Genomic DNA, 72089 nt, shown 5'->3' with positions numbered 1-72089 from the left:
TTGAAGCAAGAGGATCACATAGCCATGGCCTGCCAGGGCTATACAGTGAGTTTAAGGCCTGGCTGGGCAATTTACTGATACTCTGTCTCAAACAAAACAAAGCACCAAATGAAGCCAAACACAAAGTTTGGGGCTGTTACCCAGTAGCACCCTGTTTGCTTAACATGCCAGAAGCCTTGGTTGCGATCCTTGGTGGTGACCATGGTGGGGAAATAACAGAGTGAGTTACCTTGCTGCCTCCTCCTCTTTTTCTAGCTTTTTTTTCTGGAAATAAAAACCAAGTGTTATTTGGAGAGTCAACCCCAAGACCTAGAACTAGAACACACTCAAGTACTGAGCAGTTCCAACTCAGACCCACAGAACTTCAGTGGTAGTGACCTTAGCTGGCACCAAATGCCCAACCTGGGAGGCCTAGCTTGGATCCTCGTGCCCAATCTCATTCCTTTCCCCCAACCTTAGCCAGGCTCGTCTGCTTGTGGGGAGCAGCCCTTTTGACTTGTTTGGTAGGTGTCTCTTCTATTGATAAATCCAAATCCACATCTTCATCTTCATCTTCCTCCTCCACCTCCTCTTCCTCCTCTTCCTCGTCATCTTCCCAGGGTAGGTCTGAAGTCTCTGTGATGGCATGGGAGGTAGGCAGGAATAGGGCAGGGTGGGGAAGAAACCAGAACATCTGAGTTAATGCCTAGCTCCTTCCACACCATCCCTTTCTGCTCTAAGTTTATCCCCCACACAAGCACGCGGCCACCATCTGTAGCAAGTCATATCCTTTCTGTCCCTTTCTCCAGTAGGGCCCAGGGTGAAGCAGGGGACAGGAAGTCTCCATGCAGGCTAGGGGAAGGAGGGCAGGCAGGAGGAGGATGTGTATTGAGAACTGGACTGGGACAAGGCTAAAGGTGGACAAGCAGGGGAGATGTAGATGGTGGGGTTACAGTATGGCTTAGATCTCCAAGGTTCATGTTCTAGAAACCTGGTCCTCAGTGTGCCATGTTGAGGTGGTGGGACCTGTTCAGAGGTGGTGTCTAATGTGAGGTGGATCTTCTTGTTTTTTTTTTTTTGTTTGTTTGTTTGTTTGTTTGTTTGTCGCCCTGGCTGTCCTGGAACTCACTGTAGACCAGGCTGGCCTCAGACTCAGACATCCACCTGCTTCTGCATTCTGAGTGCTGGGATTAAAGGTAGGTGTTACTATCACCAGGCTGTGAGGGGGATCTTAAGAGGTGACAGCATGGCAGGTGGCTTGTGTTGTTGGCCATGTTACTGCTATAGCTTCATGCCTACTAGTAGCCATCTTTGAAATACTCCCAAATTCTAGTTAGAGTTAAGAGCTTCTCTTTTTGGACATAGGGTCTCGCCACGTAGCCCAGGCTGGCCTTGAGCTGAGATTTCCAGGCTGTGTCACCACGGCCAGTCTTGGAAGACCCTGTTTATCCTGCAATAGTCTCTGAAGTTGAAACAAGGGCCACACCACTCTCAGATACAGCTCAGGCCTGAGGCCCACAGCAAACATGGAAAGGCAAGTGAAGACTTAAGGCTACAGCCCTGTCACAGCCTTCTAGTTAGTTCACTGGCAGTCATTTGCCCTTGGAGGAGTCGTAAAAAAAAGTCAAGGGGCCGGGCGGTGGTGGCGCACGCCTTTAATCCCAGCACTCGGGAGGCAGAGGCAGGCGGATCTCTGTGAGTTCGAGACCAGCCTGGTCTACAAGAGCTAGTTCCAGGACAGGCTCCAAAACCACAGAGAAACCCTGTCTCGAAAAACCAAAAAAAAAAAAAAAAAAAAAAAAAAAAAAAAAAAAAAAGTCAAGACTCTCCTAAGGCCTCAGGTACCCAGGACACCTCAACTTACCATAACATTCCTGGCCACTGAGGAACACAGGTCCTGAACCAGCCCGGAGCCGGAAAGTCACTGGGGGACAAAGCTCCACACCTGTCATTGTGACCTGTGGTGGGAAGGGACATCAGAGCAACATAGGAGACACAGGGAACTCAACCCGGCCCCCTGGTAGGGGCTGATCACACCATGATGTCATCCCAGCATGGAAGAGGCAAAGGCAGGAGGATTTTAAGTTCCAGCCAGTTTGGGTGACACGAGTGAGGCCATCTCAAAACGAAACAACCCCAGACACAGAATGATCCGCTTCACAATATGGCCACACCGGATTATTCTCTTTTCTGTTTTTCACTGAAGAAAAAAAAAAAAAGCTGGTGGTGGTGTACACCTTTAATCCCAGCACTGAGGCAGAGGCAGGTGGATCTCTGTGAGTTCAAGGCCAGCCTAGTCTACAGAGCTAGTTCCAGAATAGTCAGGGCTACAAAGAGAAACCCTGTCTTAAAAAACAAACAGGCAAAGAAACAACAAGAACAAAAGGGAATTCTGTGGTGTACACCTGTATCCCAGCACTTGGGAGGAGGGACGGCCGGAAGGACCACTGACAGTTTGAGACCATTTTGGACTGGGTCTCAAAGAACAAGAACAAAATGGAAACAAAGTAAAGAAAGAAGTGAGATGGCTCAGCTGGTGGGTGTTCAGGAAGGAAAGGGCCCTGCTGAGCAAGCCTGGCAGCCGGAGTTCAGGCCCTGAACTCACAGCAGGCTTGAGGGAGAAGAACTCCACGAAGCTGTTCTGATTGCCACATGTGCGCTGTGCCACGTTCACTGCCCCCACAACCCAGAGGAATCCTTAAGTAAAGAAAGATGTCAAGCTGAGCTCGGGTGGCAGAGGCAGGCAGATCTGAGTTTGAGGCTGGCCTGGTTTACAGAGCAAGTTTCAAGGTAGTCGTAGCTACACAGAGAAACCTTGTCTTCAAACTGCACCCCCAAAAAGATGTCAATGTATTAAAGTGAATCGAGAATTCACATGATTAAGTAAAGGACCCAAAAGGCTCAAATGCCATTCTCTCAACATGACGGTGTGTACAGGGTAATGGGATGTGGAGGAAGGACCTGGGATCAAGGGAGTCAAAAACATTTGAGGGGCTGGAAAGAAGGACTGGCTGCTCTTCAAGAGGAGCCGAGCTCGAGTTCCAGAACCCACCCAGTGTTTCACGACCACCCGCCACTCCAGTTCCCAGGCCCCCTTCTGGCCTCTGTGGGAACCAGGTTCAAATGTGTGTGCAGACATACACAGGCAAAACACTCACACAGGGAAAATAGAAATAAGTAAAAATCTTCTTTAAAAAGCAGTTGATGACGTTTAAACTCCCTACTCATGAATAAAAATAAAAGCTTTAAAGCCCAGGAGGACTAGATGGGGGCTTCATTCATTTGGTGAAGGGTATCTGTCAATCACCTCATGGAGAGTCATCTCAAATCAAGAAAGAGGAAAGATCGTCAGCTCATATTTATCTGATTACGGTTCCCAATCACTCTGGAGATTTGACTTTACGGTGAAGCGAAAGCTAAACCCATTCGATGGAAAACACACCTGAATTCTGAATTTTGATCTTTTCCTAGGCCAGTGATAATTTTGATAGGAGCCTGTGTAGTCAGGGCCACGGCAAGGAGCTTCATGACGCTCTCCCCACCCCGCTTTCTCAAAGGCCAACAAATGATGCTTCCACAGCAAGTCAGGGGGCTAAACTAGGGTGCGTCACGGGATGAGCATAGTAAATGCTTTTCCCAGTCGTGAAAGTTTTCTTTTTTTTTTAAATATTATTTATTATGTATACAATATTCTGTCTGTATGACTGAAGGCCAGAAGAGGGCGCCAGACCTCTTTACAGATGGTTGTGAGCCACCATGTGGTTGCTGGGAATTGAACTCAGGACCTTTGGAAGAGCAGGCAATGCTCTTAACCACTGAGCCATCTCTCCAGCCCTCGTGAAAGTTTTCAACTTACAAACCTAGTTTTAAGTCAGGGAGCATTTGTATTATACCAAAAGTCCGAGCCCATGGGGCAAGGCAGTGAAGTTCTAGGAAAGGGAAAAGGGCCCGGTGTGTTGGCATATCTGTAATCCCGGCACCAGAGAGGGTGAGGCCAGAAAATTATAGTTTTGAGATTATGAGAGCCTGTCTCAAACAGACAAGGGCAGGCGAGATGGCTCAGCAGGTAAAAGCCCTTGCTGCCTTAGTCTGGTAACCTGAGTTCAATTCCTGGAACCCACAGCAGGAGAGACTCAGCTCCTGGAAAGCTGTCCTCTGATCGCCACAAGTGCTACGGAAACACACTTGCCCCACTCCTGAAGAACTTTTTAAAACCTCCAGACTACAAACCTGCCATTATTCACGATTAATGATTCACTGTGGACAGCATGAGATTCATCACTAGAAGGAAGAGCCTCTCCAGACACACGAGCCAAATACAAGCTCCCAACAAGGTCTTGCTGACTAGTAGTAAATTGCTCAAATGTGACACTGTTGGAGGGGCTATTTGGCTTGTTCATGTTTGCTTCTGGGAAGCAGGAATTGGGATGGCTGTCCACTGTGGTCAGGGCCATGCTACATGACTGTAAGTCCAGGGCATGAAGGCACCTCCATTTATGTCCAGGCCCCTTGGAGGGTGATGCTAGAGCAGATAGCTTCCCTGGGCCTGAAGGGAGAGACTCACCATAGGCAGGACAGAGGCCTTCAGGGAGGCAATGGTGACTGGTAGTTTTCTGTCTTCCTGGTTTGCTGGGGGCAGGATTTCCACGCGATTCACCTCCTCTTTGGCTTTCTCCCCCAAGCAGATCTGAGAAGGATGATGGGAAAAAGCTGTTACCTGTTGAGACCAGAGAACTGCTCCTGTCCCAGCCTTCCTCCCCTCCTGGGGAGACACCCACCGTGCTGAGCAACAGTTTACAGCTGTCCTTCCTCTCCACTTGGGGTTTAAAGGTGCAAGTCTGCTTGTCCTGATTGAGCTCACCGCCTACATGGAGAAGAAAGCAGCATGGGTTTGGGAGGCTCGTGGGCTCCCCCACATCAGGGCACGGTTCACCAGCAACCCCATTCCACCTTTGCTGGGGACAGTCTTACCCTTACCCCAAAGCATGATCCTTGATGTGTTTTCTGTCACACTGCTGGTGCTTTGGCGACTCATGGAGCTTTCCTGGGTAGCTTGATGCAGGTGTCGGGGGACAGAAGCAAGTCAGTGGTACGGCGGGGTCCTGGGTCTCTGCTTTGGAACGCAGCTATTCTATCTCCCGAGTAATGCAGAAGCTAAGCTCTCAGCCCTCTGTAAGGAAAACCTGCTTGAGGCCTGGGGAATTATGGCTATAGCCGATAGCCATCGAAAACCCCTAGAGGCCAAGTCGTCCACCCCCCACCCCCGCCCCCTTCTCCAGAGACCTGATCAGAACATCCCCAGAGATGGTGGCGCACGCCTTTAATCCCAGCACTCGGGAGGCAGAGGCAGGCGGATCTCTGTGAGTTCGAGACCAGCCTGGTCTACAGAGCTAGTTCCAGGACAGGCTCCAAAGCCACAGAGAAACCCTGTCTTGAAAAACCAAAAAAAAAAAAAAAAAAAAAAACCAAAAAAAAACAAAACAAAACAGAACATCCCCAGATCTGAGACAAACACTCAAAACAGCAGCAGAGAGAATGGTGATTTTGTCTAGCCCAAGCTTGGAAGCTTGCAGAGAGACTATTTGACAGCCTTGGGGCCCCTTCCAGAACCCCAGCGTGGAGAGGGAGCAGACACCAGGGTTGTGTCCAGTTGGCTCCAAGTCAGACTCATCCCCTGCTCAAGCTTACTGTGCTCCAGGCGTGGGTCATACCTCAAACTGCTGTCCTCATCTGACTTCCGAGATTCACCTAAGGACCTGCTTCCCACACCAGGCTGTTAAGAAGCCTGGGGAAGAGGAGGGGAGGTACCCAATTAGCCTTAAAGAGGTAGCCCTTCTTCCTTCCTTAGTCCCCTCCTGAGCTGGAATCACCTGGCACCTGACTGTTGAGCATCACCTCCAGTGATTCCCCATTGAGCTGGTCTAGGTGGGGCCAAGAGACTTTGCATTTCCTTTAGTTTCCAGGTGAAGTTGCTGCTGTTGGCCTAGAAAGAGGCCCTAGGCCAGAACCGCTGTTCACAGCCAGTGGGGACTTACTGAGGTAACCAAGAGAGAGGATATCTTTGCTACTTGGAGACACCATCTTCTGGCAGGAAACACCGGCAATGACGACCGTCATACGTTTCTACTTACAGGGTCTGAAAGTTGTAAGGCACTCCGCATCTTTGCCAATGTGTGGCATTGCTGGTGTTCTTAAAGTTAGCCGTTCTAGAGGGTGTATTTCATTTAGTTTTTCTTTCCCTCCAAGGAAAGGTTCTCCCACTGAGGTTATCTTCGGCCTGGTGGTGGTATTTCATTTTAGTTTGTCATTTACATTTCCTTGATGATAAAGGATATATACTATTCAATATATTGAATATTAGTGATTATTGGTTATGAGCAAACTGACATTTTCAAAATGCCTGTTCAATTATTAAAATTGAGTTATTTGAGATTATTTTCTTATTGAGTTATAGAGGTTCTTTTTTAAAAATTTATTTAACTTTATTTTATGTGAATTGGCATCAGATCTCCTGGAACTGGAGTTACATACAGGTAAGAACTGCCATTTGAGTGCTGGGAATTGAACCCCGGGTCTTCTGGAAGAGCAGCCAATGCTCTCAACCACTGGGGCATCTCTCCAGCCCCCAGAGGTGCTTTATATATACTGGATATTTGTTTTGTGCCAAATATATGTATTCCAAATTTTTTCACTCCAAATTATGTATTGTTTTTCTTTCTTTCTTTCTTCCCTCCTTTCTACCTGCCTTCTTTCTTTCTTTCTTCCTTTTTTTAAAAATATTTATTTATTTATTTATTATGTATACAATATTCTGTCTGTGTGATGCCTGCAGGCTAGAAGAGGGCACCAGACTGCATTATAGATGGTGGTTGTGAGCCACCATGTGGTTGTTGGGAATTGAACTCAGGACCTTTGGAAGAGCAGGCAATGCTCTTAACCGCTGAGCCATCTCTCCAGCCCCCTTCCTTTTTTTTTTTTTTTTTTTTTGGTTTTTCGAGACAGGGTTTCTCTGTGTAACAGCCCTAGCTGTCCTGGCACTAGCTCTTGTAGACCAGGCTGGTCTCGAACTCACAGAGATCTGCCTGCCTCTGCCTCCTGAGTGCTGGGATTAAAGGCATGTGCCATCACCACTTGGCTCCTTTTTTTTTTTCTTTTCTTTTTTTTTTTTTTTAAATGTGTAGCTCAGGCTGGCCTCGAACTTGTGATCCTCCTGCCTCTACTTCCTTCAGCAAATCCTACCAGCGTGTGCCACCACAACCAGCTCTTTCCTTCCTTTTTGAGACAAGGTCTTGTTATGTGGCAAGGCTGTTCTTGAACTCAAGATTCTTTTGCCCTTCCCTCCCAGGTGTTGGGATTATAGATGGGAACTACCACACCTGACTCTAATTTTAGCTTTGACTCTTAGGTGTATGGTATATTTTGAGTTAACTTTTCTGAGATGGTGTCATGATTGCTAAAGAAACTCCCTTTTATGCTAGCCATCCATCCTGGTACCCTTTAGGCGCTTGTCTCTGACTCCAGTCCCTGGAATATAAGTTCCCAGGAACCCTGATTTAGTCACCCCCATGCAAAAATATACAATCTTGGCTGGGTGTGGCGGCACAGGCCTTTAATCCCAGCACTTGGGTGGCAGAGGGAGGCGGATCTGTGAGTTCAAGGCCAGCCTGGTCTACAAAGCCAGTTCCAGGACAGGCAGGGTAACACAGAGAAACCCTGTCTCAAACAAACAAACAAACAAACAACCACACACATCATATAAAACAAGGATACATATATAGTTGTGCTATACTGCTTTTAGACTTCTGGAACCTGCTTCTGTAGGCATTCAGGACTATTTTGTGGTCACCCTGACTACTTGTTCTTGACAGAGAACAGCTCTTGCCTTGCCTGTGCAGATGCTCCAGGTCTTCTTGTGTTTTTTTTTTTTTTTTTTTTTTTTTTTTTTTTTTTTACCTTTACAAATCCTCCCCTCAGGGCTGGGAATTTATCTCAGTGGTAGAGTGCTTGCCTAGGAAGTGCAGGGCCCTGGGTTCCGTCCTCAGCCCCGGAAAAAAAAAAGTTCTCCCGTTCTGGGCGGTGGTGGTGCACGCCTTTAATCCCAGCACTTGGGAGGCAGAGTCAGGCAGATCTCTGTGAGTTCGAGACCAGCCTGGTCCACAAGAGCTAGTTCCAGGACAGGCTCCAAAACCACAGAGAAACCCTGCCTCGAAAAACCAAAAAAAAAAAAAAAAAAAAAAAGTTCTCCCTTCTCACCCTTTTAGGAAGCAATCCCAACCTTGGCTCAGAGATTGTTGTCTTGCTAACAGCTTTAATAGATTGAACCAGTTATAATCCAGATTGATTTCCCCAGAGGTCATGAACTCCATAACATCTCGTGATATAAAGGATGGCCTTGAACTTTTGTTCCTCTGGTTCCAGAGTATCTGGGACTCCAGACTTGTGCTATTCCATCACTTTGAGTTCATTTTTATTGATATAGTAGGAGAGGTTCAATGTTGACGTCTCGCCTCCTGCTTTTTCCCCAAATGCATAGCCAGCTCCTCTAACACCAGTTCTGAAAAAGGCCATCCTTTCCTCTTCTCTTGTCCACTCATCTCGGCATCTTTTTATTTTATTTATTTATTTTTTGTTTTTTGAGACAGGGTTTCTCTGTAGTTTTGGACAAGGCTGGTCTCGAACTCATAGAGATCCACCTGCCTCTGCCTCCTGAGTGCTGGGATTAAAGGTGTGTGCCACCACTTCCCGGCCAAAACTTTCAGATTTTATTGAATACAGAGATCAGTGTCAGGTCTAGAGGATGTAATTTCACGGTAAAGTGCTTGCCTAGCATGTGTGAAGCCCTGTGTTCTGTCTCTATAACAACGAACCACCAAAAAGCCCACCAAGAAGACAATCGACATCACAGTGATTTTGGAGTCAGCGAGTTATGAACACATCACAGTCTAATCCATCTTGGCATTATTCAATAGCTTTTAGATATAAAATTCATATATATTTCATGTTCTTGGATGCCATGAAAAATGTTATATCTTTTAAAATTTAATCCAATATTTTTAGTACGTACAAATAACCTTCTTTTACCCCATCAGTGATCAAAAACAAATTTAGGCAAATCGAGGGTCTTGGGCAGGTTAAACAAGCATGTCATAAGACTGGCTTTTGTAGGAAAGAAAGGGAACTGGCGGTTTTAGTTCCCTAGGTGATGTGGAAGCGACATGTGGGAGAGGAGCAAACGAGAAGAGAGTGCTGCACATTTGTATGAAGAACCACGAAGAAAGCCATTGTAGAACAGCCTGGAAACAAAAAATTCATGAGCAAACAATTGACTTTTAGGTATCGCTCTGTCTTTTGAGTTCCAGTGGGTTTTTTAAAATTATTTATTTATTTATTTATTTTGTTCTTCAAGACAGGGTTTCTCTATGGCTTTGGAGCCTGTCCTGCTGGAACTAGTTCTTATAGACCAGACTGGCCTCGAACTCACAGAGATCCACCTGCCTCTGCCTCCCAAGTGCTAGGATTAAAAGTGTGCACTGCCACACCTGGCCTGCCTCCTTCCTCCCCTCTTCCCTCTTGCTCTTTCTAAGACACTATTCTTACATTGACCTTGAAGTTTGAAACTTCCTGCCTCAGCCTTCCAAGTGTTAGAATTGCAGGTCACTGTTACCACAGATAGCTTTTTCCTTTAAGGGGAAAGATCTCATTTTCACCTTCAAATATGCTGTTGGTAAGATTTTTGCATACCTTTTAAGTTAAGAATGTGTGTTGGGATTACACTCAGTACCACATAGAAGGCCCTGGGTTTGTTCCCCAATATCGCCACTCACAAAAAGGTTCTTTCTATTCCTTCTTTGCTGAGTTATTTTTGAGATAAGGTCTCATATATTCCAAGCTGGCTTTGCACTCAGTGGGAATAATCTTCTGCTCTTTCTGCCTCCACTTCCAATGTGAATCCCTGTGGTGGGCTTTATGTTGCACTAGGGACTGAACCCAGTGCTAGGCTAGTATTTTGCCAACCGAGCAAGATATCATGAATTTAGAATTTCATAGCCGGGCGGTGGTGGCGCACGCCTTTAATCCCAGTACTTGGGAGGCAGAGGCAGGCGGATCTCTGAGTTTGAGGCCAGCCTGGTCTACAAGAGCTAGCTCCAAAGCCGGGCGATGGTGGCGCACGCCTTTAATCCCAGCACTCGGGAGGCAGAGGCAGGTGGATCTCTGTGAGTTCAAGACCAGCCTGGTCTACAGAGCTAGTTCCAGGACAGGCTCCAAAGCCACAGAGAAACCCTGTCTCGAAAAACCAAAAAAAAAAAAAAAAAAAAAAAAAAAAAAAAAAAAAAAGAGCTAGCTCCAGGACAGGCACCAAAAACCACGAAGAAACCTGTCTCGAAAATCCAAAAAAAAAAAAAAGAATTTCTTTACATTTTAATTCTATATCTACTGAGATGATCTTTAATTTTTCCTTAGTTTATATATTACATTTGTGCTTTTTATAGAATATTTTAAAAAAATATGTGGATGGGTGTTTTGTCTGTATGGTAGATCTGAGCACCTGAGTGCCTGGTGCCCACAGAGGCCAGGAAGGGCAGTTAGATCCCCTGGAACTGGAGTTACAGATGGTTGTGAGCAACCATGTGGGTGCTGGGAGTTGAACCCGGTGCTCTCTGGTAGAGCAGTAAGAACTCTTAACTGCTGAGCCATCACTCCGGTCTCTTATTCTTGACAGTTAAATCAAACTTGTATCCTAGACTCAGCACGTAATCATGTCATATTATTCGTTTTTACAAATTGTTGATTTTGACACATTTACATTCTGGTAAGAATGTATCTAAATTCATATTACTTTAAAAGCTTTAAATTAAAAATAATTTATCTGGATGGATGTTTTGTAAGTCTGTGCACATCTTGGCTCGAGGTCAGACCTATTCAAGGTCCCTGAAACTAGAGGTTTGGACGGTTGTGAACCGCTATGTGGGTACTGAGGATTGAACCTGGGTCCTCTACAAGAGCACCTACTGCTTTCGAACTGCTGAATCATCTCCCCAGATCCCTAAACGTTCTTTTATTTTATTCCTTAATGTCTTTGTTCTTTGTATTTGAGGAATTTTTGCTTAGTAAAATGAAGTTTTCCTCCTGAGTTTCTGTGTGATTGGTATTCATTTTGCAGAAATGTTTTGACATCTCCAGGAGTGGGGTCTTCTCTCAGGTTCACCCCAGTATGCGCTACATTACCACCCGCGCCTTGGTTTTGCCCAGTGCTTCCTCTTTTCCAGTCAGCTGCGCTCCATTCTGGAACTAGGGAATCAGGGGGGAATCATTCAGATCCAGGGGGTCAGAAAGTTGTGTTGACCTGCCTCTCAAGATTCCTCTACTTCTCACAGCCCTCGTCTGGGCTCACACGTCCTCTCCATTAGGCTGGTTGGTTTAGGGACTGGTTACAGAGCTGCTTTGCTGAGGTGTCTTTGGAGGTTTAGAAGCCGGTCTTTGGATCAAAGCCCAACCTCTTGCAGGCCAATTCTTCACTGAGACAAAAGAAGGTTGCACTATCCTTCTGGCCATATTATCTCTGCTATTCATTGGAAGGTGTTTCATGCCTTTCTGTCGCGCCTTCTTGGTCTGGTCAGGGAGGGCTTCCCTGGGAGCAGTACTACGCAGAACCCCCGCTACGCCGGCTACTTCCTCCACTGGTTCAGCACTCCAACTTTGGGACAGGGACTCTGAGACTACCGCTGCGGATAGAGTGAGGACGCTATGCAAATGAACTCAGATTTCTGCCAGCACAGGGCCCAGAGGTTAGTTAGCTCCTCGGTAGCAGCCAGAAACCACCGGGCGCATAAGTCCTTACTGCGCGTGCGCGGAACAAGGACCGGATCTGATCTGGGGATTCTGCGCGGCCCGATTGCAACCTAGGCGCGGCGTCTCCTTCTGACGCAAGGAACACGCGGGATCACTTCCGGGGCTGCGCACCTGCAGGTTTTGGTTCCAGCTGCTCTGCTTGGTGTCAGATGCGGCGGGTGAAGCTGGATTCTCGTCAGGGACTTCATTCACTTCGTACTACTTTCCACTCTCTGCCTACTGTCTGCAGCAAACGCAACTGCGTCCCATAAGCCACATCCTTGTTATCCATCATGATGTGACCTGATCCTTTGGTCCTGGCTTGGAAGGAGCACATTTTGGTTGCTTGCTGGGACAGATAAGGAACAAGACAAGATTAGGATCATCTCAAACAAGCGGGCCCTAACACTTTAGGGATGGGGACGGAGGGGATGGAGGACTTTTGGGTCTCTGGGCGTGCAGATAAGCAAAGAGCATAGTCTACTGACAAGTTGGCTTTGCAGACGAAAAAGGCACGTGGAAGGGTGTGGCTGCGAAGGTCGCTGTTGAACCTGTCTAGATTGGAACGGTTCTGCTGCAGTGTTTATGGCCTGTCAATAAAGTTTGTAATTCAATATTCTTTGTGACTCGTGCCCCAGACTGGATTTAAGAGGTGGTTAATCAGATGAAGTCATGGCCGGCTGTGTTCCGTGTTTTCACTTCCCCTCTTGTTATCTTGATCTTCCAGTTGAATTGGGCTTTGGACGAGTTACTACTAACTGCTCTTGAGAGCTGGAGGGAGGCATGTATTTTCTGACTCTAAGACTAAATTCTCGCCCTTAGTAGTTGTGGGGAGTACCTATTGTGTTTCCTGGTGGGAGTTTTGGGATGTGGAGAGGCACTCACAATCAGGATTTAACTCCTCTACAGCTCCCTTACTGCGTGGGTTACAGGTGTGCACCACCATGCTTAAGCTCCTCTGAGCTTTTCCTAAGACTTTGTCCATTAGCCATTTATTTAAAAAAATTGAACTACAGCCAGGTGTGGGTGGCACGTCTTTAAGCCCAGCTCTTGGGAGAGGCAGGTAGACTTCAGTTCAAGGCCAACCTGGTCTAGAAAGCAAGTTTCCAGAACAGTTAGGCCTGTTACACACAAAAAAGCCCTATCTCGAAAAAAAATTATATTTTTTTAATTACAAAAATTATGTATAGCCGGGTGGTGGTGGCGCACACCTTTAATCCCAGCACTTGGGAGGCAGAGGTGGATCTCTGGGAGTTCGAGGCCAGCCTGGTCTACAAGAGCTAGTTCCGGGATGGGCACCAAAGCTACAGAGAAAACCCTGTCTCGAAAAAAAAAAAAAATTATGTATATATGTTCATTTGAGTGCAGGGCCAGAAGTTGGAGCCAATGGAACTGGAGTTACAGGCAGTTGTGAGTTGCCTGATGTAGATGCTGGGCGTGAACTCAGATTGTCAGCAAGAACAGTAACTGCTTTTGACCATGTCTCCAACACTGTCCCTCCAAGACAGGATAGGAGGCTGGTTTGATATTCATGGGAATCCTCTTTTAATCGCTGTCATTACAGGCATGAGCCACCATCTCTGGCTTTTACTCTTTTTTAATCCTATGGGCTTGTTCTCCAGACCTCGAATCCCACTGCTTGAGTGGTGTAACTTGTGGTTCAGTAGTAGTGTTAAGTGCTTCTCTTCTGCTCAGACTGCACTCTTGTAACCCAAGGATGAGATGGATTAGGTTACTAGGTGCTTCTGTGTGTTGAGTGCTTTATGAATAGTCTGCAATTCAAAGTGTAAATATGGGTGCTGGAGAGACGGCTGAGCGATTCAGAGCACTGACTGCTCTTCCAGCAGTCCTGAATTCAGTTCCCAGCAACCACATGGTGGCTCACAAACATTTATACTGGGATCTGATGCCCTCTTCTGTTATAAAGACATATATGCAGACATAGCATCTTTGCAGACTGTCCCTTTCCATTAGAAAACTGACACTCTGCAAAGTCATTACTTCTTAAAATTTCAAAGCCTACCAGGCATGGAGGCACCTGACTATAACACCAGTACTTATGAGATGGAGTCAAAGAGGCCCAGGAATTCAAGGCTGGCCTTGGTCACACGTTGAGGCAACCTGGCCTACATGAGAATATGTATCAAAGAACAAAATTTAAAAACCTAACATTTCAACTCCGAGTAAGATTCCTTCCTTGGTTTGCAATTTGGTAGGAAAATATTACCTTTATTAGGGTTAACAAATATATATGACACAATAAAATTTAAAAATCATCAAAGTACAAGAACACCTTGTACTTAGGTGTTCATAAAAGTTGATTCTGGAATCATTATGTAGACACTTGCTCTGAGTGCCCAGGGACAGCACAGATACCCATAGTTTCTATGACTAAGATACAAAGTTAAAGACAACTGGATTTCACATTAGGTTGAATCCTATGAAACTATTAAAGTGTGCGTGTGTGTGTGAGAGAGAGAGATCATGATCATGTAGCCGAGAGAGAGAGAGAGAGAGAGAGAGAGAGAGAGAGAGAGAGAGAGAGAGAGAGAGAGAGATCATGAAGCCCAGAACGGCCGTGCAGTGTAGCCTTCATGGACTACCTTGAATTAATTCATCCTCTTGTTTTCATCTTTTCTATGTGTGTTTAAGAGACATCGTCCTGCCTTGATTTACCTGCCTTTGCCTCCCAATTGCTGGGGTTAAAAAGACACTCAATACCACAGCAGGGTGGAAACTTTGTCAGCTGAAGAGTAACAACCTTAAGGTTTAAAAAGTTTGGTGGGGTTGTGGAAGATGTTAGCCATAGACACTCCACTGTGATGCAACAGAGACACTGTCATCCCTTGAGTTTCTTGCCTTTGGGATTACTTTGTGGGAGAGAAGAAAGGACACTGGGATTTTGTTGACCAACTGTTACCTCAAAATTCTTGACACTTTACTTGTCTTATAAACATGAAAACATAGGTTTTTGCCTTTTAGGAATAAGCAGGCAGTACCGACTCCCAAAGGCTCAAACAGCAAGAAAGGCACTAATTAGTACACCTAAGGATGTGCACAGGATTGGTATTTGGGGCTGTGTAGGTAAGATGCACATGACTGTCTTGTACTTTTCTGACAAGTAAACTTCCTGGCAATGGAGATCCCTCGTACTGAAAGCACTGTGCAGCACAGCACCATAAACCCCAGAAACTAGTGTTTATTCGCTTCATCTAGCCTATGCATTCTGTGGTATTCCAGGGGAAACATCTGCCCAGCCTATATCAGAGAAGCAGAAGGGAGAACTAACAAAAAGGAGCTTTCTTCAGCTATTGCTTACATGCAGGTAGTCATTTCATTACCTGGTAAGAGGAAGAATGGCTTCATTTGGACAACTCTGGAGAATATAACACTATATGTCAAGTATGTCAGCTGAACCAGTCATACTTTTTAAAGGATTGAGTCAAATACAGTCTGAGTTAATTTTATAAGGCAGAGGGACTTCTGTATCCACTGCTTTTAGAAAAGAAAGCATGGCTGTTTAAATATCTCCATGTTTAATTGAGACACATCCCTGGACACACTACACTTGACTGCTGAAACCATGTCAGTAGAAACCACTGAAGTTTATTGGCGGTCACAATGCTTACACTGTATGCAGCAAACACCCTTACAAGTCTATCCGCAACCTGATCACGCAAGAAAAGATTCACCACACAGTCGCCAGAGGAGAAGGAAAATCAACAGGCTTGTTTGTGAGGGTTGAAGAAAAGAAAAATAAAACCTAATTGATTAATGTGCCATGGGTAAGAGCTGAACTAGAGATGTGTACAACTAGCAGCAACAGTTGTGGAAAAGTACAAGGCATAGCTTTCTCCATTGAATTTTCCTCTGTAGGTTCACTTTTTTAATATTCAAAACATTTATTATGTTTTTTATTTTATAAAAATGTATATTTTTCAAGGGAGAATGTTAAATACTTCATGCTAGGTAGACCTTGTTATTAAGAACCCCTCCTCTGTAGTAACTTCCTCCAGTTCATACATTCATGAGTGCAGGGTACATACATAAATATCCACACATACATCCACACACACTGCCTCAAGGGCTGGGGAAGACAAAGTTATGGCCACACACATCAGGCCTCTAGTGGACTCATGCAAATTGCTCAACAAGAGAGCAAATGGCTCAATTCTCCATCGTCTCCCTTACAGAGACCAAGAATCCTAAAACATAAATCCAATTTTTAACAGCAAGAGGCATCTGTCTGAGTATGAGGGTTAGTAAAATGGGAGAAAGGATGGAGATAAGCAGATCAGAAATTTTTATGGAATTATTTGTCACTGCAGGAGGCTGGGGGACCCAGGGCAGCATCCATGGATGGGAGGATGGTGCTCCCCACATGGCTCAGAGTTCCTAATAACAAGGGTTAATACAGCAACAGGAACGCATCATTGGGGATGGGAAAAGGGCATAAGAAAAAATATACATTTGGAGTTTTTTCCTTTTTTGCCTCTCTACACTGTGTCACTAAATATATCTCTGCACTTTCACACATCCTTGTCCAATAAAGCTTCAGGCCACCACAATACACATTTTCTTCACTCGCCATACATAACCCCTCACATCAGCATTGGTGCACTAGACTCTGTAAAAATTTTTCAGTCACACTTTTTGTTTTTAAACTTGAGTCAATATAAACCTTGTTCAAAATGTTATGAAAAAATGTACATGTTTATACAAGGCAGGTTGTGGCAGGACACTGGGCTCTCCCTGCTTGGGTGGCTCCGGGGGGGGGGGGGGGGGCTGGAGTCTCAGATGCTTGTGTCTTTGTCACCTCCCACCACCCTTCCCACCCAGACCCCCAGGAACCAGCAGTGCCCTGCCCCTTAGTGAGTGCACGCACACCCCCGTATTTCCTGGGGAAATAGCTAGTTGACCGTTGCCATTCCCCCCACACCTCTGGAGGAAGGAGCTGGGATCAGTCAGGCCCTCTCCCTTGCAACTGTTCAACCTCTGGACCAGACCAAAGGGACGCTGCTCTGTACAGGTAGAGTCTGAGAGTTGTCAGCTCATCATGTCATTGCTATTCACTCCGTAAGTGGAATTCTTCATTGAATCGTTGACTTCTCGACGGAATGCTGACAGGTTCTGGGTGAACCTGCAGAGAGAATGCATGGGATTGGGGGAGGAGGCAGAAATGAGGTCTTTGCCTGAAATGTTAGTTTTCCTAGGCACAGAAATAGCTACTGAGAAGCAGAACACAGGAACTGTGTCTAATCAGTTAACTTTAGTCTTAAGACTGTTAGGGAAAGGTGGCCTTGTTTATGCTTCTACTTTTTCCTGGCAACTTCACAGCAGGCCAGAGAGAGTCAAACCAGAGCTGGGAGGGCCACACTGGGCTCATGGTAGCATCACAGGCAACAATTAACTGTTCGACAAGAGATGGGAATTAACCTTAAGAAGCTCAGTGCTAAAAGACCAGGAACATAGATAGAGCATGTTGTCCAGTATAGACGCTGCTAACCAGATGGCTAGTGAGCAGTCAGACTGTGAGCTGAATCAAACTTAATAATATTTAAATTTGATTCCCCATTAGTCTAATGAATTTTATGTTAAAATGTTTTCATTAAAATTAAATAATGAAGATAATCTAGAAAATTAATTAAGTTCTTAGAAAACTTCGAAATATATTTGGCATTACCAGGGTACAGGAATCTATCAATCTATGTTAAGTTTATAAAATGTAATTCAGATTTGGTGTTTCTGACAAAAACTTAGCATCTCAGTTCAGGTATGTGTAATCTATATATGGCTCTAAAGATTTAGTAAACTAAAGTTTACATCTCAATTTAAACATCATATACTGACATAACTTTAGATGTTTTGGGTTACTTGAGTTACTACCAATACTTCTCATGGAGAAATTCGACACGCAACTTGCCTCTTTACTAGACAAGCACTGCTTTAGGTAGATAACATGTGCTGAACAGAGATGTTTATGGAACTGCCCTTGTTTCAATGGTTTGAAAAATAACAGCACTTCTTGGCAAGATCCAGATACTTACCTGTCTCTGTTTTTTGTCAGAAGATTCCGCTCAATGCCTTCCATCAAATTTTCAAAACACAGATGCATGGCCTGCTGTTTCTCTGGCGGTTGGCTATTGACAATGCTGTTTCTTAGGTCAGAAAAATACTGTGGGTCAAGGAGTAAAACAGAAGGTGAGGGAAGGCAGATGAATGTTCTCCAAGTAAGGTAATGTCTACCACAATTCAATTTACATTCTAAAATCCAAGCCCTTGACTCATCACAACCCTGAACTTCTGGATCTACCTCCTCTTCCCAAGTGCTGGGGTTGTGTGTGCTAACAGATCGGACTTCAGATCCCCTTTCAGGGAAATCTCAGCTGAATCTATAGCTTAGGTCTCAGCTCCTTTGATGTCTAGGGACAACTTTCCCCTTTAAAAGGATGAATCTCACTACTTAAAGGAAAGTGCTCCTTCATGTAGCACAAATAATAAAAACTCAGAGACAGATATTGGGGTTTAACCTGAAAACCAGAAAAGCAAAGCAGCTAGACCACTACAGAAGTCTTACTTCTACCAAGGCTGGATGACCTCAGACTGAGCAGCTTAAGCCTCTCTCTCCTCTCACTTTATATTCCCTCTAGTGCTGGGATTAAGTGTGTATGACTCCCTAGTACTGGGATTAAAGTGAAGGCCACCACCACCTGGATCTGTTTCTGTATTGATCTTTTGTAGCCCAGGGTGGCCTTGAGCTCACAGAGACTCTGCCTCCCAAATCCTGGGATTAAAGGTGTATGTCACCATTGCCTGACCTTCAGTGGCTTTAGCTTTGCCCCTGGTTTTCAGACAAGATTTATCAAAATACAAATAACAGGGCTGGAGAGATGGCTCAGTGGTTAAGAGCATTGCCTGCTCTTCCAAAGGTCCTGAGTTCAATTCCCAGCAACCGCATGGTGGCTCACAACCATCTGTAATGAGATCTGGTGCCCTCTTTTGGCCTGCAGACATACACGCAGACAGAATACTGAGAATACTGTATACATAATAAATAAATAAATAAATAAATAAATAAATAAATAAATAAATAAATAAATACAAATAACATACCATTATACCTTCATCCTTTCCATTAACTGGCACTTGAGGATTTTTTTTTTTTTTTTAAAGACAGGGTCTTATGTATCCCAGACTGCCCTCAAACTCACTGCATAGTTGTGAATGACCTTAAACTTTTGACCCTCCTGCCTTCAACGCCCAAATGCTGAGATTATAAAAATAGGCCACGAATCTACTGTACAGACTTCAAGAGGCAAGTAGGAACAAGACATATTTAGTCAATGGTCCATACCCCTTTGCCAACTGACAGTCATGTGAAGACTTATTACTGTATAAACCTCTGGCTGGGAGAGGAGCTGGCTTTCCTACCTTGCTATTATTATTCTGTATGTGTATGTGTCTGGATGCCCTCAAATGAAAGGAAAGTGTCAGATTCCTTGGAGATGGAGCTACAAATGATAGAGTGCTGCCTGATGGGGGCTGGGAGAACAGCATACACACTCTTCACTGAGCATTCTCTGCTGACCCCTTTTCTTTTTGAATCAGGGTCTCACTATCTGGTTGTCTCATAACTTGCTGTATAGACCAGGCTGGCCCTGAACTCGGATTATCCTGCCTCTGCCTCCTGAGCACTGGAATTAAATTGTGCACCACTACACCTAACAGCACACACATACACTCTCTCTTAAGAAGGGGTGGCGGCTGGAGAGATGTTCAATAGTTAAGAGCACTGGCTGTTCTTCTGGAGGACCTTGGTTTGGTTTCCAGCACCCATATGGCAGTTCACAACCAGGTCCATGGAATCTGATACCCTCTTTTAGCTTTCAAGAGTACCAGGCACAAAAGTGGCACATATACATACATACAGACAAAATACCCACACACATAAAATAAGGAAGAGATTTCATTAAAAAGGCTGTCAGGGCCGGTGTAAGTACCGTATCTCCTGAGCCTTTTGCTGGTCCTTGCCTACCTTTTCATTAAGCAGTATCAAGCCAAGTAGGGGTCGAGACATAGACCACTGATTCCTACAGTCTTCAAAGATGATGATGTTCAGCACCGTGGACAGCATCTAGCAGCAAGAGGGCACAGTATCTAGTCAGTGTGCATCTAGCTACTTGAGGTAGGAGGACAGGCTCCAAATAGGCCTTTTCTATGCAGGGTAAACTAGAAAAGTATTTGTGAATCTTCATTTTGGTCATTTGTTTTAAGGAAAATTTTTATGGTAAAATTTTATTTATATGTAAAGTCTTTCCCTGTTTACTCTGACTTGTGGGGAATAGGATGGGGAGAATTTAAGCAAGCAGAAGCTCCCTGTGTATTATTTTTCAAGTACTGGTGTTAGAGAACACAGTTTCATGACACTTTAAGAATGTGATTAAATTGTGAATAATTTTACTGCTACTTTTAGGGAGTAATAAATTAATAGTGAAACTGGCTTAGATATTATCAGTTAAATATGTCATACTACTGACCTGATGCTACTTTATTTCCTATTTGGCATTATTATTATTATTATTATTATTATTATTATTATTATTATTATTATTATTTTCCCTCTTGTTTTTCAAGACAGGGTTTCTCTGTATAACAGTCCTGGCTGTTCTGGAACTTGCTTTGTAGACCAGGTTGAGAGATCTGCTTGGCCCTGTCTCCCAAGGGCTGAGATTAAAGGTGTGGGCCACTGCTGCCCAGTTTGGCATTGTATTTTTTGCAAGTTGCTTTAAAAACTTATAAAACAGAAACATATACACAGACGGATTTCTCTGTTTGCTAACTCTTTTGCTCTGTATTCTTTGGCAGTGCTGGGGACTGAACCACAGGCCTTGTGCATCTTAGCCCCGTCTTGCATTTTTTTTTTTTTGAGGGGAGAGGCGATTTCTCTGTGTAGCTTTGGCTGTTTTGGAACTTGCTCTAGACCAGGCTGGCCATGAACTTATAGAGATCTAACTGCCTCTGCTTCTAAGTGTTGGGATTAAAGCTGTGTGTCACCACCGTCTGGCTTTGTCTTGTATTCTTGTTCCTACTTTGCAAAATGGAGCACATGCTCTAAGAAAGCTAGGTGTGGCTAACTCAAGCCCCATTTCCCAGCAGTGAGGGAGAAGAGTAATGTCCATGGAAGTGAGTGCTCATGAGATAGAATCAAAGAGTGGGGTGGATGACACTCAGATCATTTCAGATGTTTTCCAGATCAAGAAAATTCAAAATCCATTGCCATTTTAAGAACATGAACATAGTGAGATGTACATTAGTTGCTTGGACTTCCCTCTCCTGCAGTAGTTCATCCACTGTGTGACATACTACCACTGCCAATTAACCCTCAGGTTCCTTGCCTGTTGGATCATAGCTGGATGCTGCTGCATGATATGCAGAAAGCAGTCACTCTCCCGGTTCAGAGGTGTTGTCCTTTTCTTGGTGCTTCGTGACAGCTGTTTGAAGAGGTATGTGACAATATGGTCCAGGCAGGAACAGCAGCCTGTGCATACCATGGTGTCTGGAAGAAAGATGTAGGAGGGCAGGAATATTGAGCTGGTGATGACTTGAGCAAATAGATTAATACTGGCTGCACTCCCATAAGAGTACTCAGACTGGGACCTCAGCCAAGGTCTCTGTTATACAAAAGGCCCAGTTTAACTTTGGAATGGAGTATAATCCATAATAGAAATATTAAATTACTGGCTTAATGTATTTTATTTCACTTAAAAAAATTTCCTATTCAACGAGTGCTATATTTATGCCAAACACTTTGTTAAATCTTCCCCTACGACAGGGTTTCTCTGTGTAGTCCTGGCTGTCTTGGAACTAGCTCTGAAGACTAGGTTAGCCTCAAACTCAGGGGATCCACCTGCCACTGCCTCTGACTAATGGGATTAAGGGCATGGGCCATCACTAATTTACAAGTACTTATTTAATATATGCTCTTGAGAACTCTAAGAGGTAAGTAAGTGTGGCTTCTGACAACAGACACACCAGCTTAGAGAGATAATGAGACTCATTTAAAACCATATTGCTAGAAACAGAAAGAGCTGTAGAACCCAGGGGCCTGAAGTATGAGCCCGAGTTACTGGTGGTGGAGGGTATCATTAAATCCAATTTTATATGGTCTGTCAATATTGACCTTGGTTAAAATTGGCTATGTACTGGCTTTTATCTCTAAAGCATCTTGGGGAGGGTCACAGCTTATCTGAGAAACCCGGCAGTGTGTAGGCAGCCTCCCAAGGTAAGGTCTGATACCTTGGGGATGGACTGTCTTAGATATGACTCTGACCTGGAAAGAAGTATGGATGTATCACGGAAGTGGCAGAGAGGTGTGGATAGCTCACAATATATATATATATTTTTTTTTTTTCGAGACAGGGTTTCTCTGTGTATTAGTCCTAGCTGTCCTGGAACTAGCTCTTGTAAACCAGACTGGCGTTGAACTCACAGAGATCTACCTGCCTCTGCCTCCTGAGTGCTGGGATTAAAGGCGTGTGCCACCACGGCCCGGCCAACGGTACTTATTTCTTAAAGCCCACGATTTTAGGTTCAGGTTCTGCTCCTCAAACAATGAGAACATTAAAACACAACCAAACAACAGGATGGTAGATAAAATTAACCCTTTTAAATTCTCAATTTTATTAAAGGTGTGCACCAACACCACCTGGCCTCACAATATATAATTTAAAAGTCCTTTTTATCATGACTGCTCAGCCTAATACCAAAATGGTTGGATTAGAAGGGAATTTGGGGAACTATCTGAGCAAACACTTCCATAGCTTCTACTATGCTCAAAAGAGTACCAATCCCATAATGTGCCCAAGGGAACCTTGTCTCATGTGTACATTGTTTCTGCTCATTTTCAGTGTGATCTTATTCCTCTATAACCCTTCTGCACAAGCCAGCTGGAGCTCCTGGTTTTCTCTTGCCTATAAATGCTAGTGCTTGCTGTTTCTGCAACTGTCATGGACCTCCTATCCAGCTTTTACACATACACTTTGATGCCAGGCTTTCCCTGACCTCATCTCATGACCAGGAGCTTATTCTTCCATATTCACCCCTGTCACACTATGTAAGGAGTAATTATGGTGAATATCAGGTATCTGTCTTATCCACCAGATGAAAAACTCTGGAAGGAAAAGGAGTATGTTCTGTCACTGTATCCTGAATGTCTCAAAGTGGCGCTTGTGCCAGGATCAGTAAGCACTTGCTTGATGAGACTACACCACGAGGATTATATTGGGTTGTCAAGGTCAACATTTTACATCAGCAATGGTTTTAGACACTGGTAAGTGGCATACACCAGACATCCTAGGTCCTTACCAAGTGCAGTAAGTCCTTCAGAAATAGAAGAGAGGATGTACATAATGACATGAGGTTCCAGGCTTGCAATAAAGTTCATATGGTCCTGGGTCAGGACTTCCAGTAGTGAATAGTAAGACTGGCTGAGTTTGGGGTAATCCTGGGCAAAAGAGAAGGAAGAGAATCAGTTGAATCATTTCATACTTTAGCACAAAGGAAGAAGGTCTTTAACAAAATAGTTCCTTCAGTTGGGAAAACCAAAAGACAGTTATAGCAGAAAGGAATGAGGTTGCAGTTCCTTGTTTGAGACATGATCTTTCTATATAGCCCTGATTGGCCTGGAACTTGCTGTTGACCAGGCTGTTCTTGAACTCAAGAGACCTGCCTTCCTCTTCCTCCTGATTGTTGGGATTAAAGGCATGAGGTTGTGGTTTCTTAGGAAAAACATTCAGTCATGGTCACAGGCATACAAAACTAACATGATCTGAGCATGATGCTGCCCAGGGAGCTGAGGGCTTACCAGGAGGTCACTGTGAGGAATAGAGAGGAGCAGTTTGATGAAAGTCTGTAGGGCGTTTTCCAATGCATCATCTCCATAGAGACGGAAGACCCCAAAATTGACATAACTTCCACTGAGAGCAGCTTTCAGCATGGAGAAGCAGATGGAGATACCCTTGAGCTTCAAAGCATAGACCTGATCCTTTGGCACCTCTCCTAGTGTCAGGATACGATTGCCTGAGAAAACATAGGAAATATTTATACAGCCATGTTCATAGTACTTTTACATGTTCAGGGTCCTACTATGTAGTTCTGGCTGGCCTTGAACTCACAGAGATGTGCCTGCCTCTGCCTTCTGAGTACTTAAGATTAAAGGCATTTGTTACCACACCTGGTGTTCACAGATTTTAAGTCATCCCAACCCTCCCATTCTAAAGGTAGGCCTTTGGTGACATTTGGCAGTCTAATACTTTCATATAAGAAACACAACACCCCATGGGAATGCTCTCCTGGCCACTGTTAGTCTAACCTGAGAGCACAGTTTATTCACTTGCATGGACACGCCTCTCTAAAGCACTCACCATACATTGTTATCATCTTGCTGGTTTCTCGGAAAAGTAAGATGCCATTGGGAGATGAGACATCAAACTGGAGTCGCTGAGATCTGAGCAGGAAATACAGAAGGACAAAACATCAAAGTTTTTTCTTGGCAGATCAGGTTCTCACTGGTGCTCCACAGGTGACTCAGCACTACTGCTACAAACTGCTTCCTCCACTGAGGGGAGAGCCACACTTTTTATTCAGTGACGGTACCTATTCCTTTTCTTTTCGTTTTTTGAGACAGGGTTTCCCTGTGTAACAGTTCTAGCTGTCCTGGAACTAGCTCTTGTAGACCAGGCTGGCCTCGAACTCATAGGGATTCACCTGCCTCTGGGATTAAAGGCGTGTGCCACCATGGCCTGGCCAACGGTACTTAAAGCCCACGATTTTAGGTTTAGGTTCTGCTCCTCAAACAATGAGAACATTAAAATACAACCAAACAACAGGATGGTAGATAAAATTAACCCTTTTAAATTCTCAATTTTATGTAAGGTATAGCTTTTATCAGTCATTTGTTGGTACAAACTTACAATCCTTCTGTGGGTTTGCATTTACCCACAGTTTTGGTGGCAAGAGAAGTTGGGGTGCAAGAATTGTTACTACTTTCTAAGAACACGAAGGGACTTGAAGTGCTCTAACACTCAAATATTAGGCAAGGAAAACTACATTTTAATAATCTTAGTTGTGGTCCTTGACTGTTCATGAGGTCAGAATCTCTTTTAGCTGCTCTCTTGGAGAGAAAGGCACCTGACTACTCAAGGCCTAGAGGTTCTTCTTGACACTCCTGCCTGTTTAATCACAATCAAGACCTACTTCTAAAAGAAGTTCTGAATCCACTCATTCCCTACATGCTCTCCACTCCCACTCCTGCCTCTCTACAGTCTACTCTTCACATGGCAGGTAGCTATGGCACCCTTACATGATGTAACCAAAAATCACTGACAAAGTTGCATAAAATGTTTAGTAACTTCCTACTGCAGTGAGGGTAAGTGTCCATTCTTCACTACTACTGTACCACGGTTCTAGACAAAGGCACCTCTGCCCACAAACTTGACTTCCTTTATTTAAGTCCTCTGCTTACTCACTAGGATCCAGCCACAAGCTCTGCCTCAAATTACAGCAAGCTTGGCCTACCTTAGGGTAACTGTAGCAGTATTAACTGTTTACAACAGCTTTCACTGGAGTTCTATCAGAATCTTATCATTCAGATCCCATTTTAAACGTCAGCTTCTCAGCTGGGCGGCAATGGCGCACACCTGTAATCCAAGCACTAGGGAGGTAGAGGCAGGCAGATTTCTATGAGTTTGAGGCCAGCCTGGTCTACAAAGTGAGTTCCAGGGCAGTCAAAGCTGTTACACAGAGAATCCCTGTCTCAAAAAATCAATAACACATCAACAACAACAAAATTCATCAGCTTCTCTGAGAGGCTTTCCTTGACCTCCCTCCTAGTCCTTTCAATTCTATTACTTTTTAAAATAGCATTTAATCACTGCTAAAATTCTTTTCTGTACTTTGTACTTGGTGGCGGGGGTAGAGTCTATGCTGCAGCCCAAGCTGGTCTGGTACTCACTATATCCCAGTCCGACTTTAAATTCATAGTAGCCCATCTGTCCAGCATGTACTCATTTTTAGTGTCTTTCTTACTACATGCTACATGAGTTGAGGGCAGAGATTCTGTTCATAACAGCTAAGAAGTTCCTTGACAAAGACTGGGCATTCTCAGATACGTATTTTATAAATAATTAACTCTTGAATGTAGGTTTCATAGAAGGTTATGTCCCTTCTGAGTATTTCATACTTCCTCACTATAGTACTTTAAAAAAAAATCTTAGGAGAAATTGATGAATACACTCAGAGACAAAGCTAAGGTACTAGTTATATTTTTTTCTTTGTACTCTAAAATGTAAGACAAATCTAAAATTTGGTGTATGAAATTTTTTCTTATCTTGCTATAACTGCAGTTAGGCTAATAAACAACTATTTGTGTGTGTGTACATGTGTGCTTTGCCTATGTGTTTGGAGGCCAAAGGGATCTTGTTTACACTGTTCTCTACCTCTTTTCCCCCTCCCCCTCCCTGAGACAGGGTTTCACTATGTAGCTTTGGCTAGCCTCGCTCCCTGAGTGCTGTGACTAAAGGTATGTGCTACCATGCCTGGTTCCTCCACTAAATTTAGAGACAAAGTATTTTACTGAACTTCAGAGCTTAATGTTGTGCCTAGACTGGCTGGCTGGTACATCATAAGAATTTGCCTATCTCTGTCCTTTCAGTGTATGGATTATGGATATATAACCACAATTAACTTTTATACGGCTTCTGGGAATACAAACACAGATTCTCCTGTTTGCACATCAAACACTTTACCTGCTAAGCCAGTTCCCAAGCTCTTTTCTGTTGTTTTGAGACAGGATCTCACTTTGTAGCCTAGGTTAGCCTGAAACATTTGCTCAGCTTCCTGAGTGTTAGGATAAGTGTGAGTCACTTGCCACCATTAAAAGGTTTAAAGAAAAAAATTAGAAGCTGAAGAGATGACTCAGCAGTTAAGGAGCATATACTGTTCTTGTAGAGGACCTGAGTTTGGCTGCCAGTGTCATTATCAGGTGGCTCACCTGATTCCAGATGAAATGTAATTACATTCCAGTTTTGGAGGGAGCCAATGCCTCTGACCTCTGCAAGCACATGCACTCGTGTACACACCCATACATAGAATTAAAAATAAAATAAATTCTAAAAAAAAAAAAAAAAAAAAAAAAAAAAAAAAAAAGATACCCAAAACTGTATATCTTTCAGCCTGGTGGTGGTGGCACATGCCTTTTTAATTCCAGCATTCGGCAGGAAGAGGCAGGCAAGATTTCTGTGATTTTGAGGTCAGCCTCGTCTACAGAGTGAATTCTAGGACAGCCAGGGCTGTTACACAGAGAAACTCTGATTTGAAAAAGTAAAAAAACAAAACAAAATATATCCTTTTTATATATCACTATTCTAAAAAATGATGGACAGAGTACCATCACCAAATGTCAACTTGTGTATGTTTGGGCAGGGAGAGAAAAACAAAACAAACCAGGGTTGCCAACCCTACTTCTTATTAGAAATGACTATCCTGGTGGTGCAGGGGGCAAAAAAAAGGATAGAAACCTCGGGTTGGGGATCTATCTTGGCTAGTAAGAGTGTTTCTTAGCATGCAGGAAGTCTTGGTTTAAGCCCCAGCATTGCAAAAATCAGATATGTTGGCACATTCCTGTCACCCTAGCACCCAGGAGAGGCAGGAAGATCGGCAGTTTCAGGTCATCCTCAGTTATATATTAAGGTCAACCTGGGCTACTGAGACCCTGTGTCAGAACAACCCCCGAACAAACAAACAAACACGTCCCGAGCTCATCTGGTGATTTATTTCCTGTAGACAGCAACAGCTTGGTGTGGCTGGCAGTATCCTTCTTTCAAACAAGAACACACACACTTTTAGAAGCTTTCAAATTTGATAGCAGTGCTCTACAATCTGCCCTGGGCACAAGAAAATGAATCAATCATCTTAAGGGTTCTCAAGCAGTTGAGCAGTTACCATACCGCTTACCTGTTATGAACTAATTCAGCCATCAGCTTGAGCACAGGTGTGGTACAGGCTGGATCATGGTACCAGAGCTCAATTGCCCGCTGGAGAATTGGCATGTAGGAGGGATAGCTACAAAAGATATGCTAAGGAAGAAATTCTGAATCCAGAAGACACAGAGTTTAAATTACTTTTCAGCGCTCAAACACAAACTTAATTATAGCTCTTTACTTTCCTGTCTTGTTTGCTAAACTGGGGAGTTTTTCTATGCATACACACACACACACAAACACACTAGGCATTGAGGGATACATTTCAATTCTTAGTGACTTTCTTCTGAAGAACACAGCATATTTTCTTTTTAAAATATTTTTATATTATGTGCATTTTGATTGTATGTAAGCTGTCACGCTGGTACTGGGAACTGAACTTGAGTCCTTTGGTATTCTCAATCACTGAGCCATTTCTCCAGCCCCTGTATTTTGTATTCACTTATACTTTACCACTTACATGACAGGAGATTAACTATTTCTTTTATATTAGTGAAAATAATGGAAAAACAGGTCCTCAGATTTTGGTGACTGATTGTTTCAAGATCAAACTTCCTTTCTAGCTCTACCAAGTTTTTATGTCTCCCTCCTGCCTGTCTTTTCTTTCATTAGAAGAACTTGCGACATAGCCCAGGCTGGCCTCAAAGTCGTGATTTCCTGTGTAGCTCTCAAGTGCTGAAATTACAGGTATGGGAGACCATGTCTGGTTTTCTCTTTTTTTTTTCTCTCTTCCCCACTTCTTGAGACAGGGTTTCTTTTGTGTAGTCCTGGCTGTCCTGAAACTTGCTCTGTAGACTAGCCTGGCCTCGAACTCAAGGATTCTCCTGTCTCTGTCTCCTCCCTCAGGGCTGGTATTAAAGGCATGCACCACGATGCTTGGCTTCCGTATAGTAAAATCCATGTGCAGCGGTTCCACATTGGTGCTTGGTTCCATTACTGGGAGACAGTCTCATTTATGTACTAATCAGAGGGCAGCATGTGACCTAAGCCCACTGTAGTGTGGCTCACAGAAAACAGCAGACCACAGCCAGGTGGCACAAAAGTCTTTAATTCCAGCACTTGGGAGGCAGAGGCAGGCGGATCTCTGTGAGTTTGAGGCCAGCCTGGTCTACAAGAGCTAGTTCCAGGACAGCTAGGGCTGTTACACAGAGAAGTACCATCTTGAAAAACAAACAATAAAACAAACAAAAAAAGCAGACCTTTTGGAAAATCATTCTCTTGTCTTACCAAACTTCTTCCCACTTCCCCTTTCCACTCCTAACACATAGCTTCCCTTCAGTTATTGTTTCGGCAGATGTTTCTAGTACGAGTTAGGATACATCCATTCAAAGAGCATCATGAAGCTGGTCTTGGCATTGAAGGCAAAAGCTATTCCTCTCAGGTCTCTCACCAGGCCAACAAGAGTTCTCTGTAGCAGGATGTAGAAACAGAAGAAACACCCCAACTATAACCCCCTGACAGGAATTGCATACAATTACAATCTAATTTTTCCGTTTATAGCAACCCTTCCCCACGAATCCATTTCTTCATGCTAGAATAGAATCTTTTCACCTGGAAAATTAGTTTTGGAAACCTGATACACAGGCTCAAGTTTTCTTGTAACAAAATCTGAAGTCTAAAATCCTCCAAAATACAAAATAACTTTCAGCATGCCCAGTAAGTGGAGAATGCTACATGATGAAACTGTTCATATGGACTTACTGGACGGGGGAGACAGGTCAGAGTTCTGACCCCTAAGCTCATTACTGCAGAACAGTAAGAAACTCCCCATAAACTAAACAATAGTAAAAACATAGAAGTACCTTCAGACCAAGTGCACAGGTGTATGAGAAACATAAGTGATTTTTGTATTTAGACTTGGGTCCCATCCCATTCTCTCTCCTCCCCCCCTCTCTCTTTTTTTTTTTTTTTGTTTTTTTGAGACAGGGTTTCTCTGTGGTTTTGGAGCCTGTCCTGGAACTAGCTCTTGTAGACCAGGCTGGTCTCGAACTCACAGAGATTCGCCTGCCTCTGCCTCCCAAGTGCTGGGATTAAAGGCATGCGCCACCACCGCCGGGCTCCATCCCATTCTCAAGATAGCTATATATCTTACACACACACACACACACACCAAAAATCTAGTTAAAAAAAAAAAAACCCAAACCCAAAACAAACAAACAAACAAACAAACAAACAAACAAACAAACCAACCTTGAAATCTCAAAGATCTCTGGCCCAGATATTTCAGATAAGGGACACACACTCTATACTCAGAAAAATAGTATGGGTAATGGCTCATTATTGAAAAACCGAAGTTAAGTCTTTCTCCCCATGCTAGAGCTTGAACCCATGGCCCCATGTGTGCTAGGAAAAGACTCTTGATGAAGGTAAATTTTAAGACATTAGAGATATGCAAAGATCAGGAAATCAAAATAACCCAGTTTTTCAAAAGGGAAGGTTATATGAAGGCAGAAAAGGCATTTTTCTCTTAGTTCTTTATCTTAAAGGAACTCAACTATGCATTCTACCAAGGGGAAAAGAAAGGGAGTATGTATAGTGCCTTCTCTGGATCCTGAGTACCTAGAAATAAGGCTGAATGTGTGGAGCTATAAAGTGTCGTACTCTCCATTTATGGATGGGTGACATCTAGTAGCTTTCCCATCGCCATGCTGCTTCTCAGAGTAGGGCGTGTCGTTTACTTGCATCAAGATCCTGTATCGGGTGCTGGTAAGATGGCTCAGGGGGTAAAAGAACTCTCCGTGCAAGTTGGTGAGCTGAATTTGATCCCTGGACTATGTATAGGTAGAAGGGAACTGACTTCACAAAGCTGTCCCCTGCCTCCATATACACTCTGTGGCATGTGCAATCACACTATAAATCCAGCATTCTCTTTCTCAATAGAATTTCTACTTGGGCATCCTGATTAACAGAACAACTGCTTTAAAAATTTATTATATTATTGAAATCCCTGGGAATTTGAGAATGTTTTCTTGTTTTTAGCAAAAGTTGCTGTACTATACTCTGAACAGTCTCCTTTAAGCAAACAATTCTCTCTGAGTTGATACTACTGAGCTCAACTTTCTAGCCTAAGATAGATCAATATTAGAGACTTGTTACAAGGATCATGGCAGAAATAATGGGTGACCATTGCAGTTTATGGACAGCCTGGCCTCTTTACTAATTTTACTTGCTTTGAATGGAACTAAGATTACGGGAAAGAGCTAGTACTGATATTCTTAACTAAGTTCTTGGTGGCTGATACTGTAGCCTAAATCACTGGTATGTTCTGTAATAGTGCACTCCCCTTAGAATGACTCAGATGCCCAAACACAAGTACAAAGTTGAGGAAGTTATACAGAATGGTACTGTTCTCTGACTGCCTTGCTGTAAAGTCTCTTAGATTTCCATCTTTCGAAACTAAAAAAGTTCTCAAACAGCATTCGTTCATTGTGTATGCATGCACATGTGTGTTCACATTCACGTCACACTGCATGTCAGAAAACAACTTGAAGGAGTTGGTCCTCTCCCTTCACTGTGTGGGCAACAGAGACGGAACTCAGGTTTGTCGGCCTTGGCAGCAAATGTCCTTACCCACCTTGCTGGTTCCTGGAGGGTTTTACAAGATGAACTGTCAAGTATAACCTCACATTTACCCCCCCATCAACACCCTTTTGCTATTTGGTGTCTCTCTGCTCAGCCTGGGCGCTCTTAGGAATATTGCAGAAAGCACTATGACCAACATGAACATCCTCAGGTATTCCCAGTTTGGTATGGGTAGCTATAGGCCAGGAGAGTAAGCATGTATGAACTAATAACAGGAGAGCTAACAATCAAATGACAACTTTAGAGCCAGAAATCAAACTAAAAAACTGACTTGAAATTCTACACATCAATTAAGGAAATTCAAAGACTATTCTTACTGTGTTTGTTCGTTTTGTTGCGGTGCTGGGGTTTTAGCCCAGGACTTCTAGCACCCTAGGTAAACGTCTTACCACAGAACCACAATTCCTAGGCCCCTCAAAAGAAATCCTTACAGAAATAAGGAAGTACAAAGAACACAATGATAATGAAAATGTCAAATCAAAATTCCGGGATTTCGAAAATCTGTTTTGGGTGGGTGTGGGGGAGGTGGGAAGGGTCTGGAAGAAGATCCTTCTTCTGGGAGAGTGCACTGTGAACAAAATATATGGTGTGAAAACATTTTTTTTTCCAATTAAAAAAGAAAATCTGGCTGGGCAGTGGTGGTGTACACCTTTAATCCCAGCACTCAAAGGCAGAGGCAGAAGGATCTCTGTACATTTGAGGCTAGCCTGGTCTACAGAGTAAGGTCCAGGACAGTTAGAGCTAGTATAGAGAGAATACCCACCCACCCAGCCCCCAAAAAAAGAAAGAAAAAGGAAAAAAAAGAAAATCAGTTTTGTGAATGATAATGAAGAAACACCTAAACTATAACATGTAAAATAATTAAGATTATATAGTCTGTTGTCAAACTAAAAAACATTCAAACAAAGAAAAACTTTTGGAATATGCCTAGAAGTACTTATAGTTTTACAGCTTTACAATAAGAAGAGCTAAAAAAAAAAACTGAATTTACTCCAAGAAAAGAAAACAAAGAGTAGAAAACACAGGTAAGTCTTTTCCTGCAAAGACGAATCACCTACAGAATTGTTCTAGAAAAAGTGAAATTACTAATAAATACCATTAAAAATTAAAATGGGACATAATACAAGATAAAACAGTGATCCAAAACGTAAGAAAACCATAACCTCATGCTGATATACCTAAAAATATACACAACAATCCCTAATCACTGCTTAAGAATATACTTTAAAATGAAAAGACTTTATGACTACTAGATCTTCAATTTAAGTTTCAAGAACACAAGAGATTCATATGCCAACCAGGGGACAGTTTGTAGATAAGCTGTGCCCTTTTGGCAGCTACCCAATCCCAGCTTTACCAAGCTCTGCTTTTGCCCAGAAGCCAACTGGTTCATAGGTGGAGGACTCACCTTTGCCTCTTGTTCATTGAAGCTGTTAGTGCTGAACATCTGGGCCACAGCCTCAAACGCTGCTGTGAGTGGGAGCATGAACTGCTCATACTGATCTTCATCCTCTCCTAAGGGAAACAACCCAGGTGTGACTCTGATGTCAACAAGTCCAAGCTGTGAACACTTGAGGAATAAAATGGTGTGGAAGAGGAGAAGGTCCCAGCACAATCCAAAGGCTCCCTTAACTATCCCAACGGGTGTTAGTAGTAATTAAAAAGTCAAACGTTAGTGGAAACATGCATTTGTACAAGATACTACACACTGAACACAGCAGCCCAAGGCTGCTGTGTTAGAACAGGTTAGATGCTTCCGGAGGCTTTATCACATACACTTTCCTTAGCAGTGCTTCATAAACCTAGGTCTCCAGTCATTTTAGTAGGATTAAAGTAGCTTAAAACCCACAATGACAAATGCCACTGAGCATCACCATCAGTGATTAGTTGGACCACCAGTGCTACGCGGGTGACTAAACTTCCATGGCTCCTATGCACTGGAGACCCACATAACTAAGCCTCTGATGACCGAGTAGGTGGGTTCATTTATTACTGTGGTGTGGAGGTGGTTCTGGCCAACAAGATGCACTTACCAATCTCAATAATTCTCTTATTTTACAGATGTGGTTATCAAAGAGAGAATTTTATATTCTTCAAAAAAGTAATTTTAGACAAGTATCTCATTATATTGCTCTGGTTGGTCTCAAACACAGACACTTCCTGTCTCAGTCTTCCAAATAGTGGAATAACAGGTGCAAGCTGTGTCTAGCTTGAGGAGAATTTTAAAGCCATGGCATATCAAGATAAAAACTTGGCTGCATATTATCACACTTTTCCAGTACAGGGAGCATGACAGCATGATGTGTGTTTTTTTTTTTAAAACTGTTGAAATAACAGAGAGGGAGTTCCCCTATATCTACTACTCTGTCCTCAGAAAAAATTTAGTACAGGGCCAGATTACTTCTTGAGCCACTAGAGTTTGTTGCAGTACCTAAATCCACCATGAGGAGACGCCCAAGTGCTGTGTAGAAGGTAGTCCGACACCGCATGTCTGTCAGGTTGGACTGATTGTTAATACCCAAAAATGAAAAGTGCTCGCTCTATTAAAAAAAAGAAAACAAGTTAAAAAGGTAAAAACATGGGTTAGAGATAGAATGGAAGTCAGTAATATCAGAATTACTGAGTCCTTGCACACTAGCACCCAATGGTCACTTTTTAAGGATACATTGGTCTTTAATTATTTTAAAATTAAAATTAAATTGGTTGTACTGGTTTATCCCAAGTATATACAGCAGCAGGTGACTTTACTACAGCTCAGGCATCCTGAGCGGCTGATGGTGGGAGTGTAATCTGGCAGAGATGCAGGACCCAGGGCCTCAACTGAAGCACTTGCTTTGCAGTGCTGAGAAGTCTATGTGGATGGCTGGAGAAGGACAGGGGAACAGGACTGAGAGCACTCACCGTGTGATTGTTCAGCATGAACTGTACCGCGCTAAGCTTCACTAGCTTCCTTACACTACTGTATGTAAAGACAAAGGACACAGTCAAGGAAAGTGTGGCACAAACTAAGACATGTTTAGAGTTAGTACGCTTTCCTAGAAAGTCTATCCTCTAAACCAAATGAGTGCAATACTGCCAAAGAGTACAAAGTGCTTGTTAGCATTTAATTAATAAGAGAACACCCAAACCAAACTGCTACTTTTAAGAAAATCAATACCACAGCAAGCAATTTCTCTTTAGAGTCAGACTATCCCAGATTTCAAGAGGGACTTTATGACTTAAAGCTCTGCACGAGTACCCACTGTGCACTGTGATTAGACTCCTCTCTATTAAGAAAGGGACTAGCTATGAAAAGTTTTGAAGGCATGAGAAAGTTATTGAAGAAGTGTTTTTTGCACTTAACTGGCTCCTAACTGTGGAGCAATCCAAACTTCACAGTAGATGTCATTAAGATCAAGGGCTGTAAGCCACCACTGTGGAAAAGTGAGCCAGGTCCTAGGTCTCCTGGTATTTATCAATCTTAGGACCAGTCAGGGATACATTTATAGTCAATTATATTGTGTGGTGTCTCACTTTTAGGGACTTGGAATTATTCTAGATTTCCTGTGTGTATTGCCTTTGGCTCCTAGGAAAATGAAAGAAGACACTTGAGTTCAAGCTATACCCAAGTTAAAGCAGCAGCAGCAGAAAAAAAAAAAATGTGACTTGAACTTCCTCAGAGTCTAGCTTAAAGGATATCCAATGGAGAGGTCATTGAGAAGCTGCAGCGTCTTGGAGGTGATTGGTTCACAACGCCCCCAGTACTTCAAGTTGGTGATGCTGGAGGAAAAAACAAGAAAAAAAGAAGAGAAATTTTTGATGCACCTGATTTCCTTGAGGGACAAAAGAAGAAATGCATCAATCAAAAGTCACCACACATCTGTATCACCAATTCACAGACATCACAACCACAGGAAAAAAAAAAGGGTATAAAATCTCTGTACTTACATTTGGTTGACTAGAAAAATTATCCTTCAGATAATCTTCACTACTTGGTTCCAAAGCTACACTGGCCCATACCCAGGCCCTTGGAATTCTGGGGCACTCCAGGGCTGATTTCTGCAGCAAGGGTAAGAGATTTCTGCGGCAGTGATAACATGCAGACGTATGCAACTCTGCACCTGCACCATCCACTGTCAGCTGCAGAACTCTAGTAGCCCTTGCTTCTGGATTCTTGGCTGGGAGAGTCCTTTAGACCCCCTTTGCTTTTTCCATCTTAAATTATTAACCAGCTCATGGAGATCAGTGTTTAGGCTGGGACAGTTGCAAGGAAGCAAAATGGTACTTTGCACACAGCCCTGGGTTATTAGTATTTGACTCCTAGTGTGTGCTTTGATAAATTGAGCTCCTAAAAAGGGGAAAATGTAACTAAGGGACATAACTTAAAAACAACAAAAACAAAAACAGGAAAAGGGCCAATTAGAAGCACCAACTTTGAAAGCATTCAAACAGCAGGAGCATATTTTAGAGATCAAGACTCCTGGAGGGTATGATGCTTCCTGAGAAGAGTAAGCCCATGTGAGAGTGAGGCTCTCCCCACAGGGGAGGGGCAGGCATTCCTACTGGAAATCAGCACCAGAAAACAAATGCCTACTCTGGGCATTCTGGACATCTGAGTGACCGAGAGTGAGAGGACAAATACCAATCACCAGGGAGGAGCTCCATTTTGTGAATGCCTGGCAGTATTTCAACTGGGATTCCAGAGGCTAAAGAGCAGATTTGGTAAAATTCTACACAAGCCTGGAATGCTCTGGGGCCGGGCCATATCTCTAAGCACAGCGTGTCACACACTCAAATGCACAATTCTCTGACGCAAACGATCAAGGCTGGAATAGCAAGGCAGTGGCAGCACAGTGCCTGGGTCACTGCACAGTTGCAACAGGACTGCAGGGCCTCTTGCTGACTGCGAGCCACAACACTTACACTTTTCCTATGAAGACACTCAGCACCATCGTCTCATCATTCAACCCCAGAACTTCTGAGAGTCGGCGGTATAGCTGGTGTCATGCAAAGTAAGAGAAAATAATCAGATGACATAGATTAGAAAAATCACAACCCTGGGCTTTCTAAAACATGCCCACACTCAGCTGAAAGATGTACTACAGTTCTGGGAAGTATGGACTAAAGGGATAGGCTAGTTTCAATGTTCTAAATACTGGGTAGAGGCTGTGTTCTCTTATTGGGCCCCTTCAATCCTGAAATTCTCCAAATACTGCCAAAACTACCGGCTGTTCTCAACATTAATTCATGTATAGAGACTAAGAACTGCCAATTTGGGGGAGTACAACAGATGTTTTGACTGGCCATTTGTTAAGCATATGGAGCACTAGAGAATCAGGCCCAATTTGTTGATGATTCTCAGAATTCTACAGACTAAGAGAAAACATTTGGATTATTCCAATACTGGAAATCTGGAGGCTTATTGTAACTGTGATCAACTGTTTTCCCTCCATGCAATTCCACACCCGAGAAGTGAGAAATGAAGCTGACAGTGAGTATGTTACCTTTGAGGATTTCTGCACCTGGTCCCCAATGTAGATCTTACGAAACTGCTCAAAAAAGCTCAGCATGGCCAATTCTAGCTTCTCATTACCCGCCTGAGCCAAGCGGGAATCTGTCAGGTTCATAAGCTGGAGCACCCTGGAGGAAGAAGAGTGATGATTCTCTAAACAGCAGGATATCCTGGGCATTCTAAACAATGTAAGCTACTTCAAAGTCATCACACATCTCTCTTCTTATCCCTCCACTTTGGGAACTGTCTTCTCTGCAGGCTCTAAATGGTGGTGAGGAAACAAAGTCTCCACTTCTGCTTATAAACAGTGGTAAAACATGAATATAAAGGTAACTGTCTTCTGGAACTTCTGTGGGATTGTGGATCTTCTGCGTGCAAATTCATCTATACAGATGAATGGGACTGGACTAGCCAGCTTAGTGCTCCTCAATCTTTTTTTTTTCTCACTTAGCCATGAAAGGAAGGGAGACACACAGTAGAAAGGACCACTTTCAAGAACAAGTAGCAGATGTACTACTACCTGTGCCTTTAATCCTTTGCTGTAGACCTTTTTCACTCCAAACAAAGGATGTGGCCAATGTTGAATGAGTAAGAATGGTATCCTCTTTTGAGATAGGGTTTCTTTGTAGACCTGACTGTTCTGGAACTGTCTTTGTAGATATAGCTGGCCTCAAAGTCACAGAAATCCGCCTGCCTCTGCCCCTTCGAGTGCTGGGACTAAAGGTGTGCACTACCATCCAGCTGAAGAATGCTATTCTTACAAGTGAGTCTTTGGCATTTGACAGAATGAAGATAGCAACTACTTGTGACATATTATGAGTCAATTAGACTCACTGTGTTACAACATCCAAGAGAACAGCCTACAAGACATTGTCTAAACTGAGTTTATTATGACACATATGTGGTATCAGAAAGGTACTAGATTTCATTCTTAAGAAATCTTTGTTCACTACCTTTAAAAAGTGCTAGTGGGGTAATACCATGCACACTTTTGTCACAATTAGGGCACCCAAAGTCAAAAGAACATTTGATAAACAATACAGGGTACAAAGAGAAACAGGCCCAATTTGTTGACAATTTTCAGAATTCTACAGACTACATTTGGATTATTTCAATACTGGAAATCTGGACGCTTATTGTAACCGTGATCAACTGTTTTCCCTCACAGACTCCACTGTGAGTCTGTTAGCTCCAAATGGGAATTTTTCAGATAACTAAGATTTATAGACTGAGATGTCTAGGACCAACAGAATGTAAAACACTAGGTTCCTTGTAGGTCATCCCTAGGGAAGATATCTGAAAAGTTCAGAAGTCCTAACAATAGCAGCTCTGTATGGTCCTACAACAACTTCAAAACACATGGCAACATTCTGGTCCATCCTACTTGCGCTCCTGCAGGAATCTACAGTAGCTTTCCAGAAGCTGCAAGATGCGCAGTATCACCACAGACTGATGCAGGGATGAGACTCCAACTATCTTATACACGACAAAGGTTTGAAATTGTAGGTAAGACTATTCTTCTCATAAACACCTTTCTTGTTTGTTTATTTATTTACATGTTTCTGAGATGGAAAGCTCCTTTGGAAAACGGGGCTAAGGATACTGTTTGGTAGTAGAGCACGTGCATAAGACCCTGGAATCAATCTCTGAAACAAGTAAATAAACAAACAAGAAAGGTTATGTTAGCATGCAGTGGGCTTATTATTACAGTAAAAAGAATTTTTTTTTGAGGCAAGATCTCACTATGGCTTAGAGCTAAGTAGACAAGACTGGACTCAAACTCACAGAGATCTGCTTGCCTCTGCCTCCCCGTTTTAACTTGGAAAATCTTCAGTAAGTTTTAACACTCACCTAGAGTTTTTTTTTTTTTTATAACAAAAGGAGAACACAGATACAAAATAATGTAAAATCTGGTGGTTGTGACAGGCTGCAGGAGTGACACCAATGAATCAGTTTCCTTTTAGATCATGTCAGCACTGCAAATACAGCCCATATTCTCCAACTCTTAGACACTGCCCCTGAATAGATCAACAGTTACTCCCCTCCATTAGTTTCCCCAATTCCATACATAACATTTCCTTGTTGATTACTGATTAAAATTTAGTATAAATCATAGGTGCATGCACAAAAGAGAGCTAGCTGGCTTAGCATAGTAGGTCCACATCCTCATGGGCATTCAGCTGCCTAAGAAGCACCAGAAGGGCCCCAGCAGGTGCTGAGTTGTCAAGCAGAATAAGAGGCTTCTTTGGGGCACACTTACCGACAGACAAGTTCACCATCCATAGCATCCTGCTCATCAGTGCTGGCGAAAGAAACTCGGCCACCAATCACAGCTCCAATGATGTAAACCAACCATGTCAGTCGTCCTGGAGTAGGAAGAAAACTCCTTAGTGCCCCCTTGCTAATGTTGTAAAGATACTTCTCACTAGAAGACTATTCAATTCCCTACCCCCACAACCCCTTGCGACAGGGTTTCTCTGTAGTCTTATCTGTCCTGGAACTCACTCTGTAGACCAGGATGACCTCCAACCCTCAGAGATCCACCTGCCTCTGCCTCCTGAGTGCTGGGATTAAAGATGTGCGCCACCACCACCTGGCAAGACTCCTTAATCTTAAAAGAGTATTCTAATGAAGCCATAAAATTTTACTTTTCTGATAGAGAATGGCTGCCATTCTACTCTAGTAAGGTTGATACCAAGAGGGAAACTGATCAGATAGTAGTATTCCTATATCAGATAAGACCATTATTTTTGAAGTGCAGTACTTTCTTGAAACAACCCGCTACAGGTATGATTTGTTATTCCACCCTAGGCCCCTATGACACTTATTCATTCATTCACTTACTCTGTGTGCATGAAGGTAATAATGAATAATCTCTTTTTTTTGGCGGGGATGGGGGCACAAAGGGAAGAAGAGGTGAAGGGGCGGACAGTATCTCTGTGCTCCCTGGACACTGCACTTACCTTCCTGCACTGCGATGTCCATTGGGCTGGCACTGGCGCTCTGCAGTAGTTCCTGGTAGGATTGGGCTGACTGGTCAAACAGTTGCACAAGGAGCGCACAGGTCTTCTCATACTCACAACGCCCAATGGTGGACAACTGGTCCAACTGTTGCTGGACCAGACCTGTATCTTCCAGGGGATCTTCCAGGCCATCCCTACTCCCAAGAAAGAAGGCACCCTCTTAAAAACACATGCCCATTAATTTCCCTGATACAGCAACTCTTTCTCACCAACAATAGAGGATCAACATTAATTTTTGCTAAGGAAGGAAATTTAAAAAGTTTTTGTTGCCACAGAATCTTGCCAATACCTTAGCATTTGTCTGCCATTGAACCTGGCAGTATTATGTTTCTACCCCTCTGAGCTGTAGGCATTCAGTGTCTTATTTCTTTCATAACAACAAGAAAAACAAGAAGAAGAAGAAGAAGAAGAAGAAGAAGAAGAAGAAGAAGAAGAAGAAGAAGGAGGAGGAGGAGGAGGAGGAGGAGGAGGAGGAAGAGGAGGAGGGAAGGAAGAAAAGAAAGAAAGAAAGAAAGAAAGAAAGAAAGAAAGAAAGAAAGAAAGAAAGAAAGAAAGAAAGAAAGAGAAGCGTTTCTCTGTGTAGCCTTGGCTGTCCTGGAACTTTCTCTATAGACCAGGTTGGCTTTGAATTTACAGATCTGCCTTCCTCTGCCTCCCAAGTGCTAGCTTATTTAACACTGTTTTAAGATTACATTTTTACTGTAACTATGTATGTATGCATGCATGCCCAAGGACACATATATGTAGGTCAAAGGATAATTTGTAGGAGTCAGTTTCCTCCTTCTACCACTTAAGCCTGGGAACTGACCAGTAGTTAGGCTTGGAGACAAGCACCTTATATTCACTGGCCATCTTGAAACTTGTAAGGAGTAACTTTTCTTACCTCTTTTTTTAAATTTACTTTTATAGAGCTGAGACAGAACTTGGGCTTTGTGCATGTCCGGCAAGTACTCTACTGGTGAGCTACCCTAGGTGCCCCTGGCCAATCTTTCTGATTATTGTATACTTTGGGACTCTAAGTACATATCCTGCATTTGAAGTTACTGTGGCTAAATGAGGTTAGGGAATTCAGAAACTTTCATGAGGAATGCAGTATGTTTCTCTTAGCAATACAAAAACTTTGATGTACCCTTATTTTATCAAGCTCAATCTCTATACAGCAAACACATAACTATAAAAATAATCATGCTAAATGGGATTTAAAAAAACCCAAAGACTATAAACTGGCTTGGTTTATACCCAACTTTCCCAAATATATATTTGGTATCAAAATGATATAGTTTCCCACCTCAGATTTCAGAATCGTGGCTTTGTACTAGGCCTTACCTTACAGGTTTTCAGACTTTAGGACACCTTGCCCTATGGTGAGATCTCTACTGCTCTACTGTAGCATGCCAGGACCAGAAGCAGCAGCAGTCAAGAGATGGCTGCTGTATGTTTCCCACATGCTATGTACAATGCTAGGTTATACTGGTTCTCATAAGATCACAAGGTAGTCTTATTACTGTTTGTAGTTTACAAAAAAAGCAACTGCAGGAACATACCCAAAAGTATAACCTATTAAAACCAGTTTCCTGGGTCTAGACTCTTTACACATTTCTCCACCCTCCACCACTGTCTCCTGGAAGCTAGATGAATTGAACACAGGCTTTCCAGTGAACTTCATGAATACTTATATTTTGAAATGTCTTGTCATAAACAGTGAGACCACAAACTTGAGCCTGTGAGATGGCTCAGCAAATAAAAAATTTAAAGAAACATTTAAACAAGGTATTGAAGGAAAGACAGACAGGCGGCCAAAACCAAACATAGCTTTGTCAGTTTGGGATCTGACTTCTAGAAAGTCTGATACAAGGTTGCTGACTAGGGAATGTGGTGGTAGTCCATGTTTCCTTACCTCAGAATGATATGCACAGATTCCAAACGGGATGTGATATAGGCTTTGGTGACCTCAGGAGTATATGTTTCCAGCATATGGGGCTCCGTGGCTTTGACATACGGCACGGAAGCTGCCAGCCGCTGCCACAGGCTCAGGAGATAGTGCACACTATTTGGGGCAAATTCCCAGTGCTGAGGATCAACAAAAGAATAAAAGGCAAGTTTTTCATTTCTGCACAAAAAATCCCAAGCTATTTGATACAAAGAATAACAAAACAGCTAAGTTTCTGGGGGCCTGAATCTGTGTACGGTAACTCATTTAAGGCAGCTACTAGTGGTGGTTTAAATGATAAATGTTTCCAGTGGGCTTGGATATTTAAACACTTAGTTCCCTGTGGGCGGTGCTGCTTGGGAAGGTTTAGGAGATATGGCCTTGTTGAAGGAGGTCTGTCATGGGCAGGGTTTTGAGAGTTCATTCTCTTTGCTGTTGAGGATTTGAGCTCTCAGCGTCCTGACCCTGTCTATCATGCTTGTCCCTTGCTAACTGCCCCTCTATCACAATGGACTCTTTTTTATTGGTTTCTTTTGAGGCAGGGTCACGCTACACAGCCCTGGATGACCTGGAATTCACTATGTAGATGAGGCTCATATAGATCCACTTGCCTCTGCCTCCTTGGTGCTGAGATTAAGATATGATTATGATCCACCATGCAAGGCCCATAATGGACTCATCCTTCTGAAAATAAACTCTTCCTTCTGTAGGTTGCTGTTAGTTATTTCAGACTTAAGAGTTTAATGAAATAGAAGGTGGGTCTATGCTGGCTCTATAAATCTAGATGACAAGAAAGATGCAGGGAGTGGGTCTAAGACATTAGAAATGCAGGAGAATCACTAGTCTCTGTGAACCAGAGCCTAGTGAGGAGACCCTGTGTCCTTCAAGCTCTCAGGTGATTGTGATGTAAATCACACAGCAAGAGACCCTAACTGTGCTGTGTGAGGTGACAAGAGGGTGAGGTGAGGGCTGAGCTTCTTTTCCTTCTTCAGTCTAGGCCCCCCAGGTCTATCTTGTGCTTTTCAGAGAGATAAAAGACTTCTTCTCTCAGTACTGAAATAAACCCAGGAGGGCTTTTAGTATGCTAAGCAAGCACTCTACTAGAGACCTATGTTCTTAGCCCTTTATAATTTCTACATGTTCCTCTAACCAAAGTTATTAAACTTGTTTTTCTTGTAGTGCTGGGATCAAATGCAGAGTCTCACAAATATGAAGCAAGTGTTTTACCACTGAGCTACAACTCCAACCCTTTCCTTACACTCTTATAAATTTAAGTAGTCTTCAATGGGAACTACTTTGCAGAGTATGCTATAGGTATGTGTGAGTATAATAAAATACTCTTTATGGCTTCCTGTGATTCTGAGGATTGAAGCAGTACCTCATACATACTAGGAAAGTGCTCAACCACCAAGTTATAGTCAAACTCCAATAATATTTTTATAGGGTAAAAACCAGGATGCAAGAGATGAGATCCCAATAATTAAACAGAAAGACATAGTGGTGAAAGACAAACCTGTAGGCTGGTCACTGTGAAGTTGGCTATCAACCGGATAACCTCAGGGTAGTTTTCCACCTTTACCAATTCTCCCAGTTGGTAGTTACTCTTTAATCGGGCCAGTAGTCTGCAGAACTCATGGTAATTGTTTGGGTCTGATAAACTCTGGCAACGGCATAGAAAGAAAATAAAAATGAAAAATATGATCACCACGCTCCAAGAATGCTGTGTGCTTGGCACAGCATGGGGAAGTCTATTTTTCAGCTTTTGGACTGCAAATCCATGATTAAGAACACAGGTATAGAAGGCAAGTACTACTTTTAAAAGGTTTGATCACATTTATTATCACATTAGTTCAAAATATTCACCCATGATATGGGATCATTAGCTTCAAGTGTAGAGTAAGAAACAGAACCTAGGGGATCACACTACTTGCCTAAGGTTGTAAGGTGATCAATGGCAGAAATGGACACCATCTTTGATGTGTTTGCTTCTCATAGACCAAAGGGAATAATTAATTTCAACATATGTGAAACAATCACTAAATTAACCACCTTAGTTATTATAAACAAAAGTGGGACAAGTGTTTTCATGCTGTATCACAAGTATCAGATATTTATTGTATACTAGTATATAACTATATCAGTACTACAGGAATTTAAAGGTGTCAATATATTTATATTTCCTTATGAATACTATTCTTTATTAATGATCAGGGCAGAAACTTTGTTTTGTTCATATACAAAATCATGCCACAAAGTAAGTCTTAATACAGTTTGTTGAAAAAAAAAAGGCATTTTAAACAGTTTAAGTATACTTTAAAGTACACTGCTTCTAGAATTTCTTTTCCCAACTATAGAGAATACCTGAAAGAAAAGTGGTTATTACATGAATTTTGGGGGGAAAAAGAGAGAAGAGAAAATTCATCAAATTATAGATTGTATCTTTGAAAAAGAAATACTTCCCTTCCCACCAAAAGATAGCTTTTTATGTTAGGTTACTCATATCAATATTAAACACCGAGAAACAAAACCAATCTTTAGATTCTTAATTTCTTGAGGAAGTAAGAATTGCTGGTTCCATCTCTCTGGCTTGTATCTAATGACCTCTTCCCATGTTCCTCTCTGCAGCAAACGCACCCACAACTATCCACACATCTTCAGAAGTCAGACTATGCTGCTTCCTGGGATTCCTGCCATGTGTAGCTCTTGATGATCTTCCTTCAGATTTCAGTCATACATGTATTCAGTGTATACACACATTCTCAGAAACCTTACCTGTGGATTTTCCAGTATTCGTTTAACACCATCAACGAGATGAGAGAGAAACTTGGCTCTCTCAGCATTGTTAAATAGGGATCTCCGGACTGAGGCAATCTGTACTAAGCAGGACAATACCTGCAAGCAAGGCACAGCACAGAAACACTTAGTAAGATGGGCAGCCATGGCTTCCTACAATATTCATTAGCTTTATCAAAGAAAGAAACATCCAATCCTGCCGGGCGGTGGTGGCGCACGCCTTTAATCCCAGCACTTGGGAGGCAGAGGCAGGCGGATCTCTGTGAGTTCGAGACCAGCCTGGTCTACAAGAGCTAGTTCCAGGACAGGCTCCAAAACCACAGAGAAACCCTGTCTCGAAAAACCAAAAAAAAAAAAAGAAACATCCAATCCAAATTCATCAGAGCAAGGCCCATGGCTACATTGAGCTTGGAAATTCTTCTTAGTATCTTTGATTATTCTAATCACTTCTTTGATTCTTTCTTATATATATATATTTAAGCCACAAAAAATGTCAAGACATTTATTGCTTCAATAAAGCTTGAGGTTTAGATTTTTTTGTCTTAATAAAATCAAGTTCTGCTTATTACAGAACTATATGACAAAATAATCAGGTCAAATCTATACCCTGAAAAAAAAAAGTTTTCTTCTTTTTCCCACTGTGCTCATTTTTTGTTGTCCGTCTTTCTATATCTAGTTTCTGGTCTTTTCTGCATGTTGCATTCCCAGGAAGAGGGATATTAGCAGTAGCACAGCTGTTGCTTTTGCTTTGGGCTGGCTTCAGCCAGAAGGAAGCACTAGGAGGTCAGAAGGTAGAAAGGCAAAGATGCTCTCCTTTCAACCCTCTGGCTGGACTACAAACAAGCAGTTCTTCTATAAACTGCCACAGTGTTTGCTGTATAGCTGTCTCCTAGTATCTAGGCTGAGCTCTCTCAGGCCTGTATTCCCACCAGCTGTAAAGGGCACATGTCACCATGCCTTGTTGGGTCACTGTGAGCACACTCAACTATAAACAGTGTTTTCACTGACTACCCCTCTGGACTGTGCTTCCTTTTTCTGAAGTGACTTAAGGATACACATACACTGAATTTATATTTATGCTAAAGGGAAGACCTGTGTTAGTTTGGAAAAGTACAATGACCAGGTGAGTGATCTACTGCAGAAACACTATCCAGATCCTCCATTACTTACTTGACTATGTTCCTATGTATATTTCACGTAGAATATTATTTAAGTCCAAAATCTCCAGACCAACGAGGCTTTAGAACTTGAATAATCTTGTGATTTAAGGTATGTTAATGCTAGATAGGATCCAAATTCTTTTTGGGAGAAAGGCCTTTCTGTTTATCATTTATCAATATGCAACTCTGGCCTCAGAGACTTTTCTTCTTTCCCTCAAATTTGGTATGTGGGAGATAGGATGATTTTAAATCCCCAATACAGTGGTCTCCATGTGCCTGGATTATAGAAGTGCCTGAAGGATTTAAAAATTGTCCTATGCCAGCCTCAGTGTGTAGCTAGACAAGTATCAAATGACTTCTCACATACTAGCTTGTGGCGTTAACTAGGGCTACAGACGGGACAGAAAGAGCTTGACAGTTAGCTATAACCTGACAAGACAGGAAGAGTTAAAAACAATCAAGACTGCTGCTAGAACTTTTAGGTTATGACCTCAGCATCAGCATACTGGGTACATAATGTACACCTACGCTATATTTCTATCACCACCATCCCCCAGATAAAAAAAAATAAAAAACCAAACCAAAACACCAAAAACAATCCCAGGGTTTTTCAATATAGCCCTGGCTGTCCTTGAGCTTGGTATGTAGACAAGGCTATCTTTGAACTTACAATGATCGTCTAGCCATCATGTTTGGTTTATTTCTATGATTTTGCAAAACAAAACAGACCTAAAGATTATTTACCAATGCTACTTTCTAGAACAGGTTTGCTTTAGAAACCGTGGTTCTGACTTACCAAAGGTGAGAATGAGGGAGGGATGGAATGATACAGGTCAAAAAACAGCTGCAGAGTTGAAGAGTCTAAGAATGCTAGGGGAAAATACAAAGGATATGACTTTACCATGGTTGCACAAGTCTACTTTTCCCAGCATTATATATTATGGGCCATAGTCTTCTGATTATTTGTCCAAAAATATCTATTTTCTTAGAAAGTGATAAACTAGTGAGATTTGTTTTCTTTTTTTCCCTTTAGGTTAAGCACTGATTTTGACTCCTCTATGAAGTGTTTATCCTTTTGACTCTGAAAGAACCCCTATTAATCTTATCCCACAGTTTGCCCTTAGGGGGAAAAAACACACATTGAAATTCTTTTATTTTATTTAAGGTTTTATTTATTTACTTATTTATTATGTACAAAGTGTTCTGTCTGCATGTATGCCTGCAGGCCAGAAGAAGGTGACAGATGTTACTACAGATGGTTATGTGTCATCACTTGTTTGCTGGGAATTGAACTCAGGACCTCTGGAAGAACAGGCAGTGCTCTTAACTGCTGAGCCATCTCTCCAGAGCTATTTTTTATTTGTTTGTTTGTTTAAGGTTGGGTCTTGCCAAGTACATGGTGACCTTGAACCTGGGATCTTCCTGCCTCAAGTAGGATGACCACAGGTAAGTGACACTTTATGAAATCTTGTTTTTAAGTAACTGAAGTGAGTGCTTGAGAGATGGCTAAGCAGTTAAGAGCACTTCTTCCAGAGACTTGAGTTTGGTTCCCAGCACCCACATGGTGGCTCACAATTGTCTGTAATTCCATTTTTGCAAATTCAATATCCTCGAGGGCACCAGACACTCAAGTGGTTTACAGAAAAACGTGTAAGCAAAACACACGTATACACAAAATTAAAAAAACAAACACCTCCTAAGTGTCTGGTGTTCAGTAATTCTAAGTTCTCTTATGCTTGGGGGCATCTTATAAGACTCTTCTATGAGCTAGGCAGTGGTAGTGCACGCCTTTAATTCCAGTACTTGGGAGGTAGACGCAGGCAGCTCTCAGTGAGCTTGAGGCCAGTCTGGTCTACAAAGCGAGTTCCAGGACAGCCAGTACTGTTACACAAAGAAACCCTGTTTCAAATAAACCATAAAGACTCCTCTCTGAATCCTTACCATGTTGTAAACAAAGGCATAAAAACACTAAGTTTTGTTCAAAGTAAATAAAGAATTACAGGGCCTCTCTGGATTATCCTACAGACACAGGGCAGGCAGACTTACTTAGGTTGGAGTTCTCTGTTACCTGATCTCCAGCTGGTGGGGATCTGAACTGTACACAGGTCATCTGAGGACTCATCAGTAGAAGTGCCGATGAAATCAAAGTTCAGACAGTTATGGGTGAGTTTGAGCAGCTGCATCAGCAAGCCATGCTGACTTTCATCATTCAAGTTCAGGTTCTTTCCTGATGCCTGGAAAAATTTTCACACAATGAATGAGCTCCAAACACTTCTCTTTTCCCTGCTTCAGAAGCAGGCTGCTAAGCTGGAAAAGGAGGGCCCTACTTCAGCACAGTAAATGTTTTCACTCCAGAAAGATGTTGCACTTTTATTAACAATGTTATGAAAAAAAAATCTATTCTTTTAGTATTAACACATATGTAAAGATATGAAGTTGATATTTAGAGAAATCCCCTGGTTAACACTTCTTTTTCATAGGTAGTCACAATGGCCACTGAGAAAATTGTAAAGCAATACAAAATGTGGTGTTTGGGTCTGCAATCTTAGTATTTCTAGGCGTGGTTTATTTAAGCTGTGGATAGAGTTCAGAGTAAGATTTACAATTCCCTTCTCTTTGTAAAACTGTCATTACCAAACACTTTTCTAATGAGAATTAAAAAAAAAAAATTCTCCTGTATATTACATATCTGCAGACTTACAGCTAGATACTAGTCCTTAAGTATCTGTGGTATCCAAGGATCTACTAGCTGGCCCTCAGTGACGAGCTGGCTAATTATTTCTGATAGGGTGAAGAAGAATTTGATCCTTAGTTTTCTCAAAAGCTATTTCTCTCAGATGTCTCTCAGAACATTTATAAATCTGGAGTATAGTCAAGTGTGTAAATGATGGGTGTTGTTAATGGGGGCAACAGAAAGAATATAAATTTGTTTCTAGAGCTAAAATTGGGAAATATCAGAAAACGAGAATACAAACACATAAAAGTGAACCTAAAAACCCAAAGGCTATCTTCAAGTACTTCCCATGTTGAAAAGGCAACCTGACCACTGTTACACATGAGAAGGACTCTCCCTGCTCCCTTCCTTAATCTTTGATTCTGTAGCCTAGGCATATTGCATGGTGACAGGCTTACCATTTTCAGTGACAATGGGGATTGTACTCAGGCTCTCAAGCATGGTAAGTAGTCTACCTAACTTTTTTGATTAAATATAATGCTATAAATGGATGAAATTAAAATCACTTCTCTATTTAAAGCAGATAATTCCCTTATATGATACTGTCTACCCCTTTAGGTTATTAAATCTAAGTGGATGCTGAAAAATTCAAAACCTACTCTTCTTTACAGATGTTGCTTGTTTATTTGTTTATTTTAACTCAGCAGGGGACAGAGAGTCACCTAGTTTTGTATGGTAACAATGTAGTCTGAACCTGCTTGCAGAACACTTAAGAATCTTAAACACCATAAAGCTAATAGGCTTCCATTCTGTATAGAAACATTTTATGTGGCCATAGAGTAACAAATTTCCAATTTTGTAGTAAACTAGATTCCCTGAAGACAGGAAGAAGGAATAAATGTTCACTTACTGCTTTTCACCTAGATAAATAGCGTTTAAATAGGGGAAACCATGCAATCCTCCCTCTTAGTCAGTGATCAACTTGGCTAATTGTTTTTCCTCCAGATGTGTGTAATGTGAGAGATGATGGTCTCAGTCAGATGATCTCTAACAAATCCCACCCACTCTTACTCTTGAGAAGGGAACAGGAATTAGGACTGAATATAACCATACCTGTTTTAGTAAATTGCAGGAAAGTGTGAAGATATCAAACAGTGACGAGTCTCGAAAGGAAGAGGCTATTTTTCTGTGTTTGGTTAAAGGATGGGTGGTGTCTGCCTGTGTAGAAAAGAATAAGCCAATGCAAGTTTTTTTTTTTTTTTAAAGATTTATTTATTATGTATACAACATTCTGCCTCAATGTATTCCCGCACACCAGAGAAGGGCACCAGATTTCAGTACAGATGGTTGGGAGCCACCATGTGGTTGCTGGGAATCGAACTCAGGACCTCTGGAAGAGCAGCCAGTGCTCTTAACCTCTGAGCCATCTCTCCAGCCCCCCAATGCAAGTTTTAAAATTAATTCTCAGATAGAGGGTGGTTCATGTAGACTTCAAATAAACCAGAAGGATTTCCAATAATGTAAATATAAAAACAAAATTCATTTTATAGCTTAATTTATTGTTAAATCAGATCTAGGAAGATATGAAGAATGGGGTGTGTGGGAGTGTTGCTCATGGCCACCATGATCATTTCTCTCTAGGGTATAGAGAAAAAGCAAAACTACACAAACTGTCAGCATTTATAGCCAGCACTTACTGTTATATTGTATTGTGGCTTAGCTACAAAACCAGACAGAGCAGCAAGATTGGGCTTTGGTAAGTTAACTCATCAAGTCTGAAACAACTGCCCAATTACAAAGCAGTCACTAATGGCCATGAACTTGAAAATAAATGGATGACCTGTGGCCTCACTTCATTCTCTAACCTATTTCAACATACAAATGATTTTTAAAAAACATTATTTATTTTAATGTATGAGTGCTCTATCTGTAAGTATGCCTTTATTCCAGAAGAGGGCACCAGATCCCTCTGAGATGGCTGTGAGCCACCATACGGCTGCTGGGAATCTAACTCTGCTGGGAATCTAACTTGGGACCTCTGGAAGAGCAGCCAGTGCTCCTTACCTCTGAGTCATCTTTCCAGCTCTGGAAATGAGATCTTAAATGGTTCTAAGGGTCTCTCATTCCACTGTTTTTTTCAGCTGCTATAGAATACTATATCTTGCATTTTTAACACGTAGTAGACACTCAACAAGTAGAATAAAAGAATTAAGGTTGTCTATAGTATTTGTAGTCTAGATACTTATTGAAACTTAAATTTCTTTGATTTATTGGTAAACACATCCAAGACGGGTTCATTTGTTTCAGTCACACTGAAGAGTCATATAGCAAACCTTCAAATGTCACCTTTAGGTTCAACCAGGAATAGTAAAGAAAAGTATACTTTCTGATTTGAATGTGCCAACCAATAAATAATGGAAAATTACTTAGAAGTTTCAAAATATTCCAATTCTACTGTCCATACCACTGTGCTGTGTATGTCTTACATGATGAAGCTATGCTTTTTGTTTGTTTTTGAGACAGAGTCTCACTACATAACCCTGGACGCCTTAGAGCTTGTTCTGTAGACATAGACATGGCTGGTCTTGACCTAGCAGAGACCCACCAGTCTTTGCCTCCCTAATGCTTGGACTACAGGCGTGTGCCACCATGCCACGTCATTGCTAAATTTTATACATACATAGTACTATACTGTTGTAGTGATTATAAAAAACATGTTACCTACGTCAAGCCCATTTTCATTTACTGCCTCATCCCCAACCCCCACCCATACTGGCAACTGAATTTAGGGCCTTGTGCCTGTAGGTAAGCCCTCTACCATGGAGCTATGTCCATCACTTTCTGCTACTGACCAGCTTTGCTGGGGGTATAGGTCCCAAAGAAGATGTATGGAGTAGGAGACAGACAGGATTTGTGGGCGAGTCCAGACGGCTGCCATCTTTTAAACTCTATAGTTGCACATAGAAGCTGGGGTGTGGCTTGAGGAACCTAGCACTGACCTTGACAATAGGCAGGGCCACAAATTCCCCACCCAGAGACAAGTGGATCTTTGTGAGTTCGAGGCCAACCTGGTCTACAAGAGCTAGTTCCAGGACAGGCTCTGCAGCAACAGAGAAACCCTGTCTCGAAAAAACAAAACAAAACAAACAAACAAAAAAAAAAAAAACAACCTGACCTTGAGAAAAGAGTATTTTGGGATCAGACACTCCTTATAGAATATTGTAGTTTCTTAGTTTATCCAAATAGCTAAAGTTTAGAAGTGAGCAAAGAAGCTAAACAAACACTACTATGAACATGAGCAGGCTTTAGGAATTTATAAATCTTGTTACTTATAAGCTGTTAACTTGAATGGGACTAGGGAGAGTTATCAGGCTATATGGTTCCAAGGTGTTGGGGATTTTTCCCAAAGAATTACTTTGCTTAAAAAGTCTACCATTGTACGTATTATTATCCTTCACCAAAGTCTACACAAAATTTGCCAAAGGGAAAGGTATAATAGTGACAATCATTAAAAACAAAAGTAAAAGGGTGTTGGAGAATTAACTGTGCTCGGCAAAGTTGAAATGATAGAACTTTGTTGAGCAGCAATGGTCACCATATGGTCTATGCCACATCCCAATCACTTAAGTAAAACACAGGAAAAAAAATTTGTTTTCATTCTTTTTTTTATTCTTCTTTGTTTTCAAGATAGGGTTTCTCTGTGTAGCAAGGGCCTGTCCTGGCACTTGCTCTGTAGCCCAGGCTGGCCTTGAATTCAGAGACCTGCCTGCCTCTGCCTTCCAAGAGCTGGCATTAAAGGTGTGCACCACCACCACTTGGTGAAAACGACGAAAACCTTTTTGTTAAATACCAACCTTCATGTTATTTAGAGGGTGGGGAGCGAGCTTTGAGAGAACATTAAGCCTATGGTTTTTGTATTTGGTTAATGGATGCTCTCTTTACTGTACAGGTAACAGTGGTTGAACATTCTGTTGTTAGCAACACAGGATCTGGTATAAGACTATCTGGGCTCAAATTTAGATAGTAACTGTGAAACTGTAGACAAATTATCATGTATCAGTCTTCTTATCCAGAAAATGGGACAGTTATAATACCCACCTCACAAGATTGTTGAGAATAAAATCAGCTCATTTTCATTCGAGATCTTAGAATGGTGGCAGGCCTATCATAGTTACTTGAAAGTCTAAGCTATTATACTTTGTAACTACTGCTCATAATGGCAATTCCATCTAATACAATATAGACTCCCAATCTGAACAAGCTATAATCTAGAGCATTAAAAGAGCACCAATTCATTCAAAAGTTCTCAGGGTTAATAAAACATCTGCATAATTATTAGTAATAGCAATGGCAATGCCAATGTAATTAATAAGCTGGCAACTTAATGAGAGATGTTACAACTAATATCAGTACTGACTTATTCAATAATCATAAAATTCTAGCTAAATATAGAAGCAAACAACCAAAATGATATTAGCCAGAGCAAAAATGGGAAAAAAAGTGAAAAGAAAAAGAAAAAAAAAAGGGAAGAAAACAACCACCGGTGTTTCCTCTGTAATACTTGGTGACATCAATGGCTATTTGAAAAAATAAATGGAAAAGGAACATTTTATTCACTCCAAAAGAACACCAGCAAGATCTTTAGTAGTAACACATGGAAACTTATATTCATTTATATTTTTAAAATTATATTTTATATTATCTATTTTTTGGAGACAGGATCTCTAGTCCAGGTTGGCCTTAACTCTGATCACCCTGTCTACACCTACTATGTGCTGGGATTTATAGAAATGCATCACCAGGCCTGGATGGTGTGACTTGATGCATGCCCCAGAAAAGTACTTTACCATTGAGCAACAACCCTAAACTGGGGAACTGAAAAAAAATTTTTTTTGAGGGGGGGAGGAGTGAGGGAGTTTGAAACAGGGTTTTTCTCTCTGTAGCTTTAGAGCTTGTCCTGAAACTCACAGAGAGCCGCCTGCCTCTGCCTCCCGAGTGCTGGGATTAAAGGCACATGCCACCACTAGCAGATAATAATGTATACAGGAGCAGATGGGCCACAAGCATGACACTGGTTTCACTTTTAACATTGCTATTTTATAGTTAAACTCTTTGACTAGCATAAGGAAGTTATTTCCTTTCTTTTTAACCTTAATACATAGCTCAGGCCAGCTTTAAACTCATAATAATTCTCTTTCCTTAGCTTCCCACATTCTGTTATAGCTTTAGATGACATCATTCTCATCCTAAAAAGTACATTGATATTATCAGAAAAACTGATATGGGAGAGTACTGGTGATCTCAGAAGCAGGCTGATTAAAAAAGAGTGATGTGGACTGCATTTACAGAGGAAAACCAAATGGATCTATTTTGTTTCAAAAAGGCATTAATCACTTACCGCAAAAGCACACAACTGCCAAAAAACATCACCCCACACACAGCAGAAAGCACCAATATTAAGGAAAAAAATGTGTCACTTACTTCAATAAGGAAGGCTGTAGCACTTACTTGATTAATTTCATTGGTGAGCTGAGATAAAATTGTGACGCCAATGATGCAGTACTCAACACTGTCCTAGTAAGAAAATGCACAGGAGAAAGTTGGCATGGCCTGGCTCTGCAATGCACTCATACTATTTAATTAGAGTCTTTGCACTAGGAAAACTGCATAGAGAACGCAGCAAGAAAGTAGTTTCAACCTGCTGCCTTATGGAAAATAAAAACCACCTTCCATAAAGAAAGACTGCTGAATTTAAACTTATTAATGTTTTAATGGAAGTGCTCCAAAGCACCACAGCATAAAAATTATTGAAAAGGAAACTGCAAAGCATATCTTTAGGCAAATCACAAATACATAACCAAGTTTTAAAGGGGATTTCTTTTTTTTTTTTTTGTTTTTTTGTTTTTTTGAGACAGGGTTTCTCTGTGGTTTTGGAGCCTGTCCTGGAACTAGCTCTTGTAGACCAGGCTGGTCTCGAACTCACAGAGATCCGCCTGCCTCTGCCTCCCGAGTGCTGGGATTAAAGGCGTGTGCCACCACCGCCCGGCAGGGATTTCTTTTATAACATTAAGAAAAAGGTAAAGAGGGGGACTGGAGAGATGGCTCAGCAGTTTGAGAGAACCTGGGTTCAAATCCCAGCACCCACATGAAGGCTCAAAACCACCTGTAACTCCAGTCCCAGTGAGTTCAAAGTCCTCTCTCTACTGGTCTCTGCAGTTAATTACCTATGTATATTATACAGAAAGAACAAATAAAGCAGTAAATTAACACAGTTGTTCTGTCTCATCCATAACACAAACAATGCTACTAATTATTATTATCATTTTTTTTGTTTTTTCAAAACAGGGTTTCTCTGTAGACCTACTAAGTTATTAAAAACAAAAATGCTTAGCTTATAGGGATGAGATAAAAAGAGGGTACTCTTAAAAACTGAACTCTTTTGAAGATTATTTGGAAATATCTTTGGAAGCTATAAATACTTTTATCCTGATCGATCAGCTTCAAGGTTAGGAGTCCACTGACAGATAAACGTATTCAATATGTGACAAGATGTGTGTGCTGGGGTAATTACTGAATACTTGACAGCCCCCAATTGAAGCAAACTAAATGCTCATCTGTAGAACACCAGTTAATTATTTTATAGCATTTTAGCTTGACACAATATGTAGGAATCTCCAGAATTTATTTAGACAAAAAAGGTCACACATAGGATAAAAAAAGATGGAGAGGAGTATTTCAGATGATATTTTACGCAACGTAAAAATGCAGATAAGCATCAAATCTATTTCTGTAGCTTTCCCCATTTCTATTATAGTACGTGTACATGCACACGCATGCATGCGTGCGTACACACACACACTCACTCACTCACTCTCTCTCACGTAAGTACACTGTACCTGTAAAAACCTTGTGACATCTGTGATTGCATTTCTGAAGACATAGTCATCCTTCTGACAGTCAAACCAGCCCAGCTTTGTGATTCTGGCGTATAACTGGATGAGTGCTTGTGTCACGAAAGTAGCCAACTTTGGCCGAGTAGCAAGGTAGTTGAGCACATAGTTCCCTACAAAAATGAAACAGTCTGCATGTTAAGGAAGCTGTAAATACAGAGGTCAGTTCCCTCCTACCCCGAGATAGGGTTTCTCTGTGTAACAGCCCTAACTGTCCTGTAACTAGCTCTGTAGATCAGGCTGGCCTTGAACTCATTGGCCAGCCTCTATCTCCAAGTGCTAGGATTAGAGGTGTGCATCACCTCCGCCCGGCTAAAATCATGATTTTCTTTTTTTAGGAAAAAGCTCTAAGACTTTGAATTTAAAATTTTACAACACCATAATGAAGAATCTGAAGTTATAGCAGCCTTAAATGTACTCTTAAATGACTAAATACTGCTGTATATGTAGAACTAAAAAATCCTCTAAAAACTTTTTTTCTAACCGGGTGGTGGTGGCGCACACCTTTAATCCCAGCACTTGGGAGGCAGAGGCAGGCGGATCTCTGTGAGTTCGAGGCCAGCCTAGTCTACAAGAGCTAGTTCCAGGACAGGCTCTAAAAACTACAGCGAAACCCTAACTTGAAAAACTGAAAAAAGAAAAAACAAACAAACCCAACTTTTTTCCTAAGGTATCAGTGACAAAAAGATGAAAGAGGCTGGGTGTGGTGGTGCATCACTATAAACCTAATAAGGTGTGAGGTGAGACAAGAGGAGTCGAGGTACACAGTGAGGCCCTATCTCCAAAACAAACTAAAAACAAAAAGTGAATAAAGAAACGTGTTAGCAACCAAAGGGATGGTTTACAGAACTCTAGGAAAAGCCTGAATCCTAGATACACTTAATCACATTCAACTATTTAACTATTTACTTACTATTAGCACATTATGAACCAGATTTCTTTAAGACAAAGCAGAAAGTTCTGTACTTACGAATATCTATCCGCTGTTCCAATGGTAGTGGGTTGTTTGTTCGTGACACAAGCTTGGTAAGGCATGTAGCTGCTAGCAACTGGGAGTAGGATGACTGGAAAAAGAGTGGAAAAAACAGTGAACATTGAGTGTACCGGATAATCAGCTGCAGGTTTTTGTTTCGAGATGTTTTAATGTTTCACAAAGTTTCACCTTGGGACATTTCTGCAGTATTGAATCAGAATAAAAAGAAAACAACTATTGGACAGAATAGTCCGCTACACTGCATAGTTCATATGTCCATCAGCATTGATCTGGGGGAATGCATATGATAGCTTTACAGTAAACTTCAAAAAACTATTGCTGAGAAAAACTATGTCCTAATAACGGAGTATTATCTTACTCTCCAGTGAAGCTTTTAAAGAATTTTAGATTAAGAGCATTAAAACATCCCAACTGGTCATAACATGAAGAGGAATCATGTATGGTGACCTTATATAAAATCATGCAACAGGAACAGATTCAGAACCATTGAAAATAATCTAAGCTAAGGGTCAAAAATAATTGTCCATGAAACTAAGTCTTAAAGACATCCATTCATGTTAGTATTTTTATATAACACTACCAGGCAGAAAAAGATTCTTAAGACTAAGAAAAAAATTGTTGGTGGTGTACCCCTGCAATCCTAGCACTCAGGAGGCTGAGGCAGAAGGACAGTTGTGAGTTCAAAATAGCTAAATGCTATAGACATGGAGACCCTATCTCAAAAACAGCAAAACGAGTAAAACAACAGAAAAAATGTTACAAAAATGACTTGGATGTGATTTGAACTCATATACTTGAACACAGTTTACTGTAAAGTTTTATTCATAATTTTAATAGATTTGCCAAATCACTGAGAAGTCTGCACAAATTAAATACAAGGAATCCAACATTACAGTTTTCATTCCACTTCTGTCTATGTTGTTAACTGTCAGTGAGAAACTAGAGTCAACAGTTCAGAGTGCATGTGGGCTCTGGGAGCAAGGAAGGAAAGAGCTGGTTGTACTGTCTCCCGAGACATGTGCTCCATACCAGTTCACAGTGACTACAAGAAAATGCAGATGCTATGTGCAAAAAGCTTCAGTCAGACCAGTATTCACTCTGACATCACTTTGTAATCTTCAAATATTTAGAAAAAGGGTTAGATCTGTCAGGAAAAAATCCTAGGACGAGTGGCTCTGATGGCACAAAGAAATACAATTAGGTCAGATCAAACCAAATTAAAATGCCCATCGTTTTATTAAATACAGTGCTGAGTGCATGGCGGGGAGACAGGAAAGCGAGGAGCACATGCAAACCTGGAACCCCGTGTTTCTCCTCTGGGAACCCACCTAAATATCCTGTGGGAGTGGTCCTGACTTCTCCCTGGCATTGGATTTGGAGTCCAGACCAAAGCAACTCCCAGGCCAGGGGGCTGGGATGGGTGCCAGGGGCTGGGGCTATGCTCTAGACTTAACAGATCCCTGAACTGAAGGTTGTTTGAAAAAGGATGATTTTAACCAACTATAATTTAATTATTACATTAACATTTTGACAATACTAATGACAACTAAACAGTAAGTCAATTAAAATTTTATTTTCAACAAATTAGCCATTTCACATTTTTATGTTCTTTTTGGCTTGAAGATATTTTTTAGAAGTAAATTATTATTACTTTGGATTTTTTTTTTTTATTTTTTGAGACAGGGTCTAACTTTATTGCCAAAGTTGGCCTTGAACTCACGGCAATTATCTCACTGCTATGATTACTGGAGGCATGAGCTACTCACTGCCCCTGAAGTATTTATAATAAAATTTTTAGGGATACACTTTTGTTCAGAAAACAATATTGCACCATCATTTCTATTTCCACCTCCACCAGGCTCACAATAAAACAGCTATTGTTTGTATCTTTTCTTAGTTTCTTCCCTTTTATCTGTGGAAAAGATAATACAGGTATGCATATCTAGAAAGAAAAGCAGGACTCAACTGGGTGTGGCAGCACGTGCCTTTAATCCCAGCACTTGGGAGGCAGAAGTAGGCGGATTTCTGACTTTAGATAGTATGCTAAAAAAAAAAAAAAAAAAAAAAAAAAAAAAAAGGATAGCCAAGGCTACAAGAGAAAAACAAAACAAAAAATTTAAGTTATGCTGTTCCTTTGTCTAAGGAAAATCAGGCCAGGTGTTGACTCCCCTAAAGCTGAAGTTTACTGGTATTTGAGAGCTACATGACATGGGTGCTGGGAAGCAAGCTCTGGGTCTTTTTCAAGAATAGTTTATGCTCTTAACCACTGATCCATCTCTTCAGCCTCAGTTGTCAGGGATTCTAATTCTAAAACCTAAACTTCCTAGGTAGACGTGGTCACACTTTAAATTAGCGTGGGAGCCAGATGCAGTAGGATCAGGAGTTCAGCTACGTAGCAAGTTTGTGGCTACCCTATATTGTTTTGAGACTGCCTCAAAAAACTAACAAAACAACACTTTAATTTCCACTGTCGGGCTGGAGAGATGGCTCAGTGGTTAAGAGCATTGCCTGCTCTTCCAAAGGTCCTGAGTTCAATTCCCGGCAACCACATGCTGGCTCACAACCATCTGTAATGAGGTCTGGTGCCCTCTTCTGACCTGCAGACATACACACAGATAGAATATTGTATACATAATAAATAAATAAATATTTGAAAAAAAAATTCCACTGTCATGGTCATGTGTCCTTAGATCTGTGCAGTAAGAGCTGAGGAGAACAGTTTGTACAACAAGGACTTATGTACTCCCTTATATCCTACAAGGGACAGGAAGTGACACTGAAGCATAAAATCTGCTGCAGGACAGAAATATATGTGTAAAGAGTTTATCAATTTGATTGATACAATAGTGTTCAAGACTAAAATGGATACAGATACCGTTAGACTCAGCAGAGACTATCCCAGTCTGTCCCTAAAGTTAGAACCAGAGCATTTTACTTAATTCTTGTTACCCTTTAGGACTTGTTAACGCTTACGTACACTTCCCCTCTCGAGGAGCAGCTGGCACTTGCTCAGGCAATCAGGGCTGTTGGTGAATTCAACCAAGGCTTTCTCCGCCTGCAGTCGAGTGGTTGTATCTGTTGTTTCATACAACTGTTTGCACAGATTCTCTAGTTGGGCCAGGCTCTGGAAAAGTTCAGTCAGTAAGAAATGTCAGTCTAGGCAATCACCTATCCATTGCACTCTCACTTGGAATTCCTGGACAGAGATAGCAATGCTCAGCGAAGCAATAACTGCCACTCATCAGATCAAGTAACCTTTATTTTAAACCATGTAGCTCTATTTGAAGCATTAGAAAACAAAATGATATAACGCCTAGAGTACCTATACAGTTGAGACATTCCTCTGGGAAATAAACACAAATGACATACTTTCCCTTGTAAATACATACTTCCTAAGTTCTTCCAAAAAAATTTCAAACAAAAATTCAAAACTTTATTTTGTCACCAATTGTAGAAGGGGAATTGCTGCTAAAATCAAGCACATAAGACACAATTTAAATGCAACACAGAACTTTACATGGTTTTAAATATTTTCCTTTTGAGCAATAGTTGCTAGCTTGCAGCTACTTATATGGATAAAGACATCACCCCTAAAAAGTTTCTAGAATATTTGAGAATACGGTACACACCTTTCTCCCTGAGTCCCGCATGTCTCAAGTGCAGCACACAGTCTTCTGATAGATTTAAATTCTTGCTTCAGTTCAACATTTAAAGTGAAAGGGTCAAAATAAATTCAACCCTAGCATCTGCTTTCTTGGAGATAAGACAAGGGAAACGCCCCCAAACAAACCCGTCTCTCCAAATCTTGAACCAGTTCCAGAGAGGCAGAAGTTTGGGCGTGTGCTTTGTTTACAACCAAAGGGAAGCAAACAAATCTACTTCCACTCTACTTGTGCTCAAGGAAAAATTGAAAACTAGTTAAAACCACACTTAATTACCTTCTTTCACTGCCTGAAAACAGCAAACGTGTAAGTCTTTAACAACGAATGGTTTGGACTTTAAGAACTTTCAACAGTAGTAAGGCATGGGTTAAGCAGTTTCAGAAACCTGGCTATTAGAAGTGATCACTCAGACAAGAATAAAAATAGTGATATTGAAACAAGGTGTGGAAATTGCCTGAAATGCCTGCCCAAAGGCTTTTTAAGGAATGAAAAGCCTTTGGGCAGGATTCCTATTTCATTCAATGTGATGAATAAATTCTTACCATCAAACAAATGGCAACGAAGGTAGACACCAGCATCACTCCAGGAAACCCTCAAAGGGTAAAACACCATCATTCATCCTCAAAAGGGAGGAAACAAGTGTCTTGGGTCTCAGTGAGGCTCACTTGTTTCTGACTTCCAGCTACTTCTCTCTAGCTTCAGCCCAAAGCAGAGACATTTGTAGCTGTGAAGTCAGATCGAAGTCTAAAGTTCTAAGATCCCATGATCCCCATTCTACATGGCTCACAAACACAGAGACAGAGGAGATATCTAACTGTATATATGCCACAAAACACTTAGGAATGTCATTGCATGCTTGTCAGTACTGACAACGAAATCAGTTTATTTATAAATTATTTATAAATTCCCACATTCTTTTTTTTTTCTTTTTCTTTTTTGAGACAGGGTTTCTACAGAGCCCTGGTTGCCCTGAAATTCTCTAAGTAAATCAGGCTGGCCTCGAACTCAGAGATTCACCTGTACATGTGCCATCCTACTCAGGTAATCCACACATTTTAAAATAAAAGATAAAGTCTCCTTCACAAGGTTTTGTTTCAATATCAGACTTCAATTTCCTCATGTAAAATGATTCCCTTATAACAAAAGGAACAAATTATTTAAAACAGGCAACAAGGACACCATTACTGAAAAGGAAAGTGTGGCTTTAAATGTGGTATTAGGTAAATGTACACACTCTGAACAGATACCCTCTAACTAGACTTGCAGCTGCTTAAGGTATAATGAGGCTCCTTAAGGTCTGATCAATCAGTTCTAATAGCTTCCCCACATCAACTCTTCTTTATGCTTATTTCAACAAAGTTGTTCATGCTAGGATGGCTAAGCATCCCTTATTACCAAATTCAACAACAGTTCATGGCTGCTGTTTTGGTTTGCTAACTTAGCAGATAAAACACACTGAGGAATAAGACTGGTAATGAATGAATCTTCAGTTCATGAAATAAGGCTGATTAAAAACAACAAAACCAAAACTGAAGTCTGAAGAACGACAGCTCCACCTCTATGTTTCCAGAACAAACGGTTAACAGTTTGATCCCAAAAAATCAGTGGCAGTGTCTTAAAAACACAGGGCTAACAGTCACTTTTCTATGTTGGCCCAAGTACCCAGAGAAGGCAAAAGGAATGAGGCATGTAAGGTCTTCTGTTCCTAGTGTTTCTACAGCAAATCTAACAGCTAGGATGACTTTAAGTCTCTTGCTTTTACATAACCTAAAATAACTTATCTTATTAATATTTGATTAGCTATCAGAGCTTCTACTTCCAACTTGAAGCGGCAACAACCCACCACGGCAGGAGAACCGATGGTCACCTCCTCCCTACTGCTACATGGTATGATGCTGCTCTTGTCACAAAACAAGCCTCCAGATGTAAAGACTATTTTCTGTTCCTGAAACTGTCATGCCTATAGTCCACATAGCAACCTCTATCTGCTGCCACCGAAATGGAAAAGCAGTTACAAAATAGAAGATAATCTTCAAACTAGCAAAATACTGCTTTATTACAAGAACCTCAGACCATTAACCCTAGCCTAGAACCAGTCTGATTTTGCCAATAGTCACATGTTAAAAAATTACCTACATACACGCTTATGTGTATACACACATATAAAATACAAACTATAAAATGTTGCCCAATTATGCACATTTCAACAAAAGAACTACTGCTGAGACCACAGACCTCACAGTGTGATGAATTAGTTGAAGAGCTGATTCTACACAAGGAAAATAATTTTGTTTGTACACTGGATACTGTATTACACCACAAAGCAGAAATAGCTTGGAATGTATCTTTTTTTTTTTTTTTTTTTGGTTTTTCGAGACAAGGTTTTTCAGTGTAGCTTTGGAGCCTGTCCTGGCACTAGCTATTGTAGACCAGGCTAGCCTCGAACTCACAGAGATCCACCTGCATCTGCCTCCTGAGTGCTGGGATTAAAGGTGTGAGCCACCACCGCCTGGCTTTGGGATGTATCTTAATTAGTTTGTATATTATTGGTTTTCAAATACCTAACAGTTAAAAGCCTCACTGCTTTAAAAATCTACTTTGGAGATTTCCACTCACAGATTAGGATTTTTTTTTTTTGGAAGTGCTCAATACTTTTCCATTAATTAAATGTAAGTATTAAGTGGAAACAAGCATAACCCATGAATCAGACCTGTAGGTGTTTTTTTGAGTGTATCTTTGACCTGACTGCTGTCTGATAGAAGCCACCATGACATTACAAAACAAAGGTGTAGGACACTAGTCTTAATGGGAAAACAAATAAACAAATAAGCAAACAAACCAAAACCAGAGAGAATTTATTAGTAGTCAAACTTTCATAATTAGGATGTTTTAATTATAAAAAAGAATTGGTGGAAAAAAATTAAGCCATGTCCAATCCATTTAGATCCTCCTCACTAGCATTCTGCACACTACAAAACATTAGTGTCAGGGATATTAAAAGAGAGGATACTGAACTTCTGCCAGAAAATGGGATACCTGGAGACTTATAAAGTAAATGGGATAGATGGACAAGAAAAAATAGAGTCAAGATGGTATCTTATTGTTAATGAGTTATCCAGTCAACACAAGAATAACTAAAGAACTCTTAAAAACTGGCAATTATTATTGATAGGTTAAAAGAACAGAAGGTCAGCAAGATGGCAGATAAAGGTGCCTGCCATGCAAGCTGATGTTGATATCCATTACAACAAACCTGTTCACTCTAGGATGGCTAGGCATCTGTCATATTAAACCCACAGATCCCCAGATTCCACACAAAAGTGTAAGGAAAGAACAGATTCTACAAAGATGTCCTCTGCCCTCAACACACTCACTATGGCACATGTGCACGAACAAACACACACACCAAACAGCAAAATAGAAGTATATTGTCATTTGTATGTTTATTATATAAGAAAATCTGAATCTAATCTAAAGTTAGTTAAAAATTTAATCTAAAGTTAGTTACAACCGAGAAATGAGATTATGGGAGATTTGAAACTTCTGTAATTTGAATAATGTGAAGACTAGACTTTAAAAACTACATTAATTTACTTATGCGTGTGAACTTGCTGTGGCCCGAGTGAAGAGAAGGACAACCTCACCTGCAGGACTTTGAGCCTTCCACCACTTGGGACCCAGTTAGAGAATGTAGGCTGTCAGACTCGGTGGTAAGTACCTCTATCTACTAAGCCATCTTGCGGGCCCTTGAATTTTTTCTTTTTCAATAGAGAAAACAGAGACTTCTATGAAGCCTTGATTGGCCTGGAACTCGCTATGCAGACCAGGCTGGCCTCAAACTTGCCTCTTCACTCAAGTACTGGAATTACAGGAGTGAGTAATTATACTTTGCTTATATCTTAAATTAAAAAAATATTATTTATGTGTACGTGCCTAAGTGAGTTTATGAACATCATATTTGTATGGGTGCCCACAGAGGCAAAAGAGTATAGTATTGGATTCCCTGAAAGCACACTTATAGATGGCAGCTACCCACATGATTTGGAACTAGGAACGGAACCTAGCTAGGTCCTATGGAAGAGCAATAAGTACTCTTACCCAATGAACCATCTCTCCAGTCTCATGATTTGAAGTTTTAACTACAACTATGTGGGAAGAGAAGGTGTCCAAGGTTATACAGAGAAACCCTGTCTTGAAGAAAAAAAAAAGTCCTGGCCCAAAGCTACGGACTAAAATCTAAGGAATATTTTATTTTTAATTATGTGTATATGTGTGTATCTGTGCACATTAATGCAGGTGCCCACAAGGACCAAAAGTGGGCACCAGATCTTCTAGGGCTAGAGTTATAGGCAGTTATAAACTGTCCTATGTGGGTGCTGGGAACTCAACTCCAGTTTTCAGTAACAGAAGTATGCTGTTTTTATTTCTTTAGTTTTGGTTTTTCCAGTTAGGGTTTCTCTGTGTAGCCCTGACTGACTTGTCTCTGTGGACCAGGATAGCCTCAAACTCAAGAGATCAGCTTGCCTCTGCCTCCCAAGTGCTGGGATTAAAGGCATGTGCCACCATATCCCAAACAGCATGCATTTTTAACTTCAGGCGTCTCTCCAGCCCCCATATCAAAGTTTATAATCCTTTTTAAGCAGGAAAAGAAAAAAACCCGTATCTTCTCCTGAGTAAATGGAGCATGGGGTCAAGAGGAGAAGGGGAGAGGAAGGAAGGGAGGGGAGCGGAGTAGAGAAAAATGTATAGTGTAATAAAAACAAACAAACAAAAAAAAAATCAAGAAAAAAACCCAAACCTTATCTTTATTTTAAAGACAATTCAAGCTGTTCTTTTTCTTTTCTTTTTCAAAATCAACTCCTTTAATTAGTAATGATCTTATTTAGTTAATTAGGAACAAAGACTAACTATGAAGTCCTGCGTCTGCTTCCAGAATCTTGGGATTACAAGCGTGTGCCACCAAGCCTGGCGGTAATAATTTATTAATAGTGATCAGCAAGTCTTTTCCAGAAGTTAATTAAAAATTGTATTTGTAACTAGTTTTTATTTTGTTCTTAATATTGGTGGTTTTGACTTGTGTTGGTCTGGATGGCCTGGAACTCACAAAGATCTGTCTGCCTTGGCCTCCCAACTATTGGAATTAAAAGCATGTGCCACCAAGCCTAGCAACTACTGGTAGTTTAAATGAGCAGATACCCCCCCCCCAAAAAAACCCAAATGTCAAAAATCAAAACCAAACACTTAAAGTTTCTTCCTATTTATAAAATTAACAGAAGTTAATCTTTTGAAGCTAAAGCCAGCTTGGTTTTATACATTTAATTTGATTTATTTACATATTACCAGTCAAGTTTTCATTAGTTATTTCAGAAAGGCTTATTACACTGGAGTCAATAGTCAGTATGAGAATTACTCTGAATGTTTACATATGCAAATAATTCATTTTTTAAAAGTTAGTTTAAGAAAAATGTTTATGAAACCAATACACATTAGACATTAATATGTGTTTCAGAGGGCATCCAAACAGCCAACAGCCAAAGATTTGTAATCTCTGGCATCTCCAGAATAGGAGTTCAAATCACAAAGACACTCAATAGAACTGGCTAAAATGGAAAAGCTAAGGTCACTGTTGGGCTGCACTTCAAGTAGACTCACACACTGTTAGGTTGAGCTGATTCAAACATGCTAAAAACCTGGTGGTGTCTGTTACTGTTCAACTTCCAATACCATAAATGGAATGGTTCCCAAATGGAAAACCAAATGCATTGAAAGTAGTATGGGTAAATATTCTGCTTCCTAGTCTGGGTGCAGGCTATCCATGAATGTCTACTTCAACTGATGGAGATGTGTACTTATAATTTTTGCAGTTTTCTGAATGCACAGACAAACGACACAGCCCTCCCCAACTCTCCAAGTATTTGTTCTGTCCATTGCTTTCTTATGGCAATGGGCGAGTGTTCATCAATGCCCTGAACTACACTGGAGACTAGTTACATTCAGTCATGCTACTGTAACTAGGCCTCCAATTTGCTCAGCAAATAACTAAGGCAAGGTTTCTGGATGCACTTGAGGACATCATACTTAAAGAGTATTGAGAAGGAAACATTTTTTTGCAGGTGCTGTGTAATGTCTACTGACTTAAAGCAAGATAAAATGCAAACTTCAGCATGTGATACTGTTCTGCAGAGGGCTGCATGCATTAGATAAGGATAGTAAGAGTGCCACCGCCTGAGACTGCAAAATTCCATACTGACTCAAAATATGAATCAATTCTAACATAGTAAACACACATGATCTTTTTGTATTGTAATAATGTAGCCAAAACATGTTAAATTATTTTATGAGATAAACAGTTTGACATTTAATGTTCTTTTTAATTATATATTTACCACATCAGCATTCAATTAATCTGTCACTAGAAGTTGGCTTAAGTTCCTTGTCACAGAACAGAGGCCTACAAGTTGCAGCATTTAGATTTATTTACAAAAAGAGGTTTCACACAGACAGTCTGAAATGACCTGGAGACATTTCTGGTTCTGGCCTTGCAGAGCAGGTTTAAAGTTTGAAAACTGCTGAACACTATCTGGTTTTCCAGCTTTCCACAAAAAAATTTAGCAAGTGAGGAAACACTGGCTCTTAGCCTCCTGCTGCCAAGAAGGAAGAGCTTCCCGGGGGGCATGCTCCTATACTTCTCTCCAAGACCTGGCTCGTTCCCTGTGCCTACTGTAAATCCTGACTTAAGTGGTTCACCACAGGATGACAGATGGAACGATCCTGATCGCACAATAGACTTTGGCTTAGCTTTGGTTATAACTCTGACAAATTTTGTTAGCAGTCCTTTGAACATAAAACTTAGGTAGAAAAGAATGACTCTAAATGTCAAACAGCTTGGATACTGAATTCGTAACCATGTGACTGGACAAGTTAATTACAGGAGCTTATTTCCCATGGAAGTGAGTAGATTTAATTATATGAGTAGTTTTTGTTGTTTTGTTTGTTTGTTTGTTTGGAGGGGGTGGTTGAGATAGGGTTTCTCTGTAGCCCTGGCTGTCCTGGAACTCACTCTGTAGTCCAGGCTGGCCTCAAACTCAGAGATCCACCAGCCTCTGTCTCCCAAGTGCTTGCTGTCTCTCCTATCAACTCCATTTACAACTTTTAAAGTTCTTTTTGTCTCTCAAAAACAAATTTTGGGGCTGGAGAGATGGCTCAGAGGTTAAGAGCATTGCCTGCTCTTCCAAAGGTCCTGAGTTCAATTCCCAGCAACCACATGGTGGCTCTCAACCATCTGTAATGGGGTCTGGTGCCCTCTTCTGGCCTTCAGGCATACACACAGACAGAATATTGTATACATAATAAATAAATAAATAATTAAAAAAAAACAAACAAATTTTGACTTTCAAAGTCCAGAGAGTAATAACAAAAACCAAAAAAGACAAAAACAAAACCAAGGAACACAAACACGTCCCTCAAACCACAAATATGAAAATAAAAATATATAAGAAAAAGACCAAAAGCAAAAAACAAAAACAAAAAAATCCAAAACAAAATGAGACAAAAAATATCAAATAATAATGAGTTCATTTTGCATTGGTCAACTAACTATTCCTGTGCACATGGGCCTACCCTGAGGTGTGGTTAAAAGATCCAGTGAGACATCACTGGAAACAACAGTGTACACTGCTATGAAAATAGAAAAGCAAAAAAATTAAATAAATAAATAAATAAAAAAATAAAAAAAAAAAGAAGTATGTAAGTCAAGCAGGTCACCCCAAGAAAGGAAGCAGTCACCTAAATTATCTGGGAGTCCAAACCTGCAGTTTAAAACAACCACATAAATACATTTTCCTGCTATTTTACCATTTGTTATGGTTTGAGTGTGCAAAGCTCCCCGTATCTCATGTGCTTGAACACTTGATCCTCAACTGGAAACACTGGTTTGGGAGGTTATGGAACTTTCTAGACATGGCCCACAATGGTATATGGTCATAGAAGCTAAACTCATGATTAGAGGCTGAAGTCTTTTACTTCTTGGTCAGCTGCCAAGAAATATGAACCAGTCACCGCATGTTCTACCAACACAGCCCAGAGATGCTCCCAAATACTATGCCCTCTCCACCACGATGGGATGTGAGACAGAATGAATACTTCTTTAAGTTGATTCTTTCGAGTGTTCTACAACAGCAACAAGCCACAACTAACAAATCAATCCTCTAAAACCTGTTTCTAAGCACAACTACAGGGAGAATGATAACAAGAACAAGGTGTCACCCCACATCTCTAACTAGGAAACTAGTGTGATATTATCTTGATATTATCAGATTTCAAAGAAACTTAATAGTGATCTTTATTATGTAGCAAGAATGGTTAAACAGTTGACTTTCAAAGTTCAGAAAGCGATAACCTATTGGTTAAGCATTAAAGGAGTCAAAGTGAGAATGTTACATAAACTTTTACATCAGGTAGACTTAGTTTTCAAGAGCTATTTGTTTTGAGTTATTAGGCAACTTACACTGTAATGGGATGCTATTGGGTAGTTCACACTGATGATTTTAAATCTATGCTTTTTTTTTTTTTTTTTTTTTTAAATGTGAAACAGGGTTTCTCTGTGTAGCCTGGCTGTCCTGCAGCTTGAAGACCAGGCTGGCCTCAAACTCCACATGCTTCTGTCTCCTGAGTACTGGGATTAAAGGTGTGTGTCACCACTGCCTGGCTTAAATCTATGCTTTTAATATTTTTTCGCATATTCAAACTTAAGAGTATTTTATGCAAAATTCTATTAAAATAGTAAAAGCTCAATCAATATATAAAATAAGCAAAGGGAGTGACCACACATCTCTGAGATCATTAATCATCAAGTCTCCTCACTGTGTTGGAATGACTAGAAAGAAAAATTTCAGAAAACTCCAGGGTCAAGTGTTTTCTTTTTCTCCCTCCCTCCCTTCATTTTTTTTTTTTTTTTTTTTTGAGATGGGTTTTCATCTATCTCAGGCTGGCTTTGGACTAACTATGTAGCCATGAATGAACCTGACTGATTCTTTTTACACTTCTAGTCCTTACAGTTTCTCTGATTAACTTAAAATACACTTACAAAGGGAATCAAACTTACTTGAAAAAATGAAAAGACTACCAATACATTGGAAGAAAAATCTTTGCAAAACCTGAAACCAGACTGATACTAGAAAAATATACAAAGACTGCTTAAAACACAACAATTCCTTTAAAATTCTCACCCCCCAAATAAGAAAACACCCCAATTATATAATCACAAAAAAGCTGGGCACAGTAGCTTGTACCTGTAATTCCACCACTTGAGAGGCTGAGGCAGGTGGACTGCCCTGAGTCTAAGGTCAGCCTGGGCAACAGAGTTTAACCCCGTCTCAACAAAACAAACAAAACAAAAACAAAAAACAAACAACCCCCCCAAACTCCCTAAACTAAACCAAACCAAAAACCTTCCCCAACAAAAATCCCCTGAAGATGAGAATAGCCACCTCACTAAATATACAGATGGCAGGTGAGTATGTGAAAAGCAGCTAACTTCAACATCACCTGGGTCCTGTCATTTAATGAGTAGTGAGCTACTGTCACACAAACATGGACAATACAGATGTTGGCAAAGACGTAAACAATAAAGACTGCTAGTGAGGGTGCACACCGGCACAGCCATTTTAGAGGGCACTTCGAAGATACCAACTGAGTTCCTTGGTATATACCTCTCAAAACTGAAAATTCATGTCTGCATCAAAACTTATACACAAACATTATATAACTTGAATTTATACAGTCAAAACTTGGATACAAAGACACTAAGAACTTAAGTAGACATAAAACCAAACTGGAAAAAAATGACATACTGAATGATTCCAATCCTGGGAAAGGCAAACACCACAGGGTAGAAAAAGTAAAGAAATAGATCAGGGTTGGAAGGATGAAGGAGAACAGAGGGGGTATTTAGAGCAGTGAAATGACTTGGTAAGAACAAATACATAATATCACAGCCTAGCTAAAACCCAAACATGCAGGCTGAAGAGATGGCTCGGAGGTTAAGAGCACTGGCTGCTCTTCCAGAGGTTCTGAGTTCAATTCCCAGCAACCACATGGTGGCTCACAACCATCTGTAATGAGATCTCATGCTCTTTTTTGGCCTGTAGGCATACATGTGGACAGAACACTGCCTACATAATAAACAAACAAACAAACAAACAAATAAATAAATCTTTTAAAAAAATAGCACTGGCTGCTTTTCCAGAGGTCCTGAGTTCAATTCAAACCATTCATAATGAGATCTGGTGCCCTCTTCTGGCCTGCAGGCATACACGCTGGCAGAACATTATATATAATAAATAAAAAAACAAAACAAAATAAAAACAAACAAAAAACCCCAAACATGCACAGAGCGGACATGAAAAAAGAGAGGAAAGTGTGGCGGACAGGGATGGGAGGGTATGTAGAGACTGTACTTACTCAAATTTTCAGTAAGGTTAAAAAATAACAATACAATTAAAAACAAATTTAACAGTGACAATAAAATTAAAAACAGGACTGGTAAGATGGCTTAGTGGGTAAAGGAACTACTCACTGGCAACCCTGATGACCTGAGTTCAATTTGTGGGAACCACACAGTGGAAGGAGAGAACCAACTCTTGGAAGTTGTCTTCTGACCCCTACACGTGTAAGTAACTCCCTAATAAATAAAGGTAATAAAAATAATGAAAAATGGGGGCTGGAGAGATGGCTCAGAGGTTAAGAGCATTGCCTGCTCTTCCAAAGGTCCTGAGTTCAATTCCCAGCAACCACATGGTGGCTCACAACCATCTGTAACGGGGCATACACACAGACAGAATATTGTATACATAATAAATAAATAAATTAAAAAAAAAATGAAAAATCCAGCCAGGAAGTGGTGGTGCATGCCTTTAATCCCAGCACTCGGAAGGCAGGTAGGCGAATCTCCGTAAAAATATCCAATAAAAAAATTCACAAACTCAAAATCATTATTGCTGAGATCTGCTTGCAAAAGATATGAAAGGATGTTACAGATTATTCACTTTTAGTGGGATATTAGAAACTATGAAATTCTTCTACATTTAAATATTGAAAAGTAATAATTTGACTTAAGGTAAACTAAAAAAAAATACATCCACCCTTACAATTTCCTAGTTAGACGATCCAGGAAGTAAACCAGACAATGGTATTTTGAAACGTGGATGGCCATGATGATCTGGCCAGTGTGAGCCCTGGCCACTGCCCTGGGCTTCCCAAAGGCAGATGTACTCTGGACTGAGGACAGCACCGGGATCAGAGGCATGAACAGCACCCAGATAATTGTCTCCAAGGCTCCTGACGACAGCTCATGTAGGCAATGGGGTACATATACGGGTACAGCCCATGTAGGCAACATGGTACACACACTCCCAAGGAGGCTGCTGTTAATAGCCTCACAAGGCTGCTACGGAGAAAGGATCCTGGTTGGTTTAAGTGGTTGAGCGAATATCTTTTTTAAAATTTCTGTTTTGTATGTATAGTTGGAAGAGCGTGGGGGCTCACTAGGAGCTGGAGTCAGAGGTAGTTCAATGTGGGTGTTGGGAATCAAACTTAGGTTCCCTACAAGCAGTACATGCTTTCAACTGCTGAGCCATCTCTCTAGACCCACTAGTGTTTTCATTAATAAACTTGTTGCAGGAAATGACTAAAGGTAATCTTCCATTTTTTTACTTCCTAAACTGGCATTATGCTCTTTGAACTAATCCTCATAAAGAATGTGTCTGACATGCTAGGAGGTGACAATATGAGGACGGGACTGGACAATTTTTACTTAAGTCTGATTAGAATGGGTTGGATTGTCACCAATCCTATTGTGAAGAACTGCTGCAACTCTACCACTTCTAGGGTTTCCCACTGTCTTGACAGCACTGGCATCAACATAATCACAGGACTCATAATCAGACACAAGTTATAAACACACCAGCCCATCATATATCCAGGGCA

General features: G+C 41.3%; 2 protein-coding genes and 1 pseudogene across 6 annotated transcripts in view; all 3 read right to left on the bottom strand.

Annotated features, from left to right (window-relative positions):
• Npm2 (nucleophosmin/nucleoplasmin 2) overlaps positions 1-5750 on the bottom strand; it is a 9270-nt gene extending 3520 nt beyond the window's left edge. For 2 of the 4 annotated variants that reach the window (XM_057786318.1, XM_057786320.1), the window contains exons 1-7: positions 5691-5750; positions 4957-5149; positions 4758-4843; positions 4544-4666; positions 1844-1937; positions 455-615; positions 230-264 (exon numbers count right to left, since the gene is read on the bottom strand). In XM_057786318.1, coding sequence (XP_057642301.1) covers positions 230-264; positions 455-615; positions 1844-1937; positions 4544-4666; positions 4758-4843; positions 4957-5014 — 557 coding nt within the window. In that variant the 5' untranslated portion in view covers positions 5015-5149; positions 5691-5750. Of the gene's footprint in view, positions 1-225; positions 265-454; positions 616-1843; positions 1938-4543; positions 4667-4757; positions 4844-4956; positions 5150-5667 lie in introns of those variants that run through there. The other 2 variants (XM_057786319.1, XM_057786321.1) reach the window with 2 other exon arrangements.
• Positions 5751-15394: 9644 nt separating this feature from the next.
• Positions 15395-60136, bottom strand: Xpo7 (exportin 7). 2 transcript variants are annotated; one of them, XM_057785939.1, is made up of 28 exons: positions 60072-60136; positions 59420-59566; positions 56419-56512; positions 55395-55561; positions 53980-54072; positions 49612-49716; positions 47893-48058; positions 46621-46694; positions 44644-44763; positions 43385-43531; positions 41839-42011; positions 39882-40075; positions 39179-39284; positions 36911-37046; positions 36330-36403; positions 35106-35186; positions 34329-34392; positions 33859-33967; positions 32836-32942; positions 29165-29253; positions 27820-27927; positions 24231-24313; positions 23672-23886; positions 23173-23311; positions 21204-21364; positions 19844-19942; positions 17856-17983; positions 15395-16948 (listed from the first exon to the last, which is right to left on the bottom strand). In XM_057785939.1, exons 1-28 carry the CDS (start codon positions 60090-60092, stop codon positions 16855-16857), a joined length of 3294 nt encoding a protein of 1097 aa, XP_057641922.1. In that variant the 5' UTR covers positions 60093-60136; the 3' UTR covers positions 15395-16854. The 2 variants fall into 2 exon arrangements, with proteins under 2 accessions (XP_057641922.1, XP_057641923.1); XM_057785940.1 differs by having other exon boundaries at positions 54007-54072.
• An 11288-nt stretch (positions 60137-71424) lies between these two features.
• Positions 71425-71589, bottom strand: LOC130885399 (small nucleolar RNA SNORA70; annotated as a pseudogene).
• Positions 71590-72089: the final 500 nt, after the last annotated feature.

The sequence above is a fragment of the Chionomys nivalis genome, chromosome 12, assembly GCF_950005125.1.
Source record: "Chionomys nivalis chromosome 12, mChiNiv1.1, whole genome shotgun sequence".
NCBI classification, from domain to species: Eukaryota; Metazoa; Chordata; class Mammalia; order Rodentia; family Cricetidae; genus Chionomys; species Chionomys nivalis.
The sequence above is the reverse complement of the archived record's forward strand: the minus strand, read 5'-3'. Positions and strand labels throughout refer to the sequence as shown.

What these genes read in the sequence shown, in the direction of transcription:
- Xpo7 (XM_057785939.1), bottom strand. Translation starts at nt 60,092, where the DNA reads ATGCGGGACTCAGGGAGAAAG. An exon ending in CCCCACCAGCTGGAGATCAG is followed by an intron (nt 46,695 to 47,892) that starts GTAACAGAGAAC and finishes ATTTTCCCCTAG; the next exon opens with CATTCTTAGACTCTTCAACT. An exon ending in TCATGCTGAACAATCACACG is followed by an intron (nt 33,968 to 34,328) that starts GTGAGTGCTCTC and finishes TTTTTTTAATAG; the next exon opens with AGCGAGCACTTTTCATTTTT.